This window comes from Colossoma macropomum, unplaced genomic scaffold (genome assembly GCF_904425465.1).
Source record: "Colossoma macropomum unplaced genomic scaffold, Colossoma_macropomum, whole genome shotgun sequence".
NCBI lineage: Eukaryota > Metazoa > Chordata > Actinopteri > Characiformes > Serrasalmidae > Colossoma > Colossoma macropomum.
The window spans coordinates 7,007,016-7,067,963 of record NW_023494784.1 but is presented as its reverse complement, the minus strand read 5'-3'; the positions used below and the strand labels follow the sequence as shown (position 1 = coordinate 7,067,963).

Sequence of the window (60,948 nt, the reverse complement as noted above, 5' to 3'; positions counted from 1 at the left end):
TTGCTGTTCTAGACCTCCTACAGGAGCATGAGTGTTTTAGATCCCCCTGTGAGTGAGTTGCTATTCTAGGTCCCTTACAGGCGAGTGAGTGTTCAGGGTTCCTCAGCAGGTGAGTGAGTGTTCTCAATCCCCTGCAGTTAGTGTTCTAGATTACCCTCAGGTAATGCAGTGCACTTATTTAAGTGTTCCTCACTCACCTGAAGGAGTTAGTGTTCTACATTCCCCTGTAGGTGATGCTGTGCAGTAGATTCCCCTGTAAGTGTTTCAGTCCTCTAGCATGCCTTGCAGAGAAGTCTGTGTGCAGTTCCCCTGCAGGTGAGTTTCTGTTCTGGATTCTCTGCAGGTGAGTTGCTGATCTAGATTACCTGCAGTTGAGTTGCTACTCTAGATCCCTGTCCACCTGTGAGTGTATAGTAGATCTTCCTGCAGATGTGTGAGTATTTTATATACCCTGCAGGTGTGTTGGTCCTCAAGATATCACTACAGTGTTCTAAGTGTTCTAGATTACCCTGCAGTTTAGAGTGTTTTAGAAACCCCTGCAGGCGAACCTAGTATTGCAGATTCCCTCGCAGGAAAATCAGTTTAGAAAAATGAGTGTTCTAGGTTCCTTGATGAGTGACGGACTGTACTTGATGCCCTTGCCGGTCAATGAGTTTTCTAGACCCCCTCCCAGATAAGTGAGTGTTCTAGACCTACAGTCAGGTTACTATTCTAGATCGCCCTGCAGGAGCATGAGTGTTCTAGACCCCGCATGAGTGAATTGCTATTCTAGGTTCCTTGATGAGTGACTGACTGTACTTGATGCCCTTGCCGGTCAATGAGTGTTCTAGATCCCCCTCCCAGATAAGTGAGTGTTCTAGACCTACAGTCAGGTTCCTGTTCTAGATCCCCCTGCAGGAGCATGAGTGTTCTAGATCCCCCTGTTGCTATTCTAGGTCCCTTGCAGGTGAGTGAGTGTTCAATGTCCCCCTGTAGTTTAGAGTATTCTAGAATGCAGATGAATCAGTTTAGATGAACGAGTGTCTTACACTCCTCTACCGGTAAGTCAGTATTCTAGACCCTCCACCAAATGAGTGATTGTTCCAGATTTCCTTATAGGTGAGTTGCTATTTTAGATCTCCTTTCGGACAAATAGTGTTCTAGATTACCCTTGCAGATGAGTTGCTGTTCTAGGTTCTTCTTCAGGTGAGTAGGTGTTCTAGATACACCACAGGCAAGTTGCTGTTCTGTATCCTTAAGACGTACATTGTAAAGAAATCTAAGTTAATAAGTTTCTCTAGAATGGATCATTTTTCCTCAAAATACTCTGCATGACTTTGTGGATTATGATGAAGTTTTAAAAAATCAGCAGAATTTCCTTCTAAGATCTCAGATGACAGTAATTATTAAGGCGAGTGAGACAGTGAGTTTTCAGTGAGATGACATTCAGCTGGATTTAAAGGAGCAGATCCAGAGGTTTGGAGGATAACTGGCCACTGCACACATGACTCTGCGTGCCTGTGTAAAATAAAATCTCTGTATATTAAATAACTGAAAATAAAAACAATATAAAAATAAGGCCACAAAGGAGTGCCTTTACATATAGCTCACACTTCTTTATGAAACCATACGCTACCCTAAAGAAGAAAGATCTGATGTACATAGTTCTTATATTCAAAGTGCTTTCGAAAGAATATACTGGAGACATTCCTTAGTCCGTTAGTAGTCGTTGTGTTATTAAAATGCTTATAAATAGGAGTCTTTGTTCTTTGTCCTGATAATGCACATTCCTCAGGTTATCACAACAAATATCCCTTTTCCCTTTAAAGTCTGCTTGTTTTTTTAAACCATAAGTGTTTGCACAAAAGGCACAGAGGCAAGTCTCTTTTGAAGCTCAGCAGAACCACAGCACTAGCAATGACCTTAATGTGTGTCCCCTACGATCCTCTGGAACTTTACTTGCTGCAAAGAACGAGAGCACAGTTTGTCCTCCTGGCCGAAGAGATTAAAATAACCCAATCGTCCACTCAAAGCTACCGAAATCACCCCACCATATGCCGAGGATCTAAAGAGATATTGTGGAGAGAGATGTTCTTTCCCTACATTTAATAAGAGCCTCAAATTCAATATTCTGTGCTCTAGATTTCCAGTAAGTGTTTCTAGATCCCACCTGTATGTGAGTCAATGCAGGTGAGTGAATGTTCTAGATTGCTATGCAGGTGAGTCATCATTCTGGATCCCCTTGCAGGCGAGGCAATGCAGGTGGGTCAATGTTCTAGATCCCCCTGCAGATGAATCAGTTGTTTAGATTCCTCAATGGGTATGTCACTGTTCTACATTCCCCTGCCTTTGAGTCAGTGTTCTAGATCCTCTGCAGGTCAGTTGCTGTTTTCTATACCCCTACATATGAGTGAGCGTCCTAGGTTCCTCTGCAGGTTACTCAGTGTTCTTATTTCTCATGTAGGTGAGTTGCTCCTATGTAGGAGAGTAAGCGTTCTAGAAGCAACTGTTCTGGATTCCCCTGCAATTTAGCCAGTGTGGGTGAGCTGATGCTTTAGATCCCCCTGCAGGTGACTCGGAGTTCTAGGTTGCTCTTCAGGTTGGGTTTGTTCTACATTTCCTTGCAGGTGAGTAGGTGATCTAGATTGTCCTGCAGGAGACATCAGTTTCTAGATTTCCCTGTGGGTGAGTCAGTGCTCCACATCACTCTGCACTCTAAATCAGTGTTCTCGATAACCCTGGCAGGTGAATCGGGGGATCTTCCTGCAGGTGAGTCACTGTTGTAGATTCCCCTGCAAGTGAGTCGGTGTTCTAGATTCTCCTGCAAGTCAGTTAGCGTTGTGGATCCCTCTGTAAGTGAGTCGGTGTTCTAGATCCCTCTGCAGGTGAGTCAGTGTTGTAGATCCCTCTGCAGGTGAGTCAGTGTTCTAGATTCTCCTGCAGGGGAGCCAGTGTTCTAGATCCCAACACAGGCAAGTTGGTGTTCTAGATTCTCCTGGCAGGTGTATTGGTCTCTACACTGCACTGCAGTTAAGTCTGTGTTCTAGGTGCCCCTGCAGAGGAATCAGTGTGTTAGATCCCCCTGTAGGTAAGTGATCAGTGTTCTAGAGCATGTGCTGCCCACTAGAGGCAAAGGCTGAGCTCCTTGCGGACAGAGCACTTCTTGCACTGCACCACGCAGCACCAGTGGAACCGGCAAAGGCAGTTTTCCTCCAGCTCCACGGTCTCGAAGCGGTGGCCTCGCTCACAGCACAGCAGGTCGCAGCCACTCACGTCCAGTGCAGTGCTGTTACAGGTGCGGCCGCGAGTCCCCAGAGAACCCGTCTTCCTGTTCGGGAGGCAGAAGTCTGGAGACTCAGCTGAGTAGATCAGGTCCTGCTTGTCTGGGGGTTTAATATTCTGGCCCACAGGGATGAGAGTCTTCCCATCGTTCCCCCCCATCACCTTGGAGCAGAGTAGCAAGATGTGGACATATTACTATTCAACATTTTAAGTGCCATACTGTGATTATATTTCTACACTCTCAAAAATAAAGGTACTAAACTGTCTCTGGGTCAGTGCCCCTCTTGTCTCTGGGGTGGGACCCTCAAGGGTCCATCTCAGTGCTTTTAGTCAGGGAACATAACTGAACCATAATCCACTGAAATGATATGTTCTAAGCTGTACTGACTCCACACACCCCGTCTCGTCTCCAGGCTTTTATTTTACTGTTCTGTTTAAAACATTCGGTTATGAAAAGGTACAAATACGAACTTTTCACCTGGAAAAACTTACTTAAGGTTCACAATCAGACCTTAAAACCACTGTTGTACCTTTGAGGGAACATTTACATTGTTTGTACCTTGATGAATGAAAAACGTACCTGAACAGAACCTTTATTTCTAACACTGTACATCTTGTGACATGTTTTATGTAATGTTAGCAAAAATCCCATTCAGCCTAAAGAGAAATTTTAGTGTATAACTAATTTTTTGTTAAAAATGCCTAAATGCATAATTAATTTAGAGTGGAACGAACTCCCACTGGCTGTCCGTACAACAGAGTCTCTCGGGGTCTTCAAACACAGACTGAAGACACATCTGTTTATACAGCACTTAAATGAGCACTGAATTAAGTTGTGACAACCCCAGGTTGAATCCCAAATGCCTTAAGTGCTCCCTAAGTAGTGTGCTAGCTATGGAGGTTTTGAAATTCTAGCTTTTACAGCCAAATAGTGCACTGTTTGTCAAATATGGATGTGGCTGAATCCCAAATGATTTTTTTGGACTATTTTTCATAAACATTTTTTAGGTCATTATGCAATGTTGTGCTGCAGGATCCAGTATTTAAATACCTATGTAGTGCACTATGTAGGTAACAGGGCACCATTTGAGATTCAGCCCCAGTGTGAGAAGACTTGTGGTGCTAATTTATCATATGTTCATTATTATACGACAAAAAGTTAAAAAGTTCATGAAATGACCACAATATACAGCGATGGGTGACTGAGCATTCTTCTCCTCATTCAGCGGTCCATGGTTGCTTGTCAAGATACCATGTGCTAAAGGAACTACATTTTTTGCCAAAATATTTATGTTGATTAATATTAATAATATAATTTTTTTCTAAGAAAATGTGTATTTTATCATATTTTATGTTGGCCACTGTTTCATTATAGCAATAAGCCACTTGAGGATGTGCAATACTGCGATTTTATCATGGGGAAGGAAGTTTTAATCCACTTTGCATCGTGCCTAAGAACACCCTTCCCTGTGGTAAAATCACAGTAATGCACAGCCTATCGTGGCTTATTATTTTATTATACTTACCTTTATTTAACCAGGAGGGAGATTTAAGTGAGATTTAAAATCTGTTTTACAGGGGTATCCCGGCCAAAACAGGCAGCAACACATAAACACATACTGCGATGGTGATTAACTAATGGCATATTGTTTCGGTCCCTCACCTTGAAGGCGCCGTTGAAGCGCTCGAGCAGCCGGTCGCCGACCTCTCGGAAATGAGGCATCTTCTTCCAGCAGGTCCTCAGAGTGCAGGAACCAGACAGCCCGTGGCATTTGCATTCAGTTCTCATATAATTCTTCACCGCCTGCAGTTCGACACACAGATAGATTGGAGAGATAAAAGGCGACGCTATTCAGAAGGAATTCACCCTCCTCCTCCTGCTCCCTTCTTCGTGCCCTGCAGCCATGCTGGAGCTTATAGAGACTGACAGTGAAGAGCGTTCCAGAATGTTCCCTATGGTAATTAACCTCTGATTAACGCTCCATCAACATTTCTATCCCCTCCGATTAAAGGCGCTTTAGTTGTGCATCTGAAAAGAACATCATTACATATAATTATCATTTCAAAAAGTTCAAATCCACCCGCTCTTCTCCGCCCTGCCCACACGCACACCTGTTTACCTGCAGCTGACCCCAAACTGAAGAAGCTTGGGGTCAGGAGACAGTGACCTGAACTAATGCAGATTAATGCATGCACACATGAGCTAATGTCAGACTAGCAGGGGAGGAATTTAACTGCTCATACTCTATAGCACACTGCTTTAGCTATGCTACTGATTCTGGGTGCTCAAAAAAGTCAATAATGTTTTAAATATAATTCGTCTTGCACTCTTATAATACAGGATGAACCCAAAAGTGCTGAGCAATGCCGGAGTGGGAGAGTCGGGGGGATTCCCGGTGGGCCAGTAGCGTTTTGGGCCGGTTACTGTGAGCTTATGCAAATAAGCAGGCACACTGTAAATGTTACACCTAAGTGTACATCTGTAATAATTTAGGGGTTAAACCAGCAGCCCACAGGTGGTGCAGCTTTGGTTTGGTGCAGTTCCCATTCCACCTTAAATGATGTAGTGGTTACATTCAGACACCTGTATGGGGCTACTGTATAATTGCTGCACTATTTAAAGTGGAATGGGAACTCGAATAAGAAGCCTCAAGAGATTAACAAATCAAATTCAGTGTGAATCTGGTGTTGGCTGACACAGCAGGCAGCTCTACAGAGTTCAGTACTGATTCTGCTTTAACTATGTAGCAATTTTCATAGGTGAAACTTATAAATATGGAGAGCAGCAGCAAGAACGGCAAAAAAACAAGGCGGCACCGAAAAGACAAGAATGCAAAAGGTACTTGAGGATGATGACATATCCGAGCAGGTGGGTAGTGAGAAATGCTGTGCTTAACTTACTTAGCTAGCATTAGTTTACAGCACGTTGACTGTCACAATTTTGTCACATTTAAGGCCAAAGTTTTAATTTTATCACTAGTGAGCCACTTTGGTTATCTCAATGTAGCATATAAAAAATAAAAGAGTAAGAAATGAAAAAGATGATGTTTTTAACACAAAGGCATTGCAGTGTGTTTGTGTGTGTAGCAGGAGAACTACAGTTAGAGTTTACTATGTGCTGAGTTGATGCATCCTCATGCTTTTTTCCCCACCTTAACCCTATGGAACCGAGTGTCTCGCTGCCGATCCATTCTGAGGATTTGCCGATGGCTCCTTAAACGTGTTTAAATCTGCCACCAGAGGAGATACAGCATGTGCATGTCCATGTTAGCAGCAGTGAAATAGATCAGTGTGTGGAATCAGTGTGCTGCTGTGTTTACAGCAGGTGACTCCTGCTTTAAAGTCTCCCCACAGAGCACCTTCACTATATCAACGAAAAACTCACTTGTGCAGATTCAGCAGTCTGGCTTTTCTCCACAAGGGGGAGCACTGAACAAGAAGAAACAAGCAGCAGACCATGAACCCACACCAGCAAGAGGCTCACGAAAGCAATATGTGATTTACACTAAGGAGTTACATTAAATCAGTTAACTCTTATACAACGTACACCGATCAGGCATAACGTTCTGACCACCTCCTTGTTTCTACGCTCATTGTCCATTTGATCAGCTCCACTTACTATATAGGTGCACTTTGTAGTTCTACAGTTACAGACTGTAGTCCATCTGTTTCTCTGATACTTTGTTAGCCCCCTTTTATCCTGTTCTTCAGTGGTCAGGACCCCCATTGACCCCCACAGAGCAGGTACTATTTGGGTGGTGGATCATTCTCAGCACTGCAGTAACACTGATGTGGTGGTGTGTTAGTGTGTGTTGTGCTGGAACGAGTGGATCAGACACAGCAGTGCTGCTGGAGGTTTTTAAACACTGTGTCCACTCACTGTCCACTCTATTAGACACTCCTACCTTGTCAGTCCACCTTGTAGATGTAAAGTCAGAGACGACAGCTCATCTGCTGCTGCACAGTTTGTGTTGGTCATCCTCTAGTCCTTAATGAGTGGTCACAGGACGCTGCCCACAGGACGCGGTTGGATGGATAATTTGGGTTGGTGGACTATTCTCAGTCCAGCAGTGACACTGAGGTGTTTAAAAACTCCAGCAGCACTGCTGTGTCTGATCCACTCGTACCAGCACAACACACACTAACACACCACCACCACGTCAATGTTACTGCAGTGCTGAGAATGACCCACCACCCAAATAGTATCTGCTCTGTGGGGGTCCATGGGGGTCCTGACCACTGAAGAACAGGGTAAAAGGGGGCTAACAAAGTATCAGAGAAACAGATGGACTACAGTCTGTAACTGTAGAACTACAAAGTGCACCTATATAGTAAGTGGAGCTGATAAAATGGACAATGAGTGTAGAAACAAGGAGGTGGTCAGAATGTTATGCCTGATCCGTGTATAAGACCATGCATGTTTGCAGGAAGCTGGGGTGGGATATAATCAGTAATGTGGATATTTGAACAAGAAATGTACAAGACCTATGTATAACAAACACACACACACACACACAGATACAAACTCATACATACACAAACACTTATACACACAGGCACACACACCTTTATTTGTTGTTTTTGGGAGAACGGTCTGTAAAGCAGCCTGTGTGCAGACAGATCAGCATGGTTTTGTTGACAAGTGAGGAACTTTGAGTTTTGTTTACTGATTTATATGAAAGGCAGAAGATAAGATGAGAAACTCCTGGATGTGAACTACTTTTGTAAAAGGTTGTGAACTTTTTTTTTTTGGTACTGATTAAACATAATAAATAAATAAATAAAAATATGGGGGGAAACAACATACTTCTTAACTTTTACTTGGTGATTTTTTTTACCCCCCAAAAAAAGAAGAAGATCTGAAGAAAAAATTGTCAGCTTGTTTTTCAATAATAAAAAAAAGAATAGGAAGAAAATACAAATGTTGTGAACATTTTACTTAGTAAAGATATTAGGAAAAAACTCATATGTTGTAAACCGTTTTAGTTACTAATAAATAAAAAATAAATAAATAAATAAATAAAGTCATATGATAAACAATAAAAAATCAAATAATGGGCTGAGGAAAAACAGGCTTGCAAACTTTTTGAAACTCATTTACAAAAAAAGATATTTACTAACATAAAAACAGACATTAGGATAAATGTTATGGTTCTGAACTGTTTATTTTAATGTGATTAAAAAAATAAATAAATGAAGACATGAGGGAAAACTCCAAGCTTTCAAACTTTTGTTTCCTATTTTACAAAAAAATGATTATTCACTGGCATGAAAAAAGAAATGAGGGGAACTCCACGCTTATGAACCAACAGCATACTGAGTTACAGAAAACACAAAGGAAGAAGAAAAAGGAAGGATGTGAAGGAAGACTCCATGCTCGCTAAAATTTGTTTTGGAATAAAAAGATGTGAGAGAAAACATGATGTTTGCAAACTTTTTACTCCAAAAAGTTTCACTTTCGACAGTCAGATATGAGGGAAAACTCTGCGCTTGCTCGTTTAGTGATATCCTGAAAAAAAGAAGAAGAAAAAAGGAGAGATATGAGGGAAAGTCCAGGCTTATGAACTTGTCTCAGCTCAGTCGAGTGTGCCAGTTTGTGCCAAGCGTGACTCCGTAACAGATCTGAGCTCCATCTTGTGCCTCAGAAGTGTTCTATCTGCTCATTATAGCCTGACTATCTGTGAGCATCACTGAAACACCCAGCATCCACCTGGAGAACTCAGTGGCCGTGTAAAAACAGTCCCGCTCTGCTCCGAGCCCGCCGAGTCTAACGTTACAGCGGGAAAGGAGGGGCTGAGTCTGTGTTTAGACAGAAATCATCACCTGATTGTTTTTACCTTCTTCAACACTTCAGCAGATCTTTTAGCACAAACACATGAAATCTGATCTTCTGAGTTCCGATCTGGACCACATTCGTGATGCTTTTCAGCGAATGATCACGCGCCAGTAGCTTGTACAAATAAACTAACAGCAATGGGTACAAAAACATGCTGTGTTACTACAGTCTGTCTGTGCAAAGACAATGTGTTGATACATTTTAATTTAATCTTCCAGCTTAAAGGAATAGTTGGGCGAAAGGCTGGAGCTCTTCGTAGCTGCCAGCCGAGACATGTTTGGTGTCTAGTTTGCATCTTTAGCTTTACACTGGAGCTACAAAATTTGGCCATGTTTATAGATAACAGCGACTCATACAGCATCTGAAACAACATGAGCAAGTCGATTAGAGATTATTTACAGGGGAATTTTTCAATATTTCTGCATAATTCAGTGTGTGAGATGTAAACAGAGTGATTCAGAGTGGTTTGGTGTGAAATGGTTCAGATGTCTGTACAGTGCTGGTGATAGGAACCAGGGGTCGCCATGACTACAACACAAATATAGACATTTTATTTACCACCAGTGAACCTACACGAGTCTTCTGAGTTTATATGGAATGTTGATGATGGAAAATAGTGGAGAATATGGAAGAAAAAAGTTTTCTATTTACTATTACTAAGTTACTATTTTGCCTCACAACATGATGCATGTAAAGAGAAGACGACATAGGAGAAGAGAAGAGAGGAGAGGAAAAGAGAAGATAATAGGAGAGAAGAGAAGACAGGAGAAAAAGGGAGAAGAGAAGAAGACAAGAGAGAGGAGACAGAAGAGAAGAGAAGAGGACAGATGAGAAGAGAAGCGAAGAAGAGAGAAGAGGACAGAGGAGAAGAAGAGAAGAGGACAGTAGAGAAAAAAAGATAATAGGAGAGAAGAGAAGACTGGAGAAAAGATGAGAAGAGAAGAGAAGAAAAGAGGAGAAGAGAGAGGAGGACAGAGGAGAAGAGAAGAGAAGATAAGAGAAGAGGAGAAGAGAGAGGAGGACAGAAGAGAAGAGAAGAGAAGAGAAGAGAAGAGAAGAGAAGAGAAGAGAAGAGAAGAGAAGAGGACAGACATTTTAGTCCAAACTCTTCTCAAAACTATCCTAAAACATCATGCAGCATATTGATAATCACTTTAAGGACTGTGAGGGAGCTTTTAGAGGTGGACGTCTGGTTCCTATCACCACCACTGTGAACAGTTCTGACTTTGTTTATATTGTAAATGTTTAATCATGAAGAATTTTGAAAAATGTATAAAAATGCTAAAACAACAACAATAACAATAATGATGAAGATGAGCAGCGAGCTCAGTAAGTAAAGTCTAGTTACCAGTCTGCCGGCCTCGTTGTTATGGAGATCGATGAGTGTGCGGATGTCGCTCTTGCCCTTCCTGCGCTTGGCGTCCATGAACTGTTTGGATTTCTCATAGCCGAACTCGACGTCGTCCCCACAGCCGCCCCACTCCCACTTCACTCCCTCAGTGTGGGGTACTCCGGGGGGCCGGGGTGGGGGGGCCCGACTGCGGGTCGATTCACAGCCGCACTGCAGCAGCTCCCCCATACTGCAGGCCTGAGTGACCGCATGAGTGACCCCTGCCGCCGTGATGGCATAGACAAACGCCGTCTCACGGATATCTGTCACAACACACACATATACATGCATTTACACACTCGGCTATAAGAAGAGGACAGAGGAGAAGAGATATGAAAGGAAGAGAGGGGTAGGGAAGAGGACAGAGGAGAGAAGAGGTCAGAAGAGAAGAGAAGGGATTAGACAACAGAAGAGACGAGAAAAAGAGAAGAAATGAGAAAGAAAAGAGGACAGAAGAGAAGAGGAGGGAAGAGGACAAAGGAGAAGACAAAAGAGAAGAGAGAAGAAGAGATGTGGAGAGAAGAGGAGAGAAGAGAAAACAGAAAAAGAAAATAGAAGAAAAAAGAAGAGGATAAAGAAGAGAAGAGAAGAGAAAAGAAGAGAAGAGAAGAGGACAAAGGAGAAAAGAAGAGAATAACAGAGTTTAGAGGAGAAGAGAAGAGAAAAGAAGAGAGAAGAGGACAGAGGAGAAAATAATAGAAGAGAAGAGAACAGAAGAGGAGAAAAGAGGATAGAGGAAAAGAGAAGAGAAAAGAAGAGAAGAAGAGAGAAGAGAAGAGAAAAGAAGTGAAGACAGAAGAGAAAAGAAGAGAAAAGAATAGGGGAGAAGAGAGGAAGACAGAAGAGAGGAGAAGAGAAGGGAGGAAAAAAGAAGAGAAAACTACAGAGGAGAAAAAAAAGAGGACAGAGGAGAAGAAAGGAAAAGAGATGAGAGGAGAAGAGAACAGAAAATAAGAGGACAGAGGAGAAAAGAAGAGAATAGGAGAGATGAGAATAAAACAGAGGAGAAAAGAAGATGACAGAAGAGGAGAGAAGAGAAGAGAAGAGGACAGAAGAGAAGAGAAGAGGACAGAAGAAAAGAGAGGAGAAGAGAAGAGAAGAGAAGAGAAGAGAAGAGAAGAGAAGATGACTGAAGGTCTTTAGCTGATGAGGCTGAGTTGCTGAGCTGTATAGTGTGAGTGAGTGTGGATTGTTCAGCTCTGTATCAGACCAGTCAGTGAATGGGATTCATTAACAGCAGTGAAATGGAATCAGTGCCGTGCAAGAGGTTACACACCAGGATACACACATACGCACACACGGACACACACGCACACACACGCCCACACACACACACACTTGCGTGCATGCACAGATATTAAATCCAGCTGTCCGTCCACACACCCATCTCCATGCTGAGCTCTCTGTGAAGATGTATAGTGGGCTCCAGCACTCTGAGTGAAAATGCTTGTATTTTGAATTCTTTTCTGATTTAATACAAAGTTTTTCATTACAGACGACATCACCAGCATAACAATCTGAGTGAAAAGTAAAATCTTTGAAATATTTACATGAATTTCAGAATTATTTCTGGTATGTCCACCCTTAGCTTTAATGAGAGCTTGGACTCAAGCTGAACTACACTAGTTTGTGTAAAAGCATCTGATGGGTAGATCAAATCCACCTGAGAGTCGTCTGAACACGAGCTTCAGTGGAAGAGATAAGACTCAAAACCAATCTGACTTTGTTTACAAAGGACTTGACACGGTCAATATTTTTCTCTTTTTACAGTAGCCACGTTTCTGCCTGTCATTAAGGGGAATCTACTTCAGAACTACAGACGTGAACTGGATTTAAATTAATATTAATAAGCAAATTAATATTTATAAAAGTATTAAATGCTTTTTTATTTTTTTGTTGTTGCAGTTGTACACTACACACTTTATTTGGACAGTCCACTGTAGATGTTTTGTAGAGGCTCAGTCAATATTTCATTACAATTCAAGTAAATATCTATTAAATGCAACTGAACTTGAAGTTGAGTGTGAAAGGTTTTATGAATCTATCCCTAACCCTAACCCTAACCCTAACCTCAAGGCAAAACCTTCACCTACTCCTAGATGTAACCCTAATCATAATGCTGTTGATAATCAACTATCACCAGAAAGTTTGTTAATAACATTAATATCTGTAGATCATCTCTATGGGACCATCCAAATAAAGTGTGACTGGATTAACTGATGTGAAGAAAGCTGCATTTGTAGATCTCACTGCCCCCCATTCGCACCTTATTGCTCACTAGCAGCTCAACACAGAGTCACAACACATTTCACACAGGTCTGAGTGGATCAGACACAGCAGTGCTGCTGGAGTTTTTAAACACCTCAGTGTCGCTGCTGGACTGAGAATAGTCCACCAACCAAAAACATCCAGCCAACAGCATCCTGTGGGCAGCATCCTGTGACCACTGATGAAGGACTAGAGGATGACCAACACAAACTGTGCAGCAGCAGATGAGCTATCGTCTCTGACTTTACATCTACAAGGTGGACTGACAAGGTAGGAGTGTCTAATAGAGTGGACAGTGAGTGTTTAAAACTCCAGCAGCACTGCTGTGTCTGATCCACTCAGACCAGCACAACACACACTAACACACCACCACCACGTTAGTGTTACTGCAGTGCTGAGAATGATCCACCACCCAAATAGTACCTGCTCTGTGAGGGTCCATGGGGGTCCTGACCACTGAAGAACAGGGTAAAAGGGGGCTAACAAAGTATGCAGAGAAACAGATGGACTACAGTCTGTAACTGTAGAACTACAGAGTGCACCTATATAGTAAGTGGAGCTGATAAAATGGACAATGAGTGTAGAAACAAGGAGGTGGTCAGAATGTTATGCCTGATTGGTGTATGTCTGCTTTTTTTAAAGTCCGCACCAAAGTTTGTTTATTCGTAATACTGTAATCTTTTTTATTTGGTTTAAAATTGTACTGGGTAAAGTGCACCAAACAATTAATATAGGGTGATTTTTGATTCGTTAGAAATTTTGGATGGGGGAGGCATGTCTGTGTTCTCATATTTGCCTGTATTTGGGCCAAACACAACTTCATCTTATCATAATACAAAATCCAGATCCATCCCTCACATATATTTATATTTTAAATCTCACCTTGATAAAATGTATTACCACAATATATTATATGTATTGTTCACAGTGGTGGTGATAGGAACTAGACATCCACCTCTAAAAGCTCCCTCACAGAAAGTTATTGTATGAAATGGTTTCAAATACATTGAGTGTGTTTACATGCAGTCAATAATCCAATCATAATCAGATTTCTGCAGTTATCTGATTATTCAAATGGCCATGTCAACAGTGCACTCTGATTTCTTAGATCGGAGTAATAACTAGAAACCTGATTAAGAAATCTGATAAAGAGGCTGGATTTTAGCTCAGTAATCAGATTTCTCAGTGCATGTGAACTCTTACTCTGATTTCTTTCGCATTTCTCAGTCTGAGCATGTGTAAAAACAGACAGTGGTACCAGAAATAAGCGAGCAGCGTCGCCGCGAGACGCAGCAGAACACTTTTGGAGCAACGCTGAGACCAAATAAATGCTTGACAAAATGAAAGATTTAAATATTCTTCATCTTCTAAATGATGTATGTTCATGTTTTCAGATAAAGTGGCGAAGCAGCGTCATGAAGTTTGAGTTTCACACTACGTTTACATCACGTCTTCTTCTGTGAGTTTATTGGCTGGTTGTAAAGCAGAAATTTGATTACTCTCTGACTCCTGTAGACTCAGAGTTTCCCCATTATCTGATTACTGAGGTGTATGTAAATGCGTTGATCAGATTACTGTCCAAATCTGATTTTCTGCAGTTATCAGATTTTTAAGTTGTTTCATGATTTTGAGAACTTTTTCATGCAAGTCCTCAAAGATTTTGCAGTTTTACCATCATTAATGTTCCATATTGGAGGAATGTACTGCTGTGTGATGTGTTTAGTGCTGTGCTGTGTCATTATATTCAGTATTGAGTGTGTTGTACCTAGAACATTCTGCTCTGCCTATTTTCGTCTATCCCTACATGATCATGTCACACCTGTCACTTGTCATGTAGTGACTGAGCCTAATCTTGGCATCAGTCCAGCTTATAAAATTGTGGCCGTCCACTGTTCAATGGGCCAGCTAAATGTCAGGTACCTGCCCACAAGAAATTAATTCCCCAGACATACGGCTGCTGCGGCCTGGCAGGTTTGGATTCTGTAATATATAAACTCAGAAGACTTGTGTAGGTTCACTGGTGGTTTTGGATAGTAAATAAAATGTCTATATTTGTGTTGTAGTCATGGCGACCCCTGATTCCCATCACCACCACTGTAAAGAAATCTGATTCTGTACCATCAATCATTTTTCACCAAACCACTCTGTTTACATCTCAACCACTGAATTATGCGGAATTTTTAAAAGCTCAGTGGTATTCCCCTTCAATTCAAATTTTGAAAGGTGGTGAAGTGTCCCCAAACCCCAATAAACTCCCAATAAAACCACAGGCCGTTTCCTGGTGTCCTGCAGCGATGACTTACAGCTGCCCAGTAACACAGTGTACTGCAGGGGGGCCCAATCCTGGTCCTGGAGATCTACCACACTGTAGAGTTTAGCTCTGACCCTAATTTAACACACCTGATCCAGGTAATGAAGGCCTTCAGAGGCACCTGAATTAGAGCCAGGTGTGTTGGATCTGAACTCTCCAGGGTGGTAGATCTCCAGGACCAGGACTGAGGTAGATCTCCACCCCTGCTCCACCCAAATAATGAGCTTCAGCATCTCGATCCTCTCTGTGTTATTAACCAGCACAGGAGGATTCAGCGCTAATCTGAGTGTGCAGCTCGGTTCTCTAAAACATTACAGTCTCTCCTCTGTTTCTACAATGACTGAGAAGAAGCTCTTTGTTTTTTTACTCAGTAAATGATGCGCTGATCCAGGCTGAGCTCAGACCCCTCCATCAGTGGGATTCACACCTATCCCCTCTGAGCCGCAGATAAGACGCAGAAACAGAGTGACAATTCTCCAAATTTTACCGCCCCCTTTTTTTATTATTAATTTTCCTCTGAGACACAAATTCCATACAAATTTGTCCGGAAGTGTGTGCCTGGGCATGTCGAGCAGAGAGCGCGCTCAGTCAGGAGGGGCTTCTGCCAGAATTAACAAATATTTTTATAGTCAATGCTGCATGTGACTGTGAGTTCAAAGGGGGCAGATCAGTGCAGGTGTGTGTGTTTATATACACTAAATGGATAAAAGTATTGGGACACACCCCTTAATCATTAAATTCAGATGTTTCATTCAGTCTCGTTGCCACAGGTGTATAAAATCAAGCCACTAGCCATGCAGTCTGCCTTTACACACATTAGTGATAGAATGGCTTGTTCTAAAGAGCTCACTGAATTCGAGCATGGTGCTGTAATAGAATGCCACCGTTGCAACAAGACAGTTTGTGAAATTTCTTCCCTCCTAGATGTTCCACGATCAACTGTGAGTGATATTATTGAAAAGTGGAAGCGTTTAGGAACCACAGCAACTCAGCCACGAAGTGTCAGACCATGTAAAGTTACAGAGCAGGTCTCCGAGTGCTGAGGAGCATAGAGCATAAAAGACACCAACGCTCTGCTGATCAATAACTGCAGAGTTCAAACCTCCACTGGCATCAACATCAGCACAAACACTAAGCGCCGGGAGCTTCATGGCAGGGTTTTCATGGCTGAGCAGCTGCACGCAAACCTTATATTACCATACAATGCCACGGATTCTGTGGAGTGACGAATCACATGTCTCTATCTGTCAGTCTGATGGATGAGTCTGGGTTTGGCGAATGCCAGGAGAACGTTACCTGCCTGACTGCACTGTGCCAGCTGTAAAGTTTGGTGGAGGAGGGATGATGCTATGGGGTTGTTTTTCAGGGGTTGATCTAGAACCCTTAGTTCCAGTGAAGGGAAACCCTAATGCTTCAGCACCAAGACATTTTGAACAACTGTACTCTTCCAACTTTGTGGGAACAGTTTGGGGAAGAACCTTCTCTGTTCCAGCATGACTGAGCCCCAGTGCACAAAGCAGCTCCATAAAGGCCTGACTGGGTGAGTTTGGTGTGGAAGAACTTGACTGGCCCTCACAGAGCCCTGACCTCAACCCCATCCAACACCTTTGGGACTAGAATGGAGATTGTGAGCCAGGCCCTCTCATCCAACATCAGTGTCTGACCTCACAAATGCTGTTCTGGATAAATGGGCAGAAATTCCCACAGACACTCTCCAACATCTTGTAGAAGCTTCCCAGAAGAGTGGAAGCTGTTAGAGCTGCAAAGGGGACAAACTCCATATTAATGCCTATGGATTTAGAATGGGATTCATAAAAGCTCCTGTAGATGTAATGATTCCCAATACTCTTGTCCACATCACGTTACATTGATGTGCTAATGACAGGCTTGCTCTCCATTGGACAATACTGACAAGTGCACCAGCGTCCCCTACTCTGAGCTCCACCTTTACAAGCCATTTGATTTGTTTACAAACTTCACTCTCAGTTTGTCCACACATAGTAAGTCTATGCCCACCTTTAGCCCAAAGTGTGCCATGGTTGTCCCCAGATGTTCTTGTTATGGGATCCCATATTTCTGAATGAGAAACACCCTATTCCTGTTTCCTCATGCTGTACTGTGTGAGCAGCACTCTGAAGAGCATGTGTGTGTGGCAGAGTTAAATTTATCCACACTGCACTTCAGCAGGTATGAAAGGGATTAGAGAAGAGAAGAGAGTTTTACTGATCTTCCCGCCAGCACTGAGAGGAAACAGCAGCGTGAGTTACCTGATACAAGCTCAACATTCTCATATTTCCATCTCTCTCTGTGTCTATATATATATATATATATATATATATATATATATATATGTGTATGTGTGTGTGTGTGTGTGTGTGTGTGTGTGTTCATAGCATTGTACTGAACTGGTTCAGAGTCAGAGTTGAAAACACATTTGGGACTTTTAACTGTTTTTGGACTTCACACTAAAATCCTGTTGCTTTGACTGACCCTTAATTATGTTTATTTTATTAATTTGCTAATGATTCAACATCATATTTTGTCACTACTAAAACATAACACTACTGAAATTTTACTGAATGTTTCTGTAGTGACCGTTTCGGTAGTGAGAGTTTTAGCACATTTTGATCAATACTATGCTAGCCAGTACATGACTATCAAACACAGCTTTGAACAGTTGTACACACATAAAATCATGACATTTTTCATTAAATCACAATAAAGTTTACTTATCTGCAGAAAATATGCATTTCAGTAGTGACAGCTCAGTGTTCCACACTGATTTTCAAGCTTTGGGACACATTTACTTCAAAACAATAGGATCTAACTGCTCACTATGAGGCCATTTTGAACACATGAAATCATAATATTTTTCATTAAAACAAATTGTTGAAAAATCTGTTTCAGTACTGACAATTCTTAATGTTACACACTGATGTTCAGACTCTGGGTGATTCAAAAAGATTCATCCGACTTCAAAATTTCGCTTGTAAATAATTACAGATCAATGCAGTAAACTGTAAATGGTCTAAATGAGCATAAAGTTTATTATGTAATTGTACAAGGTCTCAGTATGAACCTCCTCCAGCTGTACAGACAACATCAACACCATAGTCAGATTCATCCCATACTGGATTGAGCATGTCGGGTGTCGCTGCACTCACGGCTCTTTCAGTGCGATTTCGGAGATCATCCAGTGTTGTTGCATGGCACTTAAACAGAATCCTTAACGTACCCCCACAAAAAAGTCACATGGCATGAGATCTGGTGATGCTGACCTTTTTCTTGGAACTGTTGGCACCAACGACGAACACTGAGCTGTTGGAGGTTCACTGCCATACTGACAGTCAGAAACTCTACAACCCCCTCTTTCAATTGGATTGTGATTGGTTCCTAGGCACCTCACGGTTGTAAAAAATTTCACACTTTGAAATCGGATGAATCTTTTTGAATCACCCTGTACAATAAGTAGTGATTTTAGTAAATAACACTAATATAACAAGTAGACGTGATTTCATGTATATGAATGTGCTTGTTTAACCATTTCCTGCCCTTAGTAAAGGGCTTTCGTCAAATAACTGATTTATCTAATCAGTCCTTCATTATATTAAATCTGGTGCTGCTTATGGAATTTAATAAATGTGTGTGATGGCTGGGAGCATCCAGGAGAAATTTGGAACCTAACTCTGTTCTTCTAACCCGCTCACAGAATATCAGCTATTTTAATAAAAAAATAAGCAGTTCTTTGTTCATTTTCACTGTTTTAAAGTTTTATTCTGGTGTTTTTCAGGCAAAAACATACTCATTATCAAGATAACTGGGTTTAAACAGTTCGCTTAGACGTATCTCTCTCAGCTCGCGTTATCTGACACTGCAGATGCCAGAAACATCTGCTGTGCAAATGCTGATATAAACATTACTCCATCAGCTCCTGGAAAAGAACGAGACCCTGAAATGACCCCCATGCCCTCTTGTTATCACTTGATTAAACCTGTTGCTGACCCACTGCCTCATTCTCATCTGACTGTTGTCATTATGGACTCATACAGCAGGGCATACATCTGGCCTGGCTCCAGAACAAAATCACTAAGGGTGCCTCAGTGGAGGTGTTTATTAGTTTATTCAGATATAGAGTAAAATGCAAAGCTGGAGTTCGACTGTCATTATAAAAAGTCTGTAAACTTACTGGAGCCTCCCATATTTTAACTGCTAATTTGTGGAAATTACATTAGAAATTCCAGTATGATTCATTTAAGTAGCCTGCATGTTAGTTTGATTAATTTCCCCAACACTAGTGAACATCCAGAATGCTCGCGACCGCAATACCATACACCATTCACAGTGATCAGGTTCTATATGCACTATGTAGATGAATTAGTCTTCATGCTACACTAGCAGAGCCTTTCAATGTACCTAAAAAGTTATCTGCATTAGTCACAGGTTGGTCCAAAGGCTCAACTGAGGATAAAAATTCAAAGTGATGGTGTAATACATATTTTGTACCCTTATAGAATCAGACCTGGCACATAGGCATGTAAATATTTGGACGTTGACAAAGTTATTGTTATTTTAGCTTTGTTCCACAGCATATTTGTGGTGAAATAATGGAAATAATGCTTACAAGCTCAAAGTGCAGACTTTCAGCTTTAATCTGAGGGTGTTTACATACAAATCAAGGAAACATGTAGGAATCACAACCATTTTTATATATATAGCCTCCCATTTTTAGGGCCTAAAAAGTTATGGGACAAACTAACACAATCATAAATTAAATTGTCATTTTTAATACTTGGTTGCAAATCTTTTGTGGTCCAAGGCTGGAAACCATTAACATCAATAGATTCTGGGTTTCTTCTGTGGTGATGCTCTGCCAGGCCTTCACTGCAGCTGTCTTTAGTTGTTGCCTGTTCTTCAGCTGTTTTACCTTCAGTTTTGTCTTCGGTGAGTGAAATGCATGCTCGATTGGACTGAGGTCAGGTGATTGACTTGGCCACAGCAGAACATTCCACTTGGATTCCTTTAAAACTTGGGTTGTTTGATCATATAAAACAGACATATATTACACTTCAGTATTAAACCTGTTATTTTTGTCAGCAGTCACATCATCAGTAAATGCAAAGGGAGCCAGTTACACTGGCTGCCATACATGCCCTTGCCCTACACTACCTCCACCATGCTGGACAGATGAGGTGGTACGCATTGCATCATGAGCAGTTCCTTCTCTTCTCCATATTCTTCTATTCCCATTGTTCTGGTACAAATTGATCTTTGTCTCATCTGTCCATAAGATGTTGTTCAAGAACTGTACCGGCCTTTCAAGATCTTTCAAGAGGTCTTCTTGCTTTTCAGGCTTATCATTGGTTTGCATTTTGGGGTAAACCCTCTGTATTTACTCTGGTGAAATCTTCACTTGTTTGTTGACTTTGACACAGATATGCCAACCTCCTGGAGGGGGTTCTTGACGTGGCCAAATGTTGTGAAAGAGCTTTTCTTTACTAGGAAAAGAATTCTTGTGTAATCCACCAGTTGTTTTCTGTGGTCTTCTAGGCCTTTTGGCATTTCTGAGCTCATCGGTTCAATTTTCTTCTTTTTAAAATTGTACCAAATCCTTGGGATAGCCCCACCTAATGTTTCTGCCATCACTCTGATGGGTTTGTTTTGATGTTTCAGCCTAATGATGGCTTGCTTCAATGGCAGTGGCAGCTCTTTGGACTTCATATTGAGAGTTAACAACAGATTCCAGATGCAAATGCCACACTTGAAATCATCTCTAGACCTTTTATCTGCTAACTTGGTAATAAAATAAAGAGGGAATAACACACATGTGGCCATGGAACAGCTGAGCAGCCAATTGTCCCATTACTTTTAAGCCCCAAAAATGGGGGACTGTATGGAAATGGTTGTAATTCCTGCACTGTTTGCCTGATTTGGATGTAAAGACCCTCAAATTACAGCTGAAAGTGCTGCGCTTAAAACCCATTCATTATTCAATTCCAATATGCTGTCATACACAGCTAATCTAACAATACTTTTGTCAATGTCCAAATATTTATAGACCCAACTGTAGGTGCCTCTGCTTCATTTCCTGTGGCAGCAGTTCTGTGCAAATACGGAGCAAATAGGAATAAAAATCATGTTTAGGTAACTTAGTGGTTAGTGCTGGTCTATCCAGTGCTATGGATTTCAGCAGAGGTGAACATTCAGGAATCAGGAATAGTTTTTCTCTGCCATATCTAAATGGCCATATCTAACAGAGCTCTCCTATTGGTTAAGATCTCAAGAGCTGAAGAGAAGCCCTAGAGCTACACCAGGACCGGGCTGCACCAGGTTTGTGTAAGTTTATACTTAAGTTTGTGCATAAAGTCTTTACTGAGTCCTTAGTTACACTAGTTAGTTTCAAACTATCCTTTTACTAAATTCGGTTGCACCACAAATCCATAAATCGTGTCTTAACTAGTAACAGCATATTTGAGGTGAAATAATGAAAATAATGCATACAAGCTCAAAGTGCAGACTTTCGGCTTTAATCTGAGGGTATTTACATCCAAATCAGAGAAACAATGTAGGAATTACATTTATTTTTATATATGCTGCCTATTTTTAGGGCCTAAATAGTCATTGGACAAACTAATATAATCACAAATTAAATTATAATTTTTAATACTTAGTTGCAAATCTTTTGCGGTCCAAGGCTGGAAACTATTAACATCAATAGATTCTGGGTTACTTCACTGGTGAACAGCTAACTAATGTGCATGTCGCTTTAACGGAACATGTTATGAACCTATCAGTAAACCCGCTGTCATGGAAACGCAGCTGCTCTGACTTTTCAATGGAAAAAAATATCCAGCGTAGAATAGAACGATGTGCACAGGTTAAACTGAATAAAACTAATTATCTACAGCCGCTGTCTGTTTATTCTGTAATATTTCTCTTAGACAACCAAATACTCAGCTTTTTAACTTACGGTTTCTGGCTGAGCGACACAGCAGCCTCAGTTTAGCCGTTTGTGCAGCTGCTGAGTCTCACTGAGCTTCACGCTCGGAGTTTAAACCAGGCCGAGGATTAGAGCTGTATGTAGAATCACAACGTACAGTGTTGAGAATTTTTAGCTTCGTTAACCAAAAAAGTCTTGTTTTTAGTCTTTTTTTGTGTTTTCTATGTTGTTTCTGACGGTCTCCCCAAAACTCACACCTGCTGAGGGGGAGGTGTTAATATTTAGTCACTACTAAGGTCAACATTAAAACTAGTTTGTAGTTTGGATTTAGTGATGCATAAACCTGAACTTAGTAAACACTTGAAAGGCCAAAAAATGTTCATGTGAAGCACTATTAATTTAGTACTAACAGCCTACTAGAGTCCCATAGGGATGCTAGTAGAAGTTGGCATTACTGTAGAGTTGTTTTCTTTTTTTTTTTCTCAGGTTTTAACATCCACATCCCAAACTGAAGGCCTAGCTCTAATAGTCATGGTTCACCAATGTGTTTCAGATAGTGTCTGAAACCATCAATCTAGAACCCTGAAGTACAGCAGAAGGGAGGCGTGTCAGAAGGTGATTGCTGCTGCTCTTTAATACGCTTTGAAACATTTTGTGAGAGATAATTACATTGGTTACCATCAATGGTTCACTGGGGCACGGAGTTAGCCATCTCTGGTCAGGTAAACTTGCGTTTTAGCACCATGCCTCCAAAGCAGCCAATAGTCGTTGGTTGACCTAACTATAAAGAAGCATTTCTATTGAAATTTGGCATTGGGAGGCTTCTCGCCCCAGGCCCCATCAGCGGCATGGGCTGGTGTGTTTGAATAGGGAAGAAAACAGCCCACGGTTATTTGAGCAGGGCAGAAATATGTGCGGCTCTTTGTGCGAAGCCCCGGCACTTCGCTTCGTAACAGGAAGTCGAACCTGCCTCGGCCTGAGCTGCTCTCGCTGACACGTGGTCATTAAAGAGCCGTAATTGTGGCGAATGTTTCAAAACAGCAGAGCCACTTAAGCCTCCACCTATAGACGTGGAGGAATTTATGATTAATTTCTACTTCGCCAGGCAGTCAGTCAGCCAGTCTCGGTCTGGCTCCATCCTCCGCAGACGCTTCTGCAGCCCGTGTGGGAACATGTCTGCCCACCTGGGGCGAAATCATCAATTCAGCTAAAGCTCTTGCAGGAGACATGACTGTGTTTCAAATCAAGTACTTACGTAGCTCAGCAAGTGGGTGTTTACACAGAGGGTACGCAAGGGTACGTACACTACTGCTTCAGGAATAATGGTTTTAATTATATGAAACGGCTTAATTTGCAGATAAAGGCATAAAATGATTCTTATGAATTTTTAACCACTTTCCATGCTACATAAAATAAAAACTGAAACATTTTTCCCCACAGTGTTGGCACCCATGAAAGCAGTAATGACGATTATTATTATTATTATCATTATTATTATAATAATGATGATGATATAATGATCCTGGTATGGCTGGTTTGACTGGTTGTCTCAAATATATTAAGCTGTATATGGATCATGCTACTCAACTGGTTCAAAGTCAGAATTGAAAACATTATGGAAGTTTGCTGTGAGTGATCCTATAACTTAATTATGTTAATTTTATTAAAACAAAACATTGAACATTCCATTTTATCACATCCAGAACAATCATAACACTAATGAAACTTCACCAAATGTTTCAGCAGTGACTGTTTCAGTAGTGACTGTTTCAGTACTGACAGTTTTAGCTCATTTTGAGCAGAACTCAAACATTAGTAGGTACATGACCAGCAAACACAGCTTTGAACAGCTTTACACTCATCATCATTTTTTTCATTAAACCACAAAAAAGGTTTACTTAACTGCAGAAAATCTGTGTTTCGGTAGTGACAATTTCTTAATGTTCCACACTGGTTTTCACACTTTGGGACACATTTACTTCAAAATAATGGGATCTAACTGCTCACCATGTGGCCATGAGGGACAGGGATGCAGCCTCACTTCCTGCTCTAAATTACAGGGGCGGAGCTAAAATAAGGCTCCGCCTACAGACTAAAACTCAATGTGTTTCGGTAGTGACATGAATACATGGAAAAGCAGTCTTTTTTTTTATCAAACTCATGATAAATCTAAATCTTTTAACTTCACTTTAAAAGAAATAAAATATATATTAAAAAAAAACAACAAAAAATACAAAACTACTATAAGTATTATTAAATTTACAGGTATGAATTTAGGGTTTGGGACAAAGACCTCCCAAAAGAAAGCACCCTGTAAATGATAATTTTATAATTATATTTATCTTATATTATATCTCCATTAATATCTTGGGTTTAAATATATCAGAATATAATCCTTGTAAATATCTAAGCTATGAATACTTCATTGTTTTTTATTTACTTATATACATATATATATATATTTTTTTTTTTTTTACTATTGGATTGCAGTTTGAACTAATTTGTTAGAATTGTCCATATGTAATATTCCCCCCCCCCACCCCCTCCCACCCCGCCCAAATGTGCTGTTCGTGAATGAGCCCCAGTGAGATTACAATTCCAACTGTCCAAGACTATTTGATATCCAGGAAACTGACCCATAGAGTCCAGTTTAAGAGTGGAGTGCGCTGGGTCTGAACTGAGGCCTGGGTATAAAACCTTACTCTGCATGGAGGCAGTCACACCGAGTGAGTATAAGCAAGAAATCAGACCAAATTCTTCCGCTGCCCATTGCGTTCCTTCAATCTTGGCCAAAGGGCTTCCTCCAAGCCTGGCCTGGATCAGACAGTGTGCCCTCTGCTGGCAGTAAAACCCTATAGCAGGACTCAGGAGTCCTGGCAATGGCTGATATATGTATCACAGCCTAAATGCTGCTGTTAACAGGATGATTTGGTTGAAAATGTTGAACAAGGAATGAGAGTAAATAAAGTCCACCAGTTCCTTTATCTGGTGTGGCCCAGAGTACGCTGGGTTCCCCTTCGAGTCTTGGGTTCTCTCAATGTTTTTTTTCTCATGCTTTTAGGGGGTGTCTCCTTTTGAGTCTTGGTTCTTCTCAGTGTTCTTCCTCATGCTCTGAGGGAGTTTCTCCTTTTGAGTCTTGGTTCTTCTCAGTGGTTCTTCCTCATGTTCTTAGGGAGTTCTCCTTTTGAGTCTTGGTTCTTCTCAGTGGTTCTTCCTCATGTTCTTAGGGAGTTCTCCTTTTGAGTCTTGGTTCTTCTCAGTGTTCTTCCTCATGCTCTTAGGGAGTGTCTCCTTTTGAGTCTTGGTTCTTCTCAGTGGTTCTTCCTCATGCTCTCAGGAAGTTTCTCCTTTTGAGACTTGGTTCCTCTCAGTGGTTCTTCCTCATGTTCTTAGGGAAGATCTCCTTTTGAATGTTGGTTCCTCTAAGTGGTTCTTCCTTATGCTCTTGGGATGTTTGATTGTTCTCATTCCTGGTTCCTCTCAGTGGTTCTTTCTCATGCTCTTGGTGACTGACTCTGTCTCCCTTTGTGACACTCACTAAGGAGGTTGCTCCCACATTTCTGGAAAGCTGCTTTAGAACAATAGCTGAAACTGAAGCTAACAGCTATCTATTAGCATTATTTTATTTGTACGATGCCCATCAGTGGCTACCAGCTTTTAATTCATAATAGTGTTAACATTTCAGCTCAAACTCTTCCTTTACTGCCAGCTCAGCTCTCTGTATAGACTCATCTGAGCTGATTACAGGCCTCGACTGGACTTAACTCAAGCAGCTGGCACTAAACAGTATGGACTCATACCATTGCTGCTCTGAAACTGCTGCTTACAATATTTGGTCAGACATTAAGAAAAATAAAGTATCCTTGTTTTATGACCAGTTTGGGCTAGTCCAGAAGTAAGAATAGGCCTACTCTCTGACTAGAGCAGGCTGGCGCTGCCTCAGATGATCTTTGAGATTTTGAGAAGTTTACAAAACATTAGATAATAGGATCCACTTTTAGAAGCACCAGCAACAAAACATGAACAATAGTGCCTATACAGAGAAGCAGAGCCTACATTAGTTTTATTACTCTCTTCAAAGGGCTGGTACATTAGTGATTATGTAGGGCAATTTGGGGGGTAATTTTCCAGAGGCAATTTAAAGCAGGGCAAGATTAGTGAAGATGTATGAGTGTCTGAAACACAACAGCCAGCCTTGTTCATTTGGTTACAGAGGCCGCTGCCTGGATCTGAGCAGAGGGCATTGGGCACTGGGTCCTAGGATTAGGGTCAAAGGTCACGCCCTACCAAAGATTCATAGCCCGTCTTCCATGTTAAACAAAATTTGACCTCTGCTTTAATTTTTCTCTCTACTTTGTTCTTCCTCTCCATTTTTACCTTAAACAGTATTTAATATTGCACACTGGAGTCACTCATGTCATTGACGACAAGGTCCACAAGGCTAACGATTAGAAGGTAAAGGAACAGACACAATCAATTAATCGGAATAATAGGAATGTGGTGTTTCATTCAGTCTCAGTGGGTGATTGTTGGGTTGGGACAGAATTTTGTCAGCTATTGTTGGGATCATGCAGAATTTTGTGGCCTATAATCAGGTTGGGACAGAATTTGATCAATTTTGTCCAAATTAGGGCTATATTTGAATTAGGACAGAATTTTTTGGGCTCCATTTGGTCTGGGATGAACATTTTGTTGAGTTAGTACAGACTTTTTTAGGCTACAATGTTTAGGCTACAAAAGTTGAGACAGAATTTTGCTGGACTAAAGTTGGTTTTGGATGGAATTTTTTCATTTTCAACTGGAGTTGGGATAGAATTTCCGATTGTGAACCTTAAATAAGTGTTTCCAGGTGAAAAGTTCGTATTTGTACCTTTTCATTACTGAATGTTTTAAAACAGAACAGTAAAATAAAAGCCTGGAGACGAGACGGGGTGTGTGGAGTCAGTACAGCTTAGAACATATCATTTCAGTGGATTATGGTTCAGTTATGTTCCCTGACTAAAGGTACTGAGATGAACCCTTGAGGGTTCCACCCCAGTGATAAAAGGGGTTCTGTCCCAGTGACAGTTTAGTGTCTTTTTTCTGTACCGTCGGGTTCTGGCAGAACTTTGCTGGGCTACAATCAGGTTGGGACAGAATTCTGTTGGGCTAGTTGGGTTAGGACTATAAACTTGGTGCTATGGGTGGAGCTGTAATGTTTAAAGGATGTACTCAGGTTTGAATAAAAAATTCAGGCCCAATTAAAGTTCTAGCGCTCACCTTGCTGCAGGATCTTGCCAAAGTATTTGTTATGGCTGGTGCAGTTCCATCGCCGAAAGCGGAACTGATACTGGCACTCCCGGACCCCCAGCCTGGCACCTTTGGCAACTTCGTTGACAATCTCAGGCTGGGTCTGGCACAGTTCGGCCTGTTTTCCAGCCAGTCGCCTAGTCTTCCTGCAGATGCTATTCGGGTCCATGACCAAAGGACTACCCACTGCCCTGCAGGACACAACATGCCATCTCATCAGATAATACACCAGACACAGCTAATATTTCTTTTAACCCTTAAGAAGTCAGAAGATAATAAAATCATATTGTAATCTGATGTTATTCCACAGCAACTGTGTGGAAAGTGCAGATTTTTAACTTTTAATTCATACCACATTTGTGTTCATACGTATAAGAGTTAATAACAATAATAATAATAATAATGATCATAATCATCAACTTTATTTAAATAGCACCTTTCCCACATTCAAAATTCAAAGATCAAAGTGCTTTACAATACAAAGTAGAAAAGTAAAAACAACAGAGAAAGAAGAGAAAAAAAGTAATCACAAATAAAATAAACACATAAAAAATGTAGCAAATAAAAGCAATAACAGAAAAGGGTATATATAATAATATGTAAAATTAAAATACACAAGATAGAAGTATAAATAATAGTACACAACATCTTAGCAATCACCTCCAATACCATAACAACCATATAGCAACTCTCTAGCCATCACTAGAGATACCGTAGCAACCACTAACAACGCCCTAGTAACCACCAGCGATACCCTAAGAACCATCTAACAACATCCTAGCAACCACCTGGAATATTAACCACTTATCAATATATTAACCACAATACCATTCCAACTGCCTACAAACATCTGAGCCACCGTCTAAGATAATATAGTAATTGCCTAGCAAGACCCTAGAAACCACTGTAACATCCACTTAGTAACACCCTAGCAGCCACCTGAAATACCATTGCAACTGCTAAGCAACAACATCCAACCATATCGACTTCCTTGCAATCACCTGAAGTACCATAGCAACCACCTACCAACACCCTAGCCACCACCTGCAATAGCAACTGCTTAACAACAACCTACCAACCACCTATAATATCAGAGAAAACAACGAGCAGCCACCTGTAATACCATAGAAACAGCTGTTTAAACAATCAAATAACGACTACAACCACTTTTAAAATTCCCCAAGAACAACCGCATAAAAACATAAACAAACCATTACCTTCAGTCATTCAGTTCGATATAAACCCAATCAGCTTAAACACAGTCTACAACTGCCCCTTTCAAAAGACCCAAACCTGTCAGTGCAGAACGTAAATCAAAGGTAAATGTAATTCATTTTGTGAATGGTCTTAAACGCTGGAGTTAACGTACAACGGCAAATTCATTCTTTAACCCTGAAGGTAGCCACGCAGACTGCTGGTCACCATAGCAATGCAGACAATGCAGATAACTCAGTCTCACCTACCTAGTAGCTAACGAAAAGACAAAGAGAAAGATTTAAGATGAACGTCACTGATGTGGAGATGAATGGACTTGCATTTATGATCAATTTCGAATTTTCCCGTTCCATCTTAAATGGTGCAGCAGTTACATTTGGGCACCTCAGGTGCCATTTAAGGTGTAACGGGAAGATTAGAACAAGAAGCTAAAGAATAAGAAGCTGACCTCAGCCTCATAAAAAAAAGAACATTGAGAGACATTTTACAAGAAACCGATCTAGTGGAAATGTTTCCTGCTGGAGATGTGAGAAAAGCGGCTATAGCTGAGCTAAAGATTAAAGCAAAGCAAAGTAAGTCTGCGTTTTCGTTTATATTATATTTTTTTAGTCTATACCAGAACATTATCTAGCACATATTAAGACATATTTTCAGACAAGATGGTAAAACGTTACTTCAATGAAATTGACATAGAAGTCTGTGGCTCCCAAGGTGGTTTGACTTTATTTGAAAGGACAAAATGGCTCTTCTTAACATTTGGTTAGACGTCTCCTGAGCAATGTTAAGGCTTTTGTCTTTTAGGTCATGAATTTCCCAACATGTTTGCAAACTGTAATTCCTTTTTTTTTTTTATGTAAATGTAAAGCATTATAAATTCCACTTCACACCAAGGTCCCGCACATCCTCGTATTCACTTCTGGGGTTTGGAAAAGTTCATTGTTTTTCACTCTTAACAAAGACAATACACAAAGGAAAGGAAAGTGCCAGAGTCGGACACACTGCACTGTCAGCGATGATGGTATAATTCATATAAAAATAAACAGATTGTATTCAGGAGAGAGAAAGCCGTCTTACTTATGGCATTTCTTGTATGAACTAAGGTCAAATAAACTTAATCTACGTCTACTACAGTACAGTGTCAGTGATAATGGTATAACTCCTCTAACAATAAACAGACAGCATTTAAGAAAGGAGAAAGCTGAATCTTAATTGCTGCGTTTTGTCAAGAGTGACGACAGACGTGTGTTTACACTCGGGGAAAACTGTTTACTTCAGCGGTTGATGGGAGAGGAATCGCCCTGCCAGGGCTTCCCGCGACAGCCTCTCTGACGTAATGTGAGAACAGCAGAGTCCTCCGGGCCTCTGGCCGGATCAGGCTCAAGTGAGTTTTTATCATTACGGCGCTGTCTGGAGGAGCCGAGGCTGAGAGAGGACACCTCATTGCTTTTCATTCACCCCTGTCAAGGCTAATCTTTCAGACTAATAACATTCATCTGCCGCACGAGTTTGTTTTAAGAAGTCGAAAACGCGCCGCTCTTGCCAACCTCTTCCACGGCGGTCCGACAAGAAATACGAGAGGAGAGATAGCAGGTTCACGAGTGATGAGTCCCATCTTGATTGGCCAAATATTTCACTTAAATAAGCGCCGCTTAGTCAATGGCAGTGGCGAGACCCAGAACGCTGTAAAAATGTCTTTTGGCAAGATCAGACTCTCATACGTTAAAGGAGAGCAGTATGAAAAACACATATGACTTCGTCATCAGAGTGAGGACAGAGTGAATTTACAGCACCGGTCAAAAGTTTGGAAATACTTGAGGTTTTTTGAATGTAGAGTCAGGACCATAACTAAACATTTGGATAAAGTTATTGTTATTTTATCTGTCTACCACAGCATATTGGAGTAAAATTAAATAATGAATAGAATCTCAGCTTTACTTTGAGGACAGTTATATCCAAATTGGATGAATGATGCAGGAATTACAATCATTTTCATAGACTGAGGCTGAAACATCAAAACGAACCCATCCTAGTGATAGTAAAACCATTAGGTGTGGCCAGCTCAACTATTTGGTACATTATTAAAAAGAAAGAATGGACTGGTGAGCTCAGAAACACCAAAAGGACTGGAAGACCATGGAAAGATGATAGAAGCAGCCTTTCCCTGGTGAATCCTCTGGCCACGTCAAGAACACCTTCCAGGAGGTCTGTGTTTCTGTGTCAAAGTCAAAAACCAAGATCAGAGTAAATACAGAGGCTTTACCACAAGATGTCCTGATAAGACAGAAAGACCAGATTAGAGTTTACTAACCATCTTAAAAAGCCTGTACAGTTCTGGAACATCTTATGAAAAAAGATCAGCTTGTACCAGAATGATAGGAAGAGAAGAATTTGGAGGAGAGAAGGAACTGCTTATGATCCAAATCATACCACCTCATCTGTCCAGCATGGTGGAGGTAGTGTCAAGGCGCTGGTGTGAATGGCTGCTAACAGAACTGGTTCCCTTGTATTTACTTAAGTTGTGACTGCCAACGAAAGCAGAAGGACTGCAAAGGATTTTCAACCAAGTATTAAAAATTATGATTATATTTATTTATTACTTTTGATGTATGAAAATGGTCATAATTTCTACACCATTCACCCAATGTTTGTAAATACTTTCAAATTAAATCTGAACATCTGCGCTTTCACTTTCATTAAGTCATGTCAATTTCAATATACTGTGGTAGACAGCTAAATTACCAATAACTTTGTCTACATCCAAATATTTATGGAGCTGACTGTGTTTGTCATAATCTTATTGTTTTAGCATTTTGATGTACAGGCTTGTGCTTAAATGCTTAAACAAAGATAAATACAGTTGATGTATATGTATTTATTTATTTACAAGAAACATTTTCTTCTTCGGTCATGTTGGAAAAGTGCCTCTAGTGGCTCCTCATGAAGCTGCCTGAGAGAACACCAAGAGTGTCCAAAGCTGCATCAAAGTCCTGAGTGGAGCAGTTGTCCTCATTATCTAACACAGTGGTGCTCAGTTCAGCCCTCAGGGCTCCTCAGATGGTCCATATTTTTGCTCCAGCCCAACTCACAACACATAAGAATAGAGCAAAAATGTGGACCCTCTGGGAGGCCCTGAGGACCAAATTGAGGACAATTAATGTTAGATTCCAGAAATAACAGTTAGCATTCTCCTCCTAGTGTGCTGAGCTATCTAAAGATGTGTTAGCAGCAGTTTGAAAAGATGTGGTGGAGCGTCACATATCATGGAGGACGTATGTGCTAGCCTTCACCTTTCCAGCTTGGTAGCACTGTGTGATAGAGGGAGATCTAGCTGGAGAGGGGGAATCAGACATGACTAAATTAGGGGTAAAATCGGAGGAGAAAATTAGAGATGTAACAATATTTTATTGTATCAAACTGTAACTCAGTCTATCACAGCGTATCATGGTTTTATGACTTGCATGTTAGCTTGGGGCTAACATATTTCCTTGTGGCTAGAGAGTTAAATCAGGACGCTATAAAGCTTTTGTTTGAAATGTTGTACTTTTATAAAGCTGTATAACGTACTGATAAACTGAAAATGGAAATATTGACATTAATATAGGGCACATGTTTATGAATTTTGTCCATCCTTACAACTCAAACAAGCTGCACAAAATGGGGGGCTACCACAATAGAAGACAGTTTGGACTTGTTTAACACCTTTTTGGTCTGAATAAGTCTGAATATCCTCAGGCAAATGAGTGTTTTATTGATTTTGTAAGTGAATATAAGTTAACATGTTCTACAGAGAACACACCTACACATGGCATTTTCTGCAAACTTTGGCGCACAATTTCTTCAAACCCAATTCGATAATAGTAGGGATGGTCTTTGAAATGCTGTTAAAAACAGAAAGCGGTGATTAGTAAATTCTGCTTGCCCTGAATTAAATTGAAAAGGTACAAAAACACATAAAAATACATAAAATATTGTGTTTTTGTACCTTTTCATCACATCATTTTTTTATTTGTAAATATTCACTCATTAAAATGTAATGCCTGCAACACATTCCAGAAAGTCAAGGCAGGAGCATGTTTACCACTGTGTTACACTATCTTTCCTTTTAATGGCGCTTAATAATCGTTTGGGGACTGAAGACACAAACTGATCCAGTTTTGAAAGCAGAATGTTTAGTCATTCTTCAGTTCTATCTTCGTCTTCGGCTGTGCAACCATACTAGTCCTTCATTGTATTTTGGGAGACAGATCTGAACTGCCGGCAGGTTAGTCTGCCTGCTCTCTCTAATCATGCAGCCATGCTGTTGTAACATGTGCAGACTGTTTCTTTGTATTGTCATGTTGGAATAAGCACCCCGAAAAAGGCAGCATATGTTGCTCCAAAATGTGTTCAGAGTTAATGGTTCCTTCACAGATGTGCAGGTTACTCACTAATACCTCCCACACCATGATAGACGCTGGATTTTGAACTTTACACTGGTAACAATCTGGATGTTCATTTTCTTCTTATTTCCATAAACAATCTGAAAGGTTGACTCATCAGACCACAGCACACATTTCCACCATGCATCCATCCATTTCAAATGAACTCAAGCCCAGAGAAGTCGGCAGCGTTTCTGGTTGCTGTTGATATGTGGCTTCCACTGTGCACAGTACAGCCTTGCATTTGTGGATGCATTGATGAATGGTGTTTACTGACATTGGTTTGTCAAAGTATTTTCTATCCCATGTGGTTCTATCCATCACAGAAACATGCCTGTTTTTAATGCAGTGCTGTCTGAGGACTCGAAGATCACCAGTATTCAATTACGGTTTTCGTCCTTGCCCTTTATACAGAGACATTTCTCCAGATTCTCTGAATCCTTTGAAGATATTATGCACGGTTAAGAGTGAACTACCTTAAATCTTCATCTGGGGAGCATTATTTTTAAACTGTTGGATATTGTTGCTGAGGCATTTCTGGCAAAGCACTGCGCCTCATAAGGGACAAGGCCTTTCCTGGATGCTCCAAGCATGATCACTTGTTTAAGATGTTTTTTGAACATTTCATAAAGTTCCCAAACTTAAATTACTACTTTTTTTGGAATGTGTTACAGGCACGAGAGTACATTTAAAAAAAAATAATAATAATTTTATAAAGTTAACATCAAAAGTCTTGGTTTTTTTACTGTTTTGTTCAAATACAAGTCAAAGTGGATTTACAAGTTATTTGCATTTTACTTATTGTCCTGTTTTTTTGCAATTTGTAACATACTAGAAAAAAACAACATAAAATATAAAGTGTGCAATATTTTGAACAGGCCACATTTTATGTTTTAGTTTTTTCCCAATACGTTAAATTTAGCAATTTAAAATCATCAAAATATGTAACCAGGGGTGCCCACATGTTGGATATGACTGTAAGTGTCGCTTCCATATGTGTAATTTCATTATTTAGTTGATAGCTTGTAGTTGATATCTTTGCTGTAATTTTAAAGCATGTAAAACAGTAAAAATAATGATTATGGGCGTTGAAACTGACTGTACTGTACTCTTTCGGTGAGACTGAGGTTACTAAAGTAAAAGCAGTGTTTTTTATCGCAGCAGTTGTAACAGCCAGTTATTAGTGACTAACATGCCTTGTACTGTCTCTGCTCTGTTCTTTCTGAGCCGTATCACCCGAGGCTTACGACTCTTGGAGTCTTCTCTTTCCCGGCCATTATTGACAATACATTGACAAGGTTTCTAGGAGACTGCAATAGGAGGAGGAACACATCATCCCTGACCAAACGCCTAATCCAGCACACCCGCCCCATGCGTGATTGGAGCGTGCAGATGCAGCTCCTCTATAACCGCTGATTATCTGATGTGTCACAGCCCCGGGACCTGCAGGCCAGAACCACACCGCTTTAACGCTCGGCTGGAATAACGGCTCAGCGTTTTACAGCAGGACGTGTAGACTCGTAAAACAAAAGCAGCCTCGCTCTCTCCAAAAACTGTTTCACTATTGAGGAGGGTGAGGTTTAGAAAGCACTGAATTTTAAAGCGATAGTTTTGTAAAAACTCAAGTTTATACTTTTCTCCGTACCCAGCCAGGACAAATTTGGTGCCTCCAGTTTGCTTCTTTTGTTTTAGCACAGGAGCTATTAGGGTAATGCAGCTAAGTGATACCCCACCAATTAGCATGTTGCTAACTGCATGCCTGAATCATCTCGCACATTCCTCTAACTGTGTGATGTTGTTCAGTATCTCTAATCGACTTAACTATGTGGTTTCTGACACTGTATGACACACTGTTATCTATAAAAACGGACTATAGTACAGACCAAATTTAAGCTTAAAGATGACTGTGACTGCTTTTTGGTTTCACAACAAGGTTTTATCCATTGTTATGAATAATAGTATATTATACAGTGTCAGAAACCACATAAGCTGTGGCAATTATTACATATTCACCTGCACATAATTCTTAAAGCTGATGGCAAATATTTTCCACAGTTGTTAGCTTTTCCAATCATATGTTTATATCACTAAATAAAGAATATGAATAAAGGTAACAGTGAGTGACATTTGTTTATTTGATGTTTGTTAATGACGCCTTTAGAGGGCGGCGCTGAGCGACGTTTGTGTATTTGATGGTTGTTAATGATGCCTTTAGATGGCGGCGCTGAGCGACGTTTGTGTAGTTTATGTTCGTTAATGACGACTTTAGAGGGCGGCGCTGAGCGACGTTTGTTTATTTGATGTTCGTTAATGACGCCTTTAGAGGGCAGCGCTGAGCGACTGCTAAGTATGGACAGCTAGGAAAAGTTAATGGACATTTAATCAGCCAGTTCGGCCACTTCATACTGTACTCCACTAGTTGTATACACTGATAACCACCTATAATTACTTCATTAATTCCAATCATTTTTATCACCATTTTTCAGCAGCTAAAATGTAGTATAAAATGGTGACATAAGTAAGTCTGTATAATTTAGTCTGTTTGAGATTACTTAAAAACAACAACAGCCAACCAGCATTAGGTGCACAAGGCTAATTGGTGGGCTATAAGCTTCTACTACCTGTTAGCTACACTAGCCTCATAGCTCCAGTGCTAAAACTAAAGCAGCAGTAACTCCAGACCCCAAACATGACTTGTCTGCACATCTACATTCAGGGTGAGAAGGAGGACTGTGTAAATGAGATTTTGCGCTGAACTATCGTTTTAAGGAAGGGTTTGGATATCACCTCAGCCCGATGAGGGCTGGCAGGGACAGATATGTGGTCAGAAAATAGTCTGAGTAATTCAAAGATATTTGTTTTTGTCTCGGTCGACCCGTCCCGTCCTCAGGCTCTAATCGAAACCAGCCGTGACCCACGAAGGACACTGAGAAAGACTGAGCTGGACAAGCGCCCTGTAGAGCTCGCTGGACTTCTGCACTGATCTGAGTTCAGTGCTGAGCTGATATGAAGTGTTTCTGTGATGGTGGTTGAGGTTTGGATTTAGGCAGAGCTCACTGGCCCTAGATTTGAATCAATGGGAACACAGGAACAAACACTGCACTGCAGATAAGACTTCATTAGCGCTGAACCTTCCCACTTCTCCTGTTTCTGACCGACTGTTTTCATTGTATTTTCAGACATGGAGACACAGAGGGAACAGTTCTTCGCTCACAGCAACAAAACAGGAAAAATACTCTACCTGGCAGACGAATAATTCAATAAGTCACAGCAACAGTAACAACAGAAACAATGAAAACAACAAAAGATTTACAACAACAAGAACAATAAAAAGAGGAATAAGAATATAAATAATAATGACAGTGATTGTTTAAAGAGCATAAATGACAAATAAAATAAAAAATGAAGAGAGAGAGAGAGAGGAAAGGAATATAGGACAACACAGACTGAGTAAGAGGAAGAAAGAGAGAGAAATTAAAGAGAAAGAGAGGCCAAACGAGAGATCAAGAGTAAGAAAAAAGAGAGATGAGAGAGAACGAGAAGGTATGAGAGAGAGCAGGAGAGAGAAAGAAAGAAAGAGGAAAAGAGACGGACATAAGAACGAGAGGGATGAAAAAGAGAAAGAGAGAGAAAGAGAAGAGAAAGAGAGATCACAGAAAGATGTAGAGACGGAGAGAGAACAGAAAGAGAGCAACAGAAGGTGAGAGAGAAAGAGAGAGAGAGGGAGGAGAAAGATAGAAAGAGGGAAAGAGAGAGAAGGACAGGGCGAGAGAGGGAGCAAGAGAGAAAAAGAGAGAGAGAGGAGAGGATGAGAGAGCAAAAGAAAAAAGGAAAGAAAGAGAGAGAAAGGAGAAACAGTGCGAGAGAGAGAAAGAGAGAAAAAATGGGAAAGAACAGAGAGAGAGGGAAAGAGAGGGCGAGGGACAGCGAGACAAAGAAAACGAGAGAAGGGAAGAGAGAAAAGACAGAACAGAAAGAGGGGGCGAGAGAGCAACAGAAGGAGAGAAAGAAAGAGAGAGGAGAAAAAAGACAGAAAGAGGGAAAAACAGAATGAGAGAGGGAGCAAGAGAAAGAAAAAGAGAGAGAAGCAGAGGATGTGAGAGCGAGAGAAAGAAAAGAGGAGACAGAGAGAGAGAAAAGAGAAACAGTGCAAGATGGGAGAGAACAGAGAGAGGGAGATTAGAAAGAGAGGGATGAGAAAGAGATCACAGAAAGATGTAGAGAGGAAGAGAGAGAGAGAAAAGATAGAACAGAAAGAGGGGTGAGAGAGCAACAGAAGGAGAGAGAGAGAGAGAAAGAGAGTTAGAGGAAAAAAACAGATAGAAAGAGGAGAAGAGAGAGAAAGACAGGAAGAGAGAGGGAGCAAGAGAAAGAAAAGAAAGAGAGAAAAGAGAAACAGCGCAAGAGAGAGAGAGAAAGAGAAAAGATGGGAGAGAACAGAGAGAGAAAGGGAAAGAGAGGGTGAGAGACATCGAGAGGAAGACAAAGAGAGAGGGAGAGAGAGACTGGGAGATTGAGAGAGAAAGCAAGTGAAAGAGCAAGAGAGAAAGATGTGTGTGTGTGAGAGAGAGAGAGAGAGAGAGAGAGAGAGAGCTTCAGTCCAGAGATATGAAACAGGACCCAACAATCGCCGATGACTGTTTAATCTGCGATATAAAAGGTGAAATCATCAGATAATCCATAATCTCATTCTGTCTTTTATCTCTCGCTGTAAAAAGATGGAGTCTAATCTCAACATCAACACGGACGCAGCGTCGGCGCGTAATCAGAAACAGCCTGAACGGCTCTGCGTGATGGATCATAAAGATAATACAGACGGGAACAGAGAGGGAACCTGATTAAGAGGAGCTATCCAAACAATCCGAACACTCACCACCCCCCCCCCTCCATCCCCCTCCACCGCACGCCCACGGAGCCTCAGGTTTCATTATGAATCGCGCGGCCGCAGATAGATAAGTCTCCTCTTTTTCTCTCGGAGAAAGAGGGAAATTCATCCCGTCTTAATCCCCAAACTATGCTGGATATGTGTTGAGTTGCGGAGGGCCGCGGTGGCTGTGGGTTCAGGGCTGCGGCGTGTGGCGCTCGGCCATGGCCCAGTCACACGGCTCTGCACTAAATCAAACCGCTGGAACCTCGGCGTCACGTGCGTGACGACCAGGCAGCGGGTCACGGCCTGAACCTGGAACAGGGGCGCGGACTGGGTGTACAGAGCTGTAAGAATGCACTGAAGCATCGATTTTACAGGGAGTGTCAGAATTTCAGAACCTTAGAATCTATTACCAGGTTATCAGTCCATAGTCCTCATTATAAAGCAGAGAGTCCAGAAACTCCTTTACTCTGAAATCTGATCTGTTGATTCACCAGTCAGGACTGAATTCAGGACAGTAGCTATTCCAGAATATCAGCTCCTAACTTCATAATCTCATCATTAACTCCAGATAAGAAAACAGCATCACACAAACATCCTAACTAGACTAAACCTCCTAAATCCTGTCCTAACTTTAGGATGAACCCCAACAGGGTCCTCACTTCTGTTTCTATGGTTTTTAGGCAGCTGAGTCAGCAGCATAGTTCACTACCAGCATAATGAGCTCCATTTATCTCTACTGTAAAACGCTGCTTTCACTGTGAGATGATTTTCTTTTCTAACTCTGCGTTTTAAAGATCTCAGACGCTGCAGACTCGATCTCCACCGCCCCTCTGATCACCTTCGTGTGTTAATGTTGATGATGAAATATTACAGTGATGGTGGTGAATAATGAGGAGACGGAGCTGAACGTGTGTCTGTTTATTAGGAGGAGTAACGTTAGCATGCTCGGCTAAAGCGTTTGGGAAATGGAGACTGAAACTGGGCAGCGGCGACGCTCTGATAAACAGCAGGGGGCGCTCTCCCAGCATTCACTACTTACAGTTTATCACATTTTAGCTTTGTTTGACCTTTTTCACATCAGTAACATTAACTGTCTGGCTAACTAGCTTAATTATTCTGATTACGTGTTTACGTTTCAGCTGTGCGCGTATGGTCAGTTGCTAAGTAACAGACATAACAGTTGATTGTTGACTCCGATCGAGTAAGTTAAGATTTCCTAACTGGAGATAAGTCAGATCTTAACTTAAGACAAAAAGATAGGAATTTTCTGTAATATGGCCCCCCGTCCTAAAATCTGATTGGTTGAACTGCATTGTAAAATACTCAATATTGGCCGACCTATGAGCAACTGAATTCTGAATTAATGCGCCAACTCACTAAAATCCTCGAGTTGTTCATGGAACAAAAGCCCTATTCGGATGGAATCAGTTTTCCATGGGGAGGTGCAGTAATGCCAGTTTACCACAGGACTTCTGGAATGTTTATTAAAGATTTGCATGGGATAAGCAATCTCAGTAGAGATGGGAGCGACTTGATTTATGCATTGCCTTCACTCCAGAAAAGTGTAGAAAACATTCAGTGAACATTAAGTGAATGCAGAGCGTCATTAGCATCGCCATTAGCTTGGGAATTCACAGCAAACAGACAACTTCACCATATAAAATCAAACCTTTTCGGTAATTTTACATGTTCATGTGAGGTATGACAGTAATGTTACATATCAGCTTGCTTTTAATCACAGAGAACGAAAGTAAACGCTTCTTCGAGCCTTCATACTTAAGAAACTCTGTTTCCTCAGGATGTGATAGTGTTTTACCGACATAGCGAGTCGCACAGGATTAATATAACCTGAGGTTATTTATATGGGTCACTTTATGGAAGGTCAAGGATGCCGGAATCTTTCCTGAAGTGGTCGGTAAAATGACTGACATGGGGCTAAGGTCACTGAGAAACACCGTTAAAAATTACATCACCGCACCTCCTCATGTAAAACTAATCCCATCCGAATAGGGCTTTTGACTGTAATCCTGCTCACATGGACCACCGAGCGTACGGAGAAATGAACTAAGAACCCGGTTCTGTTTAAACTGAGGAGCTGACAACTTATTTTCTTAACTAGAACAAGGCTATTTGGCTAGCTAACAGGTTAGAAGATTGCTAACAGGCTAAACAACTCCTCCTTTAGGTACTTACACCATGACTTACTATAAAACTGGAATATAAAAGACTAAAGAATATGTCACTTGAATGTCTTACAGGCTTTAAATGTTCATGTTTTGGTCAGATCTGCTTTGCATAGCATCAAACCCAGACTGAATCTCAAACAGCTCCCTACACCCTAAATAGTGCGCTATGTAAGTTCTGAAATTCTGGCTGTTTGTTAGATATATTATGCGCTGTTTGGGTGCAGTAGGGAGTATTTTTAGTGCACTATGTAGGTAGCAGGGGCCATTTGATAGTCAGGACGTACAACACCATTAACTTGATGCTAAATAAGACAGGAAATCGCATAGAGGTGCTAATGAACATTAGCATTGACATCGCTGTGATAATTTGGTGAGCAAAGACCACTTATTACGCAATGATTTTAGCATCACACATTGCTATATTATGATATGTTAATTATTATGTGACGATCATGAAGTGATTGCAATATGCAATGTTGGGCAATTTATTGCTCTTTTTCTCTTTTAGCAGTCCATGGTTGCTTGGCAACAATAATATACTCTAAAATAACTTTCTTGGTGCAATAATTGTTTGTCTGTTATTATATAAATTAAAATATCAGTCAGAATGACAAATTATTTATTGAAAGATTGTGTATTTTATTATAGTTTATGTTGTCCATCATTATATAAAAGCAATATGCCACCTGAGGCCATGCATATCTCAGTTAAGGGGGTTTTACTCCACTCCACACCTTACCTGTGTAGAAAATCACTGTAAAGCACAGCCTCTTATGGCTTTTTGCTTTAACAAGGTATATGCCAGGTGAGCAATATGACTATTTATTGTCATCATGATAAAGTGCGTCATGATCAGTGTTGGGGTTGGTACTCACAAAAAGTAATCTATTAAAAATGAGCAGTTACTTCTTTCAGAATGTAATGAGATTACTGTACTTTTCTAAAGTAATCTAATTTAGGGACAAGTTAAATAGTCGACTAATAAATCTATTAGTCTGTGGGCAGCAGTCCACAGGACAGTCCAGGACAGTGCCTGAAAGGCAGTGGTGGTAAAAACTGAAGTGAACAGGCAGGAGGAGAGAATAGAAAACTTTTTCTGTCCAAGGTACTTTTTTAATGTGGAAATACTATACAAGATTAAACCAATTCCACTGCAAAATGCATCAACTGCACCAAAATACAGGCTTGTAAGCTAGTCTGGGTCAGTTTTGAGAACCACTATAGGAAAGAGCCGCTTGACTGACATGCAAAACATCCAGTGACAGACCATTTAGCGTGACAAGTGCAACGAAAACAAACTCAGAATACCGGTAGGCAAGAATGCGTTAATACAGTCCCTTAAACAGGCAAATGCTAATGGTAAGCTATTGCAGCTAATGTTACAAGCCTAATCTTTTTTTGACCTCAAATCTTTCAGCTTGAAAACAGCACATTTGTGAAGAGTCGGTAATCTGATAAATATGTGTGATAAATTACGCTAAAAGTTTTATTTCATTAAATTTACTTGAGAAAAGTGTTAAGATAACCTTGAATTTTAAAACCATAGGTATCTTTAAGTGTTTAACAACGAATACATCAAGTTTGTTTTGGTTTGGTGAACATTTAAAACAATGGTTTCAAAGTTTTGGACATGAAATGAATTGGTTTTAAACCCTTTGTTGTAGCTATTTTTAGCTCTATTTAATAAGGATGGCAGTGATCTGATAGCCAGTATTGGTTTTCAGCCAACATCATCAGGAAATGCTGTATCAGATATCGGATGAAATAAGGAATGACTCCATCCAGTCCTGTAACAAATCTATCCTGAAATAGCACAGACTTGCTTTTAGTGGAAAGTGGGTCACATGATAACAACAGCAGCCATGTGATAATATCACATGATAATAGTGGCAATGTAACCGAATTAAGAAGACAAAGCCTATAGCTAACCCTTTTTCAACTACTTAAAACCTACAGAAAATTCTTATCAGTGAAAATTCTTCATTTCAGTTTTGTGTCTTGTTTTATATTCATATTACTTAATTACTGTCTTTACACAGTGAAACTTTCATGTAACCTCAATTGCTTGAAATCTACATTAAACTAAATTGGACTGCATAACGTAAAGCGTCCTTCAACTCATTAGAAGCTCAAGTTGGAAGTCTCAGTTTGTCTGAAGTCTCAACTTTATGGAAATTTCATGAAACTGCCAATTAAAATGCCAATAACACACCACATGATCATGTCAAGACAAGAGACATTGAAACTATTGATTTCAGTGGACCAATAGACAATAAAACAGAAGACTGACTCAAAGTTAGTAGCTAACAACTGTTTAAACAGCAGCTTGTTTATTCTTCTTTACCCTGTGGTGATTTATGTAGCTTGATTAATTTCTTTTTTTGGGCATTTTTTCCAATTTTCTTCCCAATTTAGTCAAGTCCAGCTCCACTAGCGAGATCTCACTTTATCAAAGTAGACCAGTGCTAGGAAAGTGAAGACTAGCATGTGCTTCCTCATGTGAAGTAATCCACCACATCTTCAAAAACTGCTGCTAACTGCCAGTTCTGTTACATCAGCTAATAGGACAGCTAACAGCGCTGGCTAGCATCACACTGAGTGATGGTGGAGAGGGAGGGCCAATCAACCCACCCAGAGAGAGCAAGGCCAATTCTGCTATCTTGGATTCCGGGCCATGGATGGCTGTAGCACCACCGGGGATCGAACTTGCAGTCTTATGATGAGCCAACGCTTATATGGTTGCATCAGTTGGGAGAGAATGACATTCTTCTCTCTTGACGCCCCCTAATTTTTAAATACAACAGATAAAATCTCAAACATATGGAAAATAATCTTGGACAGAGTGAAAAGGAAAAAGAAATATGATAAAAAAGGCTGCAAATACGTCAATAACATCTCATGGATGACTTCAACTTGCACAGAAAGTATGTTGCAGGCAACTCACAACATGCAACTAGTTGCATGAAAGCCAACCGAAGGCTTTATGTAAATCTGTCGTCTTTTTGACAAATTTGATCAGAATTAATGGCAATTAACTGTCATATCAGCCTGTGAAGCACACATTACTAAAACAATGTGTATGAGTATGTTTGAATTTTGTCCTTTTAAAATGATATTGTAATTTTTAGCTACTTATTTATTTATTTATTTATTTTCATATGAGTTTGGGGCCTAAAAATGTTGTTGGCAGATATTTTACATTTTCAGAATTTTTGGCTCATTAAAATAAAAATCATATCAGTCACTCTCTCATATCAGTGAGGCTGTAATCAAATGAGTCAGAATGCCCATCCTTAAGGGAAAAAATGCTTCAATCACAGCAGCAGCCAGAGGCGAAACACAGTAAGCCTGGGCCGTGGGGCCAAACGCCTGTCAGCTAAACTTTATCTGATCCCATCTCTCGCAGCTGCTTGATTGGAAAACTCTCCATCCTCCAAATGAGACGCAACCGCTCCTGAAAAAAACCTGTGTGAAGAGCAGCGTGCTGGTGAAGAGAGGGCATTGTGTGTCCAGGGACGAGCAGACTCTATGATGGTTTAGTGCCCCTCAGAGGTTCTTCTCAAGTCCCTCAAAAGGATTCTTTTCCCTTCTTTTGAAAAATTCTGAGCAGTTAATTTTCAGTGTAATAAAAATGGATGCAAAGGTTTAGTTATGATTATGAGTATGGGATTCGGATATCCTTATCATCAACACTCAGCGTCACGCAGGGCATAGGAAGGTGTTTTCAGTTGGGAATGCTGAAATTTTAAGCAGTGCATTGTTCACCATTTGATTTTGTATCACCATTTTGATTTTGATTCTTTACATACTTTAAAAATTCCAGCTGCCAACTTACATTGAGCCAAAATTTCATGGCAATCGGCCCAACAGAAATGGTCCCAATACAACATAGAATATAATTTTGTTACATTAACTTGAGTGAAATATCATTTGATGAAAAAATAGGGCACAGCAACAGTGATGTAAGCCAGGCTTCTCTGGTGTTTTGGGTCTCTCATCAAGCCACAGCTTCTGCCCTCCAAGGACTCACTCTCTTGATCCAGAGCCATCTAAAAGGTCTCCCTGCTGCCTCTGTGATGTTGTAGGTGTCTCTTGTCCTTCTTTCTGTGATACTGAGTGCTGAATGTACCCTACAGAGGAACTACCCTGCAAAGCCCAGACAAGCAGCTTGCCTTCCGGCCTTTCTTGTGGCAGTCCTTCACAAGGTCCATGTATCCTCTCAAATGCCTCTTCCTTGCATTCATCCCAAATCACAGTAAGCACCAGCATAATGACGGTCTTTGTCTTCCCTGACACCTGAATAATGTCAGGTCACAGGGTGGCATTAATGACATGCTGGGAAAACTTAAGTTGTCTACCAAAGTCCACAGACAACTGTCAGTCCTGTTCCCTGTTTAGCAGTTCTGATAGTGCCTTTGTTGTTGGGCTCAGCTTCTCTCCAGCTCTGACAAAGCTGATGAGTTCCTTTGAAGATTGAGCCCTTTGGCAGTGGGAGCCCTTCAGATAGTCTCCCCAGTTGTGCGGAGCACCTGGTCATGCCACCAGTGGTACCTGTCAACCCTCAGAGCAGCAGCTCAAGATGTGCTCAAGGGTCCACCTTCTATCTCACAAGGGGCAGTTTGGTGTTTCCACCAAACCCCAGAAATGCAGAACCTCCTGGAGGACCTCCTAGATCAAGAACTTGATGCAGTGTGGTTACGTCTGCCACAAGTCAGTCCTCAAGATCTTCTTTTCCACAGCATGTTCCCATCTTGTTCAACTGCCTGTTGTCCCACGGCTTTGCTGGCCATCTGGCATGTGTTTTCATGTAGGGCGATGCTACTCAAGCTCTCGGCAGACCCAGCCACCTTCTCAGGTGGCAACTTACCTTCCGTTCTTTTACTATGGAGAATATAAACTTGAAGAGAAGCGGTGGTCATGTGATCCTTGGCGGTATCCCATGCTGGTACATCTACACTTGAACTTCCTTGTTCTTGTCAACCTTCTTCAACCACCCTTCCAGTTGCTCACAGGAGGCCCTGATTTCTGCCATATCTTTGAGGCTACTATCAAATGTCTTCCCAAGACTTTTCACTGGCTTTTCTGAGATGGTGGGGATCGGTGTGACTGAGATAGAAAACCAGGATTTGCCCTTCTTCAGCATCACATACTTAGGCTTGGCAGGCTTGACTGACATCTTCGCCCATGTCATCAGCCTTTCCAAGCCCTTTTAGATCCATCTGGCTCCAGGCTTTGACTCTGTGATCACCGTTAGGTCATCAATGAATGCATGGATTGGTGGCTGGCAAATCCCTGATTTACACTAAAAGTTAAAAATGTTTTTTTCTTTCTCCTGTAAAGTTGCTCCTTCAAAGATATGAGGTTCTGTTCTGACAGCAACAATATATGTCTACAATTTTTATTTTCAGGTGATTTTTTTATAATTTGCTAAACTGAATGTATCATATTATGTGACAATGGTGAACTGTGATGGGACAATCGTATAACTGACATAACAAACTCTCTCAATCTGTTTAACTTTATGCAAATAAGCTGAGCAGCGACCAATCTGATTGTTAATTTGTGTCACAGTTGATTTTGTCAGACCAATAGCAAAGCTACATGGTTAGATTCAGTTCTCGAAAGCACATGTAGCTGAAGATACCATGGTTGGAAAAAAAAAAAACTGATGTATTCAAAACATCAGACAGTATTGCATTGGTATATTCTCTAAGTTAAAAAAAAAATGATATTGGGCTGCTTCGGTGCTCAGTAATAGCCTCTGCACATATTTCCATATTTTAATTTCTAAACTTGTAGCTTTCAATACAGCCAACAGTTCACGAGGTAAGAAATTCAGCTCGCTGTAATGAAAATGCAGCATTAAAAAGCTACATTGTGTAAGTTCATGGGATTTGGAGACCTCTCTGGTGGAAATGTGTAATTGCACACAACATGCAGAAAAACATATAATAAATTGGGTTGTGCTTCGGACTCCTGTGAGTGAATGAATCTGGTGATTGAAAGAATTCAAAGAGAACTCAGTCTAAACTTGGTGAAGGAGCTCCTTCTGAGGATGTGAGTGAATTATCTACTTTTGTCATCATATCTTCATCTGTATAATGGTGATTTTGACATCATTTGAGGCCTAAACATCGAACTGGACCTTCTTTTTGAGCAGGTGTCTGTCACGTTAATAAGTAAAGCCATATGAGGTGGTGTGTAAAACTCCTGACCTGACGCCTCTGACTCTTAAATGATTATTTTGGACTTTACAGGGCAAATCACAGCAGTTCATGCTCACCATATTTTAGCCTGATTTTATTCTCCTCACTCAGTAAGGATACTTCTTTCAGTTGTGACCAAAAAATAAATAAATAAAATAAATAGGTATAATGCAGCTTTTCCGTAAACAGTGCATGGCTACCATAGGTTTTGAAAATATATAAATAAAACCATATAAATATAGAAATGAAACAACATGAATAAAAAGGTTTGGTAACACTTTCTATGAATGTCACCTTTGTAAGCATCTATAAACACATTCATAACATGTTATAATGCATTCATAAGACATTATAAACATAGCTATAAATATTTATAAAAATGCATTACACGTTATAGCCATGTTTATTATGCATTATGAATTGTTAACCTAATACATTATAAGTACTGTTCATAACAAATTATAAGAGCTCATATATATATATAAATTATAAGAGCTCATGAAGCGTACTGTACTAAAGCCTCCTCCAGTGTTAAGACTGAGGCTTCAAGTTGAAGTATTTACTGAAGGATTTACTGAAACACTAAAACATTCACAGTAAAGCACATTACAGGCTTCAAATGTCAGAGTTTAAACTAGAGCTGCCATCTGTGTTTTACCCAATGTGGGAAAGGTAATGTTCACCACCGTTAGCTTGGTATTTGTCTTTACGCTCTCCAAGCTGGGACTGACTTCTTTGGCACTGACATTATAACATGTTATTAACACTATTTATAATGCATTATATTAACAATTCATAATGATAATAAACATGGCTATAAAGTGTAATTCAGTGTAATTCTTTTTTATAAATATTTATAACCATGTTTATAATGCCTTATGAATACATTATAACATGTTATAAATGTGTTTATAGATGCTTACAAAGGTGACATTCATAGAAAGTGTTACCAAAAGTTTTATTTATTTATTTATTTATTTTTTATTGCAAAACACTGCAAAATGCATTACAGACCACTTTCTAGAAAGCTTCTTTTTTGTGATAAGTGTTGCTGGGAGTGAACATAAAAGAAATATCAAAGCTAAATTATGATTAATATCGTTTTCCATTACATGTCAGCTATTACTCTTTTTTAAAACCTTGTTACATCCAAAAAAAGCTACAAATGGACATACAGCATTTTAGAATGAAAATCATTCCTATTCAGTTATTTTAAGAAGTTGAAGATAAATAACCCTGAAATATGGGGAGCCCCACTTCCTGCGTCCCTGTGTTTTCATACTCAACAAAGTTTCTTCCTTAGTATGGAGAGCTAGATAGTAATGATTTAGCAGTTTTCTTCCCCAAACTATTGTTCAAAGCACATATTAAAAAGTCAGATTTTTTGTCATTTGTTTCTTTAGTTTTTCAGTTTTTCACCACAAAAATGGCAACATGTAAACAGTTTTCTATTCAGTATGTTAAAATATTGCAAACCAGCAAAGAAAGCATGCTCATTTGTATTAAAACCCATTTTGAAAAGCTGGATGTTCCCAAACTTTGGATAGAAGGCAAAACAATACAGGGTGACACACACACACACACACACACACACACACACACACACACACATACACACAAGATGGAAAAAGAAATGCAGTCATGCATACACACACTTATCCAAAGGACAGACTGACACACAAACACAGGGTGAGATAAAGATAAGGACACCCTAAAAGAGATCCACACTATTCCCTGTATTGGAGGACTATATGGAACACTATTACAGGGAACAGAAATGTTCCCTTACTCACTGTTCCCTACATTGAAGCACTATAAAGAACATTATAATAGGGAACAGAAATGCCCAAAATAGTGCACTATACAGTGCAGATGGCACAGTATTGGACAAAAAACAAAAAAGTGGACTCTGTTGTGAATAAGGCCTAATTTGCCTAACAGTGATGAGGACATAGTTTCAGACACATCCTAAAATACTGCACTACATAGTAAATTTGGTAAGATTTTTAACACAGACGAGTTAACTATGTAATGAATTAAGCATCAAATACAGGGTTTTACATCCTGGATATGTAAAGGTTTTGGACCCAGCAAAAACAGTGCACTATGGGGATATGAGGCATTGGTTTGGGCACAGCCAACAACAGCACAGTATACAGTGAATATCCCAATGTTTTGGGACACATCTCAAAATTATTGAACTGTGTAATGGATAGGGTAGTTTTTGACACAGCTCAAACTAATACACTATAAAATGGAGATATTGTAGTTTTGAACATGTCCCAAAATACGGAACTGTGTAGTGGATGGGGTAGTTTTGGACACAGCCCAAAATAGTGCACTAGAAAGTGGATAGTGGAGTTTTGGACACATTGAACTGTGTACTATGTAATTCAGTTTGATCACAGTCCAGATAGCACAGGATACGGTGGAAATGTCATTGTTTTGGGAAATATCTCGAAATACTGAACTATGTGATGGACAGGGCACAGGTTTGTGAATAAGTCATGCTTCTGGACACAGCCAGAGATGTTTTCTACTACAGTAAGTGCACAGTACACAGATACAGTGCTGTCTAGGTGATTATACAGAGACACTCACGGCTTGCTAGGAGAAGACACACATGGGCTCAGCTGAGAGCAGTGGACACACACACACACACACACTCACACACCTGTCCGGCAGACTTCTGGCCGTACGCCAGCTAATGACCCCGGAGGATTGTAGAGCTGCAGCCTCACTCATCCACCGGCCTTTCATCTGACTGCCCGTCACACACACTCAGCACGCTGTCCCTCACACACACTCAGCACTGGCCAGTCAGACCATAGAGATAACCCGCCGCTCACAGAAAGCATCATTGTCTCTTCCAACTCCCCTGGACCTCCAGGTGCGCATGCATAGGGCTGCACAGCACAGCCCTCGGAGGGTTTAACGTTAACTTCTGGTCCTACTTTATATGAAGTATCTCTAATAACTGTGTAATTACACATTAACAACACATGCAACAACAGTATAACTACCGGTGATGTATTCACTGTTGGAGATGGCCTACAGCAGTCCAGCTCGTGTCATTACACAAGTGTATCTGGAAAGTTGCAACAGCATATTTTCTCTTATATAACTACATGTTACATGTGTAACAGGGTGAATTAATATAAGTACTTATTGAAATGAAATGTATTGTACTGTCTAATTATGTTTGTTTTTCATCAACATAGGTTTTTGTTTCTAGCAGTATCTGAACTCAGGAGTAGCTTTTACTCTAACCTGTTTGTTCTAGCTAAGATACATCCTCTGAGTTGAGAGTTGTCATTTCCTGTGCAGATCTAGTGCGATTATAATGTATAATGTAGATAATTACCTGTTACAATCACAGAAGTCTTCCTGGAAAAACAGCACTTCATACAAATGTAATTACCTTATTACACACATCTAATTACATAAAATGTTTTTACGAGATACACTTGTGTAATTAAATGAGTGAAAACTGTAGTTTCATGTGTGTTTATGTAAACTGTTCTACTGTAGACCACCTGTCACAGTGAATACGTCACCAGTAGTTACATTGTTGTTGTATGTATTGTTACAGTGTAACTACACAGTTATTAGAGCCACTAATCTAAAGTGGGACCTAACTTTTTCCCCACCTTGCCCAAGAGGTAAGTGATCTAAAAGTGTCCCTATACTGTCCAGAAAACAGGGTTCTATGTTAAAGAAAAAGGTTCTATATAGAACCATGACCACTCAAAGAATCTTTTGCATGACTATAAATGGTTCTTTGCATCAGAAACGTGTTCTTCAGATTGATGGAGAATGTGTTGTAGATGGTTCTAGATGGTCCATTCACTTTACTAAAGAACCCTGAAGAGCTCATTTTTAAGTGTGTAGGTAGCTTGTTTTGCTTGAGTTATCGATTGCACTCCAAACGTTAAACTACAGGGTTTCAGAGGTGGTCCTAGAGGGGGTGTGCCCTTGCTTGTGGTAGATCTGATCACAGTTCAGCACCAAAAGCTTCACAAGTTGTCCCCAGATGTGCATTCTCATTATGAGTCTGTCCCTGCGAGGCTAACAACAAACATAAATAAAATCATGTCATCAAGGGTTTGCTAGCTTGTTTCAGTATATTGCAGAGCAAAATTGCAAACAATAATCACAATATATTAAGTATGATAGGTACCTTATCCATATCATGATGATCTACAGTGTTCCATGAAGGATGTCACTCTGTCCAGTTCTCTAGGATAGTGGATGTTCGTTGGATAAAGTTCTGGCTTTTATATGTTAAGCTGGCTTGGTTATTAGAGATCTCAGAAGAACCAGTACACAGTACTAGTAACTAGATTTCCTTATTGGTAGTACTGAGTCAAAGTTGGTACCATATTTCTGTCTGATTGTGCACAGAAAACTTGTGAATGCCCCACTGATGCACAAGCAAAACAACGTAAGTGTGGTGATATGGCAAAAAGTATATTATCATGAGACCTCGAGACATTTTCTCAATACATGATATGTATCATAACTATTTCATTTTTCTGAAGTTTTTTCTGAAGTACGAATGGGAAATAACCAAAACCAAACTATGAACAAAATGAGTTTCATTTAACGTTTCACCAACTCAGCTGCACCACATCCAATGAAACAGGACTAATTCTGCTCTCTTTGTAATTAAATAGTCAGTTAAGTACCAACAATATCACTGTATCCTCTTTAAAGCATATGGTGACATCATTTTTCACTGTAACGATGAAATTGCCATCTAGCGTATCCCTAAAACAACATACAATGGCATCTAAAAATGATGCTGCAGCAATAGCGCCACCAAATAACACCAGCCAAGAAGAAATCAGCAGAATTTTAGATAATAATTCTGATGCCAGTGAAAATATTACAAAACATAGGGGTGTCATATGTAAAGGCACTGAGTGATTCCATCCTTGTGTTTCCATCTTTAAAACACAAAAGAGACTCAAAAGCTCTCTGTAGATCAATACAAACCTTCAGCAGATGCTGTCACCATGGCAACATTTACATGCCGTCCACTGTTTCTCCTAATGTTGAGAACTGAGAATTTTTAGTGAGAATTGTCAGTCAACAATGTCTCCTGGATTTGCCTGACACTAGAGGGCGCTCCAGTCCAAAATGAGTGGGCTCCTATGGAGCTGTTGTGCAAAATTGTAGATTATAAATGTGTATTCAATTTTATGTAGAAAAATGCACCACATTTCTGAACACAGAACAGCATACAATATTTTAACACTGCTATAAAATTTCTGAGAGCTTCTGAACTCCTGTTATGTGCATTCAAGACATTGGTGAGCACTAACTGCTTTGGTCAGTCAATGAACTGATCAGCTCGCCAACCAATCAACATGCAGTAATAGAAATGTTAACCAATCAGCACTCAGTAGCAGTAATGCTAACCAGTCAGCACTCAGTAGCAGTAATGCTAACCAGTCAGCACTCAGTAGCAGTAATGCTAACCAATCAGCACTCAGTAGCAGTAATGCTAACCAGTCAGCACTCAGTAGCAGTAATGCTAACTAATCAGCACTCAGTAGCAGTAATGCTAACCAGTCAGCACTCAGTAGCAGTAACGTTAGCATCCTGCTGCCCAAAACCTGTTTGCTGCAGAAAAACAGAAAAATAGTGGTTTTCCTTGATTTTCTATAATAAATTACATCCTCTGACTTTCTATAAAAGGACGTTCCCACTGAAGTGGTCAGAAACAAGTTTAGGTTTTCATTTTCAGTTTTATTCACTCTCATTCATTGGGGATTCTCTCAAGGGCGCCCTCTAGTGTTTTGCAGTTTTTGATATAATGAGCGAAACAGGAAGCGGCCGGAGTACCAGGCACCCCTTAAACCTGTTTTTGGTACACTCTTTAAAAAAGATGCTTCTTCAAGAACTCTTTAGTAAAGAAAATTGTTCTATACAGAACCAAGAACACTCAAAGAACCCTTTGCATGATTAAAGGGTTCTTTGCATTGTAATGAGACAAACCTTTCACCCTAATATGTGAAAGTGTTCTTCAGATTGATGGAGAATCTTTTATACATGGTTCCATACACAACCTTTTTGAAAAGGGTTCTATGCAGCACCAAAAAGGGTTCTTTTATTGTTATGATGTCAATCACATAACAATAGAAGAACCATTTTGAGTGCTATATAGAACCCTTTTCAAAAAGGTTCTATATAGAACCATCTACAGCACGTTCTCCATCAACCTGAAGAAACTTTCATGATGCAAAGAACGCTTTAATCATGCAAAGGGTTGTTAGTGTTCTTTACAAAAGAACCCTTGAAGAACCATCTTTTTTAAGTGTGGCCCCCCCCCGGCACCCAGTGAATTTTTGCTACAATACTGGTAATTTTTGGAATTTTATTTTGTTTTTTTTTGCATTTGAATATATGAATAATGACAGCTGCTGCTCAATTTAGTTAGATACAGTGTTAAATGCTATTTGTTTTAATTGTGAATCCTCTCACAAGGATTGTCTGTTTCTGCTGTCATATCAAATCATAGATCGATAATCGTGTAATTTCACCAGTATCATCACTAACTACCAAAATTCTGGTATTGTGACGTCTCCAGCGGTTACGTGTAGTTTTGTTCCTTTCTTTAGCACCACCCTCGCTCTGCACTCCACCACAGTGCTATTGAAAGCTGAGGAAGTTTTACCTAAAAGCCTGCATGTGTTTGTAAACAATGAGTAGAACTTTAAAGACGTGTATTTTTGGCTGGTATGAATCAAAAAAGTTATTTCAAACTACCGGCTTTGTTAATTTCTCATTCTTTTCTCCTACTTTGTACCACACACTCTGTGCTGGGTATTGTAGATACCCAAAAAAGCGAATGAACACACTCTCTCTCACACTCACACATGCCAGCGAGTGCAGCTCCTAAACACAGCAGCAGGTCTGACCTTTGTTTAGGAACTAATGAGGTGTAAATGTGAAGTAAAGAGAGGTTTAACGACGCCCTCGTTTAAAGGAACGTGTTGCTTTAACTGCTCTGCCTCTGTTTATCAAACACGCTCCTCAGTGTTAGCTCGTAGCTCCGGGACTGCGGCGCGGCCAACAGGTTTATGATGACACCCATTGCCTGCAGGTCTACCGCAAATTCCAACGGTGACCCCCCTAATGTTTCTACCTGCCAATTAACTCCTGCACCTCCAGCTAAAAGAGAATTCAGGTTATTCAATCAGCCGAATTCCAAAATTCCTAAGAAGAGCTTTACCTTGTAGGGAATTCATCTGGAAAACAATGTTGCTTATAAGGATAATATGAATCCATTAATCCATTAACCTCTTAACAAGCCACCCAAAGGTTTATTACACACTAATATAAGCTAAGAATAGCTCCATTAGTTTGCATTGAAGTCCCTGTAGTTACTGAAAATTTAAGCTTTTGTGTGAAATAAACCTGGATTGTTAAGGGGTTAAACCGTAATATTATTATTAAATTTATTATCATACAAGGTCTAATTTGGCAACTACTATGAATTATTCAGTGATTTTTATAAATCATTCAGTAATTACTCTGAATTTTACAGTAACTACTATGAATTATTGAGTAACTATTTGAATCATTTGGTAACCAGTATGAACTTTTCAATAACTATTATGGATCATACAATAACCACTATGAATTGTATGGTATCTACTATGAATCTTTCAATCACTATTGTAAATTATTCAGTAACTATTACGGATCATCCAGTGACCGCTACAAATTGTACAGGATCTACATGAATCGATCGATAACCACTATGAATTGCACGGTAACTATTATGAATTTTTCATCATCCACTATGAATTATTCAAAAACGACTATGAATTATACAGTAACTACTATGAATCAGTCGGCAAGCAGTATGAATGATTCAGTAACTATTATGGATCATTCAGTAACCACTATGAATTGTATGGTAACTATTATGATTTCTTTCTGTATCTACTGTGGATTATTCAGTAATCAGTACGAATTACTAAGTAACTCTTTTGAATCATTTAGTAACCACTATGAATTGTATGGTAACTACTATGATTTTTTTCAGTATCCACTTTGAATTGTTTAAATACGATTGTGAGTTATACTGTAACTACTACGAATCATTCAGTAAGCAGTATGAATTATTCAGTAATTATTACAGATCATTCAGTAAACAATATTAATTGTACGGTATTTGCAAAAAAAATTTCAATAACTATTGGGAATTCTTCAGTAACCAGTATGAATCAGTCAGTAACTGTTGTGGAGCATTGAATAAACAATATGAATTGTACTGTAACTGCTATGACTTATTCCGTATCTACTATGAATTTTTCAATAACTATTACAAATCATTCAGTAACCAGTATGAATTATTCAGTAACTATTATGGATCACTGAGTAACCACTATGAATTGTGCAGTAACTATTATGATTTTCTTCAGTATCTAATATGAATTATTCAAAAACAATAGTGAACAATTCAGTAAATATTATGGATCCTTCAGTAAACAATATGAACTGTACAGTATCTACTATGAATTATTCAGTAACCAGTATGAATCACTTAGCAACTATTTTGGATCAATCAATAACCACTATGAATTGTATGGTATCTATTATGAATTTTTCAATAACTATTGTAAATTATTCATTATCTAGTATGAATAAGTGAGAAGCTGGTCTGAATTATTCAGTAACTGTTATGGATGATGAACCTTTACAGGGTTTAAGAGGACAACCAAATGCTATCGATTATTGATAAACTGATCACTCTCATATTGTTCAGCCCTTAAACACACACAGCTCAGCTCAGGCACACATCTGCAGTGCCGTCCCGCCACCAGAAAAGGTTTGGACAGATGTTAAAGTTGGTGTGAGGATAATCAGCCACTTCGTCGCTAATAGTGAAACAGGTTTTAGTGTGTGCATCATCACATGCCAACGCCAACCTGATCTGAACGGTGATTTGTCATATTTTCCTCTCCGTTCATGTCTACACTAGCAGCGCTATCGGGGCAGACCGATAAACTTACACGCGCTTCACACACTCACACATCACGCAGACTCAGACGTTCTCTCAGATTATAGTGCATGAGCAGCGTCTCCCACTCAGGAGATCAAACATTCATAATTCCTGGTTGGGTCTATCAAATGCACATGCAGTGAGCTCTCAGTGGACACGTCCAGCGTCTCATACTCACCACCACAGTCCGATGATGTTGACCGGGCAGAGCAGGATGAAGAAGAAAGCCAGCTGTGTTCTGGACTTGGGGACCATGGCCGAGTTCTGATGAAGCCGCGTTATAATCCAGACTAAACCCGCTTTCCCTGCTTAATCTGGGATGATTCAGCTTCAGCAGCCCACCGCAGCGCCCGCGCGCGTCCTCCTCTCCATTACCTTCATCCCGCTGCTGCTCTCTCTGTTAATCCTCATAGCCGTCCGCGCGCTCCAGCTCGCTCTTTTCTCCACGTCCTGCCTCCTCGCGAGAGTCAGTCAGCTCACCCTGAAAACACACTGCTTCAGCCTCGAGTTTCACCAACAGCGCGCGCGCGCGTCCCCAAAAGCCGCAAATGCAAAACCTTCCAAACTCGTTTGAAGTGCTCCGGGTGACAAACCCAGCCCTGTGCGCGCGCTTCCACCCTTTTACCCTAGCTCAATGCATGCACGTGCGGCTCAGTGCCATGCACGCACTTGGATTTATCCGGCTGTGATGAGAAGTGCGGGCGCGCTCCTATCTGCTCGGGCTCGCGGTGCCTGTGTGATGCACTCGCGAGGACCCGGAGGCTTTTACACTGAGAGAGAGAGAGAGAGAGAGAGAGAGAGAGAGAGAGAGAGAGAGAGAGAGAGAGAGAAGTGAACAAGGTGAGAGAGAGAGAGAGGAGTGAACAAGATGAGAGAGAGAGATAAAGAAAGAAATAGAGAAGTAAGAGAGAGAGAGAGAGAGAGAGAGAGAGAGAGAGAGAGAGAGAGAGAGAGAAAGAAGAGAGATAGGGAGAGAGAGAGAGAGAGAGAGAGAGAGAGAGAGAGAGAGAGAGAGAGAGAGAGAGAGAAACAAAGAAGAGAGAGATAGGGAGAGAGAGAGAAAGAAGAGAGAGAGAGAGAGAGAGAGAGAGAGAGATGAGTGAACAAGATGAGAGAGAGATAAAGAAAGAAAGAGAAGAAAGAAAGAGAGAGAGAGAGAGAGAGAGAGAGAGAGATGAGTGAACAAGATGAGAGAGAGAAATAAAGAAAGAAAGAGAAGAAAGAAAGAGAGAGAGAGAGAGAGAGAGAGAGAGAGAGAGATGAGTGAACAAGATGAGAGAGAGAAATAAAGAAAGAAACAGAAGAAAGAAAGAGAGAGAGAGAGAGAGAGAGAGAGAGAGAGCGAGAGAGAGAGAGATGAGTGAACAAGATGAGAGAGATAAAGAAAGAAAGAGAAGAAAGAAAGAGAGAGAGAGAGAGAGAGAGAGAGAGAGAGAGAGGTGGGGGAGGAGTGAGTAAGGTGAGAGAGAGAGAGAGAGAGAGAGAGAAAGAAGAGAGAGAGAGAGAGAGAGAGAGAGGAGTGAGCAAGATGATAGAGAGAGAGAGAGAGAGAGAAAGAAGAAAGAGAGCGAGAGAGAGATAGAGAGAGACAGAGAGTGAGTAAGGTGAGAGAGAGAGAGAGAGAGAGAGAGAGAAAGAAGAAAGAGAGAGAGAGAGAGAGAGAGAGAGAGAGAGAGGAGTGAGCAAGATGATAGAGAGAGAGAGAGAGAGAGAGAGAGAAAGAAGAAAGAGAGCGAGAGAGAGATAGAGAGAGAGAGAGAGAGAGAGAGAGAGTAAGGTGAGAGAGAGAGAGAGAGAGAGAGAGAGAAAGAAGAAAGAGAGAGAGAGAGAGAGAGAGAGGAGTGAGCAAGGTGATAGAGAGAGAGTCGCTGGGAAACGCGCGCGCACTCTCTTCTCTGCACGCGCGCGCACAGTCAGATCCCTGCTGGAATACCCTACCTTGAAATTAAAGAAGGGGTGAACAGCCTGGAGAATGCAGCTTCACGTTTAGACACGACAAAACAGTGCGCGCGTAATGCTGTGAGAAGGAAAGCGCTGTGATTGCCAGCGGTTGACGTCACAGACAGCGTCCTCGCGCTCCCAGAGTCTAAAAGATGAATATGGGATCAAACTGTCATTAAAGGCGCGCTGACAAACTCACAGCCACAGGTATCACTGTTTTAGTGCACACATAGAAGATGGTTCATCAAGGGTTCTTTAGTAATGACTGGTTTTATTCAGAAACATGAGTTCCCTTTAGAACCATTTCATGTTAAAATGGTTCTTCAGATTGATGGAGAATGTTTTTCTTTATGGTTCTATACACTCTTAAAAATGATGGTTCTTCAAGGGTTATTTAGTACAAAAAAAAAGATTCTGTATAGAACCATGATCACTTAAAGAACACTTTGCATGACTAAATAGTTCTTTGTATGGTGAAATCGTTCTTCAGATTGATGGATCATGTGTTGTATATGGTTCTATATAGAACCTTTTTGATAATGGTTCTATATAGCACCAAAAGGGGTTCTTCCACTGTAAGAAGCTTGACATTTCAGCAATAGCACAACCCTTTTTGGTGCTATAGGGAAGCTCTTTCACAAAGGTTCTATATAGAACCATCTACAGCACTTTCTCAATCAGTCTGTAGAACCCATTCACCATGTAAAGAACCCTTTAATCACGCAGAGGGTTCTTTGAGTATTCATGGTTCTATATAGAACCATTTTCTTTACCAAAGAACCCTTAAAAGCCACCTTATTTAAGAGTGTATAGCACCAAAAAGGTTCTGCTTTGTTACAAGCTTGACATCATAGCGTATTGAAAACATCAGCTGCCTGTGAAGATTTTCAGTTATTGAATTATTGATTGTTTATAATTCAAGACGGTTATAATTTCAAAGACAGCTGATGTTCATCTAATGATTTAAGGAATAGTTAAATCAAAAAGTTGAAATAAAAGTGAAAAACAACAAATTAGCCCTAAATGATGCTAATAGGTGGACATTAGCTCCCTTCCTGTGTAGCATCTTCAGTCCTGCTGTTGCTTTGAGGGACACGGTCAGATTTTGTCTTGTGTTATTGTCTCTTTAGCTACAGCCTAATAGCAGTGAACCAGGCCTAGTCAAGTTACCGAATAATCCATACTGCATAATTAATAATGTAGTAGTTACTGAATAATTTACAATAATACCTGAATTCATTGTACAATAATCTATAGTAGTTATTGAATCTTTTATGGTAGATTCTGAATAATTTAATGTAATTACAGAATACTTTATAGCACGTAGTAAATAATTTATATTAGTTATTGAATAATTCATAATAGATTCTGCATAATTCATAGTAGATACTGAATCATTCAGAGTAGTTTCTGAAAAATTCATAGTAGTTACTGAATAATTCATAGTAGTTACTGAATAAATCATTGTAGAAACTGAATCACCCATAGTAGTTACTGAATCATTCTAGGTAGATACTGAATTATTTATAGTAGTTTCTGAACAATTCATAGTAGATACTAAATCATTCATAGTAGTTTCTGAATAATTCATAGTAGATACTGAATCATTTATAGTAGACGCTGAATCATTTATAGTAGATACTGAAAAATTAATATTAGATACTGAAAAATTCATAGTAGTTTCTGAACAATTCATAGTAGATACTAAATCATTCATAGTAGTTTCTGAATAATTCATTGTAGATACTGAATCATTTATAGTAGACACTGAATCATTTATAGTGGATACTGAAAAATTCATAGTAGTTACTGAATAATTCATAGTAGTTACTGAATAAATCGTAGTAGAAACTGAATCATTCATAGTAGTTACTGAATAAATCGTAGTAGAAACTGAATCATTCATAGTAATTACTGACAAATTCTTAGTAGATACTGGCAAAATTTATAGTAGATACTGAATCATTCATAATAGTTACTGACAAATTCATAGTAGATACTGAATCACCCATAGTAGTTACTGAATATTTCATAGCAGATACTGAATAATTCATAGTAGATCCTGAATCACCCATAGTAGTTACTGAATCATTCTAGGTAGATACGGAATCATTTATAGTAATTACTGAATAATTTGTTATAGTTTCTGAGTAATTCACAATAATAATAATTCACAATCCTTTGTAGTAGTTCAGGTATGGCTCATAATGGATACTGAATAACTGATCATTGTTTCTGAATATTTTAAAGTAGTAATGAATGATTCATAACAGTTAGCAATTGGTATAGCATAGATACTGTACAATCTATAGTGCTCACTGAATGAACCATAACAGTTACTGAATAATTCACAATAGTTACTGAATAATTCATAGTAGTTACTGAATAATTTATACTAGACACTAAGTAATACAAAGTGATTACTGAAAAATTCATAGTGGTTGCTAAATAATTCATAATAGTTACTGAATCATTTATAGCAGTTTCTTTATACATTATAGTAGGTACTGAATAATTTAAAGAAATTACTCAATCATTTTTATTAGGTACTGAATAATGTATAGTAGTTGCTGTATATTTTACTAAATAGCACATCTTCAGATTAATAGCGGAATAATAAGCCTGAAATTTACAGGGTAAAATGTAGACGTTAAATGCAAAAGTTCACAGAAGACAGATGTGGGAAGGATCCTACATTCACTGTATGTGCTTACATAGCGCTGAACACTGGAGATGGTTGAAGTCTACGGAATCTCATTTGGCACGCGTGTTAATATTCCAGCCTCCTGTTGCTTTATAAATGACTTATTGACATATCGGGTCAGCAAAAACACACCGGCCGGCCCGTAGCCTGGGGAGGCTCTAAAGAACAGAGACGAGGCCGACACCGCTCACCTCATCCATCAGCGAAGGTAAAGAATCATCAATCGCATCCTCCTCATTAGCAGCCCACTCTGACTTATTTATGGCTCTCGAGGCAGCTGTTCATTTAGAGGCTTCAAGCAACAGTGAAAAAGCAAATGAACAGTTTCCCTCTTTACCTCACCTGTCTGAAGCTTACTTCTTTACTTTTGCACTGGAGCTATTAGGCTAACAGGTAATGGAAGCTCATTCCCCACCAATTAGCATGGTGCTGTTTTCCTACCAAGTAGCATGGTGCTAACTGTTCCCCTACCACATGGCATGGTGCTCAATGTTTACCCACCAATTAGCATGGTGCTAACTGTTCCCCTACCACATGGCATGGTGCTAAATGTATGCCCACCAATTAGCATGGTGCTAACTGTTTATCTACCAATTTGCATGGTGCTATCTGTTTCCCTACCATTTAGCAAGATGCTAACAGTATCCCTACTAATTCACATGGTGCTAACTGTGCCCCACCAATAAGCAGAGTGCTAACTGTTTCCCTACCAAGTAGCATGGTGCTAACTGTTTCCTTACCAAGTAGCACGGTGCTAACTGTTTCCCTAACAAGTAGCATGGTGCCAAATGTATACCCACCAATTAGCATGTTGCTAACTGTTTATGTACCAATTTGCATGGTGCTAACTCTATTCCCACCAATTAGCTAAGTGCTAACTGTTTCCCTACCAATTAACATGGTGCTAAATGTCTCCCACCAATTAGCATGGTGATAACTGCATGCCTAAATCATTAGATTCTCACCTCCAACCGTGTGGAGTTGTTAAGTAATCTCTAGTAGACTTGTTATGTGGTTTCTGACACTGTATGAAAAGTCTTACAGAGACGTGATCTTGCAATGAGAATATCACTGCTGTCGGAAGAAAATCTCGTATC

General features: G+C 40.1%; 1 protein-coding gene across 1 annotated transcript; it reads right to left on the bottom strand.

Moving 5' to 3' along the window:
• Positions 1-1,389: 1,389 nt before the first annotated feature.
• On the bottom strand, positions 1,390-55,943 carry wnt6b (wingless-type MMTV integration site family, member 6b). The gene is made up of 5 exons (XM_036576886.1): positions 55,385-55,943; positions 27,263-27,483; positions 10,446-10,750; positions 4,925-5,065; positions 1,390-3,423 (listed from the first exon to the last, which is right to left on the bottom strand). Exons 1-5 carry the CDS (start codon positions 55,459-55,461, stop codon positions 3,103-3,105), a joined length of 1,065 nt encoding a protein of 354 aa, XP_036432779.1. The 5' UTR covers positions 55,462-55,943; the 3' UTR covers positions 1,390-3,102.
• Positions 55,944-60,948: the final 5,005 nt, after the last annotated feature.

Coding starts and splice junctions, on each gene's coding strand:
- wnt6b (XM_036576886.1), bottom strand. CDS start 55,461: ATGGTCCCCAAGTCCAGAACACAGCTGGCTTTCTTCTTCATCCTGCTC. Junction 10,751..27,262: donor TGGCAAGATCCTGCAGCAAG/GTGAGCGCTAGA, acceptor GTGTTGTGACAG/ATATCCGTGAGACGGCGTTT. Junction 5,066..10,445: donor ACAACGAGGCCGGCAGACTG/GTAACTAGACTT, acceptor GTCGAACTGCAG/GCGGTGAAGAATTATATGAG.